This window comes from Crocodylus siamensis, chromosome 14 (assembly GCF_052110815.1).
Source record: "Crocodylus siamensis isolate JL-2025a chromosome 14, ASM5211081v1, whole genome shotgun sequence".
Classification (NCBI taxonomy): domain Eukaryota; kingdom Metazoa; phylum Chordata; order Crocodylia; family Crocodylidae; genus Crocodylus; species Crocodylus siamensis.
The window spans coordinates 26,154,801-26,226,010 of NC_143408.1; the positions used below are offsets into that span (position 1 = coordinate 26,154,801).

At 48.5% G+C, this 71,210-nt stretch overlaps 1 protein-coding gene across 2 annotated transcripts; it reads right to left on the reverse strand.

Moving 5' to 3' along the window:
* Positions 1-7,368: 7,368 nt before the first annotated feature.
* Positions 7,369-22,820, reverse strand: DRD2 (dopamine receptor D2). 2 transcript variants are annotated; one of them, XM_090027022.1, is made up of 7 exons: positions 22,511-22,820; positions 14,660-14,769; positions 14,040-14,176; positions 12,872-13,062; positions 11,381-11,467; positions 9,820-10,159; positions 7,369-9,084 (listed from the first exon to the last, which is right to left on the reverse strand). In XM_090027022.1, the coding sequence occupies exons 1-7, from the start codon at positions 22,790-22,792 to the stop codon at positions 8,891-8,893; spliced, it is 1,341 nt and encodes a 446-aa protein (XP_089883148.1). In that variant the 5' UTR covers positions 22,793-22,820; the 3' UTR covers positions 7,369-8,890. The 2 variants fall into 2 exon arrangements, with proteins under 2 accessions (XP_089883148.1, XP_089883147.1); XM_090027021.1 differs by lacking the exon at positions 11,381-11,467 and having other exon boundaries at positions 22,511-22,792.
* Between the last annotated feature and the right edge of the window lie 48,390 nt (positions 22,821-71,210).

A 71,210-nucleotide genomic window follows, 5' to 3' on the forward strand; every position in this document is an offset into this window, starting at 1 on the left:
CTCCCTCCACGGTGCATTGAGTTGTTCTCATTTACTTAAATAAAGTGAGGTGACTCCTAGCGCGCAGCTATTGCCAAGACGCTCAGGCAGCTTCCATTTACCAGCTCTGACAGAAACCCCGCAGCTGAGATTTAGGTGACATAATCTTAATGACCTCATCAAGGCCGTGGATGCAGTTGAGCGCGCTCTGTGATGAAACCACGCTAAGCATGGGGGGAAAATATGTATTTGTTTTCTCTGTCTGGGGCCCGCGTGGCAGGTGGAGCAGGCTGTAAAGCAATGATGCTTTAGGAGCTCTAGGGTTGGCTTTGCCTCATCACAAATCTTTCAGGGTCCATCCTGTTCATTTTTCATTATCCGCTACTTAATTTTTATTCCCTCTTCCACCCCCAAGTGCCCCACATGCTTGGAGAACATCAAGGAGTTTTGCTTCAGCCCTTTCTCTCCAGAATAACAGGGGTTGGGGAAAGGTCTTAATTACCAAAATTAAAAGGAGTTTGAATTTGAAGGGGGCACCTTAGTTTTCATTTAACAAATTCAAGGGCCTAGGCATGCATTTCTCCTGTGGGCAAGGCATAATCCCATGTGTCTGTTAATCTGATGGCACTGGTCTGTAGCTGCGATGCAAGCATCCGACTCCAGGATGTAGGCTGATTGCTGGGATTGCTTTGTAGAAACATCCATTATTTTCTTTTTGTCAAAGAGAAATGTATGGTTCCCTGCCCATTTTCAAAGCACCCAAAGGGGATGAGGTAGTTGCACCCCTATTTATTCCCTTGCACTGGGAGACGGCTGCTGAACTGCTTGAGATCCTCGGAGCATCTCAGCCTTGCAGCACAGGGGGCCCGATTCAGGCTGTTGGCAGCACAAAGACAATGAAGCCAGTCCCCTGAAGCCATGAATAGCTATTGCACTTCTCCGCTGCTCTCTTGCACTCGGCCTCCCTAGACAGCCCCTTATCTCAGTGTGTGTCTATACTTCATATACCCCTGAGCCAGGAACTGCAGCACATTGATGGGATTGTGTGCAGAGAGATGTCCCTAGCAAACTTGCTGTTGTTTTCAAGGGGACGTAGACAGGACTGTTAGGCATATGAAATATGAGTGGATTTGTGTCCTGTTCTAGCTTTAATCCTGCTCAGTTGAACTGGCTATTGCCACAAGAGGGGGGCTGATTTGACTCCCCTGAGCCCCGCCGGTCTGTCCTATTTACATTCTCACTTCCTGAAGGCCAGTGGTCTCTCTCGCTATGTGCATGACCAGTGCCTGGCACAATGGCAGCCCCGATTTCCCCCGGGGTCTCTAGCTGCTGCTGCAATCATAATTAATAGTTTAATCCAAACCAGATCATCTCTCCCTGCTTCTTATCTGTAAGCTCTCTAGTGCTGGAAAAAAATGAATCCCGTTTTTTGCACTAAGAGCCACTTTAGGGAGCTAACTGTCTAAGCTTGACAGCTGTTGTGTCATCTGTTAATATTTCCTGCTCCATCCTTTCAGACAGATTAAAAGCCGCTACCCAGATTTCAAATCGACCTGATTATGGCTTGTATCTCTCACTGAGACTGTTATCTAGCTTTGATATATCAGCTCTGTTGGACAAAATGGCTTTGCAGCAGAAGTGAGGAAGCACCAGGGAGATTAAAGGTCCCTGCCTTTGTTTCTATTCTCCTTAAAGAGGTTTGTGCTCTTTTGAATGTCAAATGGAGAGATGAAGAGTGTTAATGGTCCGTGTGGCTGGTGTGAACATGATAGTTATCACTGCTCTGTAGAGGGATGCAGTTTATCTTCCAAGGACAGATCACTAAGCCCCAGTGGATGAATACATTTAATTAAACTAAAATGTTAATTTGTTGACTCCTGCATGTGGATGGGTTTCTTTTCCTGGAGGTTGGGAAAGGTTTTGTGCACGTGCGGAGGAAATATCCTTGAGATATTTTGCATGCAAACCAACTCCGAGGTGGCCAAAGGTGTGGTTTTACTTTCATGCCTTCCAACTTGGGCTGAGACTCAAAGGCCACTTACTCAATTAATCCTTGTATAAATATTGAATGCTCCAGCAGGTGACTGGGAAGAAGAGATGCTCTGTGTGTGTTACCTGCATGCACCATCCAAAGCACCAGACTGTGAGCAAGAGCTTGGCTGAGTTTCAAACTTAAGCACAAAGTTACTGAGGGGAAGGAGAGAGATGAAATTACCATTGGGTTGGGATGGTTGCAGGAGTGCTGAGACCAAGTCTCAGTGTCCACGCTTTCCAAAGGAGAGTGATATACTGCAGTGGGTTCAGGGAAGATCTGCGAGAAGCCTGCAGGATCCAGGAAACAGGCAAAACTTTAAAGATCCAGGAAACAGGCAAAACTTTAAAGAGCTTCAGGTTACTAAAGGCAGGTTGACGTAATTCCCGTTGCCCAAATGCATTTGCTGAGGGACGTTTTCTGATGAATACGACTGTGTTGTCAATGCATATTGCCCCTGAAAATATCTAATACAGAGGGAATACAAAAATCTACACCTCCTGGTTCAGAGATGATACCTTTTATTAGACCAGCTGAGAAATTGCAACAAAAATGATCTTTTTTCTGCATGCTTTGGGGCTCACACACCCTTCATCAGGATCAGGGAACGTTAAAGGTGGTAAGAAGTCCCTGTAAGTAGGAAAACAACTTCATTTTTGCACAGAGGAAGCTGAAGTTGGAAATCTGTCCATGAGAGTCCATAATATAGAGGGAACTGTTTTTAATGTTTTCACTGAGAAATTGAAATCCCCCAGATTTTTGAAGGAAACATTCTGAGTCATACAGACTTGTTTTCCTTTAAAAAACAATACATTTCCAGAAACAACAATTCCTGACCTGTTCCAACACACGGCTCAGAGTGGGAGGCTGGAGGATTGGGATTTTTTACTGGTAGTACGCTGAGAGGAGAATGGGATTCAGTGGCTGGAAGCTGACCTTGCAAGGAGGTGCAGTTAGAGCCGGGTCCTCCAGGCCTCAGCCCCGGGAGCGCTCTTCTAGCATGAGAGAGGTTGCAGCAATGAGGAGCGACGGATGATGCCCCGTGATTCTGGGTGCTATGGCTCCGTTTTGAGGAGCAGCTTGGCATGGTGCTAAGCAAGTCCCAGCTGTGCCAAACAAATGCCTTGAGCTGCCTTGAGCAGAGTTTACATCAAGTGAGCGTACAACGGAGAGGGACAACACGTTGATACCACTGCGTCTTCCCTTTGGTGTACTTAAGAGCATGGCGAAGTCCGTAATGAAGTCTTCGGGGCATGTTCATCTCTAAAAAAAATCCCAGTGCTAAAAATACTGTATTTAGCTTGAAAATTGTAATGCTAGAGCTCCCTGACAGCTTGTATGGATTTTCTCTGCACAAAGAAACATTATTAGTTCGTGGGTGCTGCTAATTGTTTGCTGTTGCAAGCCCGCGCTTGGAAGGAGGCTGTGGGAGCAGGTTGGCTCTGGTGGATATCTTAAAGGTTAACTCCCCACTTTCTGCCTCAGAAAACCAAGCTGACAGCTGTGGATCAATGTCCTGGGCACGCTCGGTCACTGTCTGCACAACTAGACAGTGTCAACAAGGAGCCAGGAAAGTACCTGAAAGCTTGCAAAGAACAATTTTTCCAACTACTTAGTTGGTCTAATAAAAGATATCACATTTATCCAGAGAAGTTTGTCTGCCTGTGAGGAGCAGGTGTTTGATACCAGCAGTCCATGCTGCTGCTGCTCTTTTCTTCAGGCAACTGTTTTCTCTTCACTCTGCCCTTGGTCCCCTACCCTAGCTCCTTTTTTAGAGGCTGAAGGGCCTAAAGAAGCATTAGGACAACCTTAGCTCATGATCAAGGTATCTGGGCACCTCTCTGCAGTAACTATCCATCTGCATGCTCTTATCCCACAATGCTGAAGCTGCAGATGCTAAATAAAATCCCACAGTACGTGGAATATGTAGCTCTCACTGAAAGAGTCTGAAAAAAGGAGTGGGCCTAAGATGGATGGGACCTAGTGTGTAAACCTCTTAGGGCAGGGACTGACTTCATTATCTAGCGTCCAGCACAGTGGGGGTCTGATACATGATGGGGGTCCTCAAGCACGGCACGAACCAGTCGTACCGATAGAAAGCAGGGGCAGAGAGTGTGTCAGCAATAGCCAGAGATGCTGCAATAAGCTCATCATCACGGTAGCAGGTGAACCAGACAATGTGCAGTTGATGTGTAACAGCTGGAGGTGATTACACACTGACCACGTAGCATTTACAAATGCCCGTGAAACTGTACACTCCTGAGCCCTTTACATGGAGCTACGTTTTCCCCAGATAGAGATAGAGAAAGAAGGGTTTTTAAGTCACTGTAGTAACTTCCACATGATTTAATCAACCTGTTGGAGCGATTGCAATTAGTTTGCCCTTTAATCAGAAGGAATAAATGATATCGCAATTGCAATGGAAGCCAGTGGGCAGGCCGAAGAGCCATGCAGGCAGGGTCCACCTGCCTCTAGATAATCCTGCTACTGCACACGGCTACATTGAACTGCTAACGGAGGGAGGAAGGCAGGGCAGGGAGTTCTCATTCAACAGGACCTCAGCTTCACTCATTAAGAAGGAACCATAAACAGGGACCCTAACAAGGATGACAGCAGTTTTTTATGGCTGGACTTCACCTCTAGGCCTTGTTTGTCTCTCAGCAAGGAAGAAATCAGATCTTCTAATTAGCACGAAGTACAAAAATCTCATAACCTTCTCTGGTGCCAGCATGCATGCCTTTCCATGGGTTGCTACACCAGCAGCACGTTCTGGAAGGGATAGAAAAGTGAATCTGAGTCCAGCCACAGCAGTCAGATACTCATCCTGATCCTCTTGCTATGGAGTCAGGCAAGTTGTGGCTCCTCTACTGGATGCGGCAGGCCCTCCAAGTGCCCGCAATGGATGAGACGAGGATATCGGTATATTTGACGGAGTACAAACGCAGAACAAGAGGACGGCTCCCGCTCTGCACTTAATACTATCCCCTGTAGAGCGGGCAGAATAATACTTTCTGACACAAATCAACCCATCTTTCAAAAGGCTTTTCAGCACAATATCACGGGTAGGAATTTGGTGTGAGAGTGGCCTTGCCACCCACAAAACCACAGCGATGCGACTTTAGATGTGGGGCACCTGCATCACAGCTGTTCTGCAAGGCCATTGCGAATCCCAGGTGTTGGGAATGGGGAGGCGAAAGGGCATGGGAATGAATGGGAGAGCTGCTTTTTCCCTGGTGAGCAGGGGTACACCTTCTGGGAGGTGATGTCCTTGTCCAGGGCAGCAGTTCCTAACATTGGGTCACAACACAAATGAGGGTCACGGGGGCAATGTCGGTGGTGCCGCACACAAATGACGAGCCGCTCCATGTCCTGGGAGCTCCCTGGGCTGCCGCTGCTGCCGCGCTCTGCTCCCAGCAGGACGTTGCAGTAAAAAAAGTGTGGAAACCACTGGTCTAGGAGGTAATTCTTGAGAGAGGAAAGCAGATATCAGTGCCAGAGAGGGACTGTTTAGTCTGCAGAAGAGAAGACCGAGGGGGATTGAAGAGCAGCCTTCAGCTCCCTGCAAGAGGGTTGCAAAGAGGCTGGAGCTGGACTGGTCTCAGTGGGGGCAGATGACAGGACAAGGAGCAATGGGCTCCAGTTGCAGCAAGGGAGGTTTAAGTTGGATATTAGGAAAAACTCTCTCACAAGGAGGGTAATAAAGCACTGGAACAATTTACCCAGCGAGGTGGTGGGGTCCCCATCCTTGGAGGTGTTGAAGGCCTGGCTCAACAAAGCCTTGTCTGGGATGATGTAGTTGGGCCTGGTCCTGCTTTGAGCAGGGCGCTGGACAGATGTGACCTCCTGAGCTCCCTTCCCACCCTCACTTTCTATGATTTGATGATTGCAACAGCTCTCTGCTCCACAGGGGAATTAATATTTCAGATGAGTCAAATGACTGTGTTTGGGTCTGGATTTAGTATTAAATGTTCATTTAGGGCAGTTTCTACCCAGGGCCTCAGTCCCCATCCATCCTGAGATAATACCATACAAGATGTGAAACCACAGCATGCAATCTCGATTCTTGCTTTGAGGATTCACCTGATGCTCGGGCCTTGTTCTGGTCCTTTGCCCAGGGGCAGATGTCATCCATGGAGATAACCAACCGCGACATTGCGTCCTGCATTACAAAGGAACTCTGTGCACATTGCTTTCTATTTGTTTTGAATCAATCCGTGGTTGATTTTCCCATTAACTTCCCCCTGTAACGGTTAATGTTGTTGAAAAATTGGACAAGAGGGGTTTTTTTATTAACACAAAATGCATTGACTTCCATTGTTTTGAAATTCTTAATGAAGTCTGGACCAATTCCCATCACGGGATGAGCTCAGCTGGCTCAAGCTGGAACCATTCAGGGGAGAAAAGAAGAGATAATTTCCTTCTCACTCAGAGCCCTGCTCCCAAGATCTCTCAAATTACTGTTTCCAATTTCCTGATCAAAAACGGATTTGATGGTTTCCTGTGCTTTTGTGAGAAAGGATGTTTTTCCTCTTACGCATAATCCTGCTAATGTCACTATAGCAAATCTCTTCTAATCGCTGGATATTGTAGTGTTGACACTAAGGAAAAATTGGCCACATCCTGTCACCCCCTCTTCCATTGCAACATTTCACGCAGGTAGCATCAAGTAACACCTGGGTGGTAGAAGTGAATCTAGTGTTCCCGTGATGGACCCATGCGTCAGCTGTGACCTGAATCAATCTGCAAAACCCCTTTTTCCCTCCCCACATCTTGCCGTGAGCTGGAGATGCTTTTAAATGCTGGAGAGGTGACTTTTTCCATTGAAAGCTGCGGCTATGGAGAGACCTAGAAACATCATGAAGAAGAACCCTTTCCATCCAGCTAGGACCTCCCCTTCCATTTAGCAACATGGTTGAGAGAGACACGACACACTCATCATCTCCTTTTGTGACACATGATTGTCCGATTTGCAGGGTAACTTATTGCACATGTTGCATGTGTTAGTTGCATAGAGGGAAATGCATAGAGAACAGAGGGCGGTTCGTTGCCAAGAGCCTTCAGCAGGCAATGGCTTTGTCTTTCTGCTCCTCTGTTTAAACAGAAAATGGGTGATATTCCCAAACCTTTGCACAGAAAGGAAAAGACCTTTATCCTCAGAGTGCATTTCATACCTTTAAAAACAGCAGATGACTCTAATGCATCTAGCCTGCAGTCGTTCAGACTATCCGGACCCTGAATTTAAACTACAGCCAGGCCTATTTCCATGTCATTTTATTCATTTTGCTGTATTTTATTTACAGAGATATTACAAAATATATTGTGAACTGGGTACAACTGGTAATTACAGCATGGATTTGGCAGCCTGGTTTCGGCTTGGTGAGATGTTGTTGGTGACGGCTTCTCAATTGTTTAAACCATGAAGCACAGACATTAGGGGTAAGGGGTGCTGGAAACATTCAAACAGGAAAAAAACCCTCTTTTCCCAGATGGTCCTAGAGTCCAACTTGTCTAGCTGCAGATCTTCTCCGAACGTTGCCCTTTGCTCTCCCCAGAACACTAGGAGTCAGACTGCAAAGCCCCTTTATGAACAGATACTTTCAAGACTCATTCCCTACAAGTCACTGGGATGGATCATGAGAGAAATTCCTGCTCAGCACGAGTGAGTGGCTTGCAGTCTTGCTTGCTTGTTTTTATAGCGACGTGGTGAAAGACTATCATTGTTAATAGAGATGGTTAGATGCCATCATAAAATGCCTGAAACTTAAAACCTCAGGAGAGGGCATTGCTTTCACTCTTCCCCCAGAGCCCTAGGGAAGGGGGGAGGCAGGATGGCCCGTGAGCAATAGCTACTCTTCCTGGCTTCCCTGTTTTTTTTCTTTAAAGCAAAGCAAAGAGTGGGGGAAAACCCCACCTGTGGCATACATCCTTGCTGTCTTGCTCTGTTGACTTCACACCAGGAATGCACCACTGTTGCTCCTCACTCCGTTTTGCACAATAACCTGCAACGAGACAGGAGATGGAAACGCTGGTGAGCAGGACTTGCTGCCGGGCTGGGTAATCAGTGGGGATGAGTGGTACCCTTGAATCAGTGTGTGTACCATGCAAGACAAGGTAGCGTTTCTTTAGTTTTCTCCCTATTTATTTTTTGGCTTGGGCTTCAGTTCAGTTCATCCTATTTATTCATATTTACATGGGCGGGACAGTGCCGCACGTGACTCACATGGCCCTTCTTCTTGGCACCCGTTTTCCTGTGGACCCATAGGACTGTAGGAATCGGATCTGTAGGTGACAAACCTTCTTAGCCCACTTGGGGCCTTGCTAAGTCTTGGTCTGAAGGCCTCAGCAGTTTGATACTGAACAGGTCAGCTGGAGGTGAAGGCAAAGCTATTGCATGTAGTTCCCGTGAGCTCCAGCTGTCTGGCTCCTATTGCAAAGCGAGCGAGATGGCGGCGTCTTTGGTGAGAGTTGTATCAGTGACGTTAACACGTGAGCAACTGGCAGCCGTGACCGCTCACCACCTGCCGTTGGCTCTGCTAATGTCAGTAATTAATGCACTCGAGGTCAGTTGGCCACAGGCAGGTATCGAATGAGCATGTCTTTGTTTTTGCTTCTGCTTCTTTGAACACAGTGTGAGGGTAGCTCTTGAAAAGTGCCCTTTGGAGTGACCTCTCAGAGTCCAAAGGTCACCTGGGGACGGAGAGATCCTCCCACTCGAAGCCTCTCATTACATCCCAGCTGCATGGATATGGCACTGTCTTAACACTGTGGGCTCCCAGCCCTGTACAAAAACACTCGGCCTCCTTGTGACTCCCTGCTTGCCTGGCGTGCATGGGCGCGTGCATGCGTGGTATAGGTTTTCTTCTCAGGCTGAGTGTTGCCTTAGCAATGGAGGATCTTCATGAAGGCTTTCCGGAACTCGATGTTGAAGGTGGTGTAAATAATCGGGTTGACCGCGCTGTTGACGTACCCGAGCCAGGTGAAGGCGCTGTACATAGCTGGGGGGATGTTGCAGTTGCAGTGTATGTTCAGGATGTGGGTGATGAAGAAGGGGAGCCAGCAAATGATGAAAACACCTGGAAAAGAGGGAAAAGATAAGTCCGAATGTCACCAGCTTTCTTCTGTGGCCCTGGGAGGTTTGGGGGTCACAGAGGGCAGGTTCCTCAAGGACTACATTTCTGTCTGGGCCTCTTCCAAAGCTGTACCACTCGGTATCTCAGCACTGGGATTTCTCAGTGGATGCAAACTGTTTTGCTCAAGAGGGGTTATGCCAGCAGAGAACCTGTTAACTTCTTACTGGACTTCTCCACTATTCGGGATGCAGCCTAGAGAGATGGGAGTCCCTCCCCAGCCACTGGCACTCAGCAGCCTGGAAGCTCCCTGAGTTTGAGGAGGCTGTGGTCTAGGGAAGGAAAGGGAAGAGAAAGCTGCTTGGCTGGGGGTGCGGTGGGCTTTCCTCCTGGCTCTTTCATTGCACAGATATTTCTTATGATTTACCAGTCAGGACCTACTTAAGTTGCAGCAAAACAATGGGTATTTTTTGCAAAGCCGATTTTGCAGGCATTTCCCAGTGGCCCCACCCCTCACTGCTGATTGACAGAGGGCATCTTCACTCGGTCTACGACTTCCTTTGACCCACCCCTTGCTGCTTATTGGTGGAGGGCGCCTTCACTCAGGCTACGTCACTACCCCTTGTTTTCCCTGATTTTATAGGAAATCATGGCCAGTGCTGGCCATTCCCATTAGACGACCAGCCCAGGGCAGCCAATGGCCATTCACAGAAGACAAAGGGAGGCAAACCAAATTCTTACCGAGCACTATAGCTAACATCTGAGTGGCTTTCTTCTCCTTCTGCTGAGAGAGTTTCCTCCTGCTCATGGTTTTGAGGGAGGTCCTAGTCTTGCCGTTGGGCATGGACTGGATCTCAAAGACTTTGGCTGTCTTTGGGTTGTCTTTGGCGTGCCCGTTCTTCTCTGCTTTCACAGGGCTGTTCAAGGGGGACTGCAGGGTGGAATTCACACACTGGTTGGAAGTGGCTGGCACGACTAGTTGGTGGTTACTTGGAGGTGCTAGCTTGTGTTTGGTTTTCTCGGGGGGGCTGGTACTGGACACCATCTCCATCTCCATCTCTTCCACGTGATTCACTGCCTCCTGGACAAGGATCAAATATCCCGAGATAAAAGAAGGTAAATGCACTGTTGGACAAAAGAGTAATAGAGAAGTCCCTGAAGGGCATAGGGTTAGCCCTGTGGAGAAATCAGGCCCCAGTCTGCCTCACTGCTGTAAACCCAGTCCCCTCTGCTCCAATTACCACTGGGTGGAAAAAATTCCAGAGGGATTTTCTTTGTCCTGCGAGTTCCCACCGAATGACCAGATTGCCTCACCTGGCCATGCTGGCGTCTTTTAAGAGCATCAGTCGGCATCCAGCGGGCCTGCTCCTGGGTTGGGACTTAGTGATGAGGTCACAAAAAGTTATAAAAAGGAGTCACCCCATCTCGGAGGGAGGAGACATTTTTGGGATGCTGAAACAAGCAAAAGGCCTTCACAGCTCCATTCGTCTCTGGATGAGCATGTGGGTAACTCATCCGAAATTTAGCCAGTCATTTAGGATTAAGTGAACTAGATGTATATCAGAAGGTCCCCAACAAGCCCATTCTGTTTTGCTCAAGGCGCTGTTTTTTCTAATACTCTTCTATCCTGTACTCCTTCCCCATTCTCCCGCTCTCGGATTAATGAAAGCTATCTGATACAGCACACCTAGCTGTGAATGCTTGAGAGGAGGGGCAGGCCTTTACGCTCCTAGTACAGCTCAGTGGAGTATTACCTGAAAACCTCCTGGGTGACCCCAGGCTATAAGGAGAACCCAGGAATACTACCAGTGGGCAGCCACAGACTGAGAGCTGTTTGAAGAAAGACATCTTTTGCAGGGAAAATGGCTTTCTTTTGGAGGGGCTGTTACTGGATTGAAAGCCAAGATTTTTCCCCCTTAAATATCCATAGGCAATATCAATTTTCAACAAGCTTTCCCCCTCCCCCCCCCAGTTTTTCATAGAAAACACAAAAGAAAAGAAAGAAATGAAAACTACCTACAACAGAGTCTGAAGGCTCAAGAAGGAACCCCCTCTACTCAAGTTAATGGGGTTTGAGTCCAGGTTTTCAAAGCCCTGCAATCCCCAATCTTTTGGTTGTCTCTGGGAAAATGCAAGTGCATCCTTGAAGTGTGGCCAATGCATGGGAATTCCCTTTGTTAACAGAGAAATTTCTTTTCTCAGAACAGAGGAAAATAATCCATCTCCACTTGCTGTGTCCCCTGCAAAGGCAAAGGGAGAAAGGGATGGCACCGAAAGGTTGGCATTCCTCTGTGACACTTACCACTTTCCGCTTATTAACTGGGAAGCTCCCATTGGACTTGACAATGACTGTGCAGAGCTTCACATCTTCTGGATGAGTGCATTTGTCCTAAGGGGGCAAGCATCGACACACAGGTTATGCAAGCAGAGGGCGGCTGGCAAGGGGGTTGTGACAACTTAAACACAAAGCACTGAGCAGGCACGGCCAAGTTTGCTTCAGTGGAAAGGAGGCTGGAAAATTACTCTGGGGAATGAATGGTGGAAGCCAAAGGAGCCAGGAGGACATGTTAACGACCTGGCAGATCCTCAGGCTATTCCTGTCTCTTTGCCTTCACACAACCTTGTTTGCCTAGAACCTGGCTTTTGGGGGAGGCAGCGAGAGAAAATTTGGAGAAGGGGCTGCAAGAGTACGTGGATCCTTTCTCACTTTGTGCCAGAATGGAAATTGGTGGCCAATGGCGTCACCACCCTCTGCTCATACAGGTGCTTCCAGTAGCCAACATGAGCCTCAGACATGGGCAAGTCATGCAGTCTGCATGACAAGTGTGTGTGCAGTGCGTGCACCACATCCTCACATGCATCTGTCTGTGTCTGAGAGCATCACAGCGGTTTCCTTGCTTATGAGCCTCAAGGAGATTGCTAGCTATGGACATCCATGCAGGCTGGGACAGGCCCTCTCCGTGGATACTACAGGGCTGTGAGCAGTGCCCCATTACAGCAGTGCTCATTACAGCTTCAAGTGTCACAGAGCAAGCCAGCCTCTCCCCGAGACATCAGCTGGTACCACAGGCATGCTCGGACTTTGTTTTGGTGGGAAAGAAAGGAAGGCGCCTAATAGGTAGGGTCTCATTTTTAAACAGAGGCAAGAATCAAAGGGTTTGGAGGTCCCTGAAATCCTTTGGTTGAAATTTTAACCAAATTCTGGGGTGGGGGGGATTAGCCTTGCACTTTAAGGCTAGGCCGCCGGCTCGACCTCTGGGATGAAGAAAACATTTAATAGATTTCATAGACATTAGGGCTGGAAGAGGCCTTGTGAGATCATTGTGTCCAGCCCCCTGCCCAAGGAGCAGGAAGTCAGCGGGGGTCAGATCACCCCAGCTGGATGCATCCAAGCATTGCTTAAAGGTATCCAGAATAGGTGCGTGCACCTATTTCCAATAGCTCGGTGCAGCTCCTGCATCCCCATGTCCCAGAGCTGTTGGGAGGGACTGATTCAGAAAGCACCACAGACCCCAGGCCCTCAGTCAACCTCTTAACCCCACCTCAAAGACTCGGGAGGGAAAGCGGACTCAGCACTTCCCATGGCAGGCATTCCCTGAAGTTGGGGGAAACCTGGCACCGCCAGACTCAACCAGGACTCCCAACTAGGCCAAGGCACCACATCCACCTCCACAATCCCGCGCTGTACTCGCACCAAAAAGCGTCGCTCTGGGAGGCGGGGGCACTCTGGGGAGAGTGGGAGTAGGAAGGGGGAGAGGATGGAGATGGGGTGAGCCGAGATGGGTCTGGTTACCTTCAGCGGGGCCTGCGTGTCAGAGTCCGGGCCGAGAGTGGTGCGCTTGGTGTTGACGCGCTTCCGGCGCTTCCGGAGCACTATGTAAATCTGCACGTACACCAGCAGGGTGACAATGAAGGGGACGTAGAAGGAGACGATAGAGGAATACACAACAAAGGCGGGATTGGCAATGATACACTCATTCTTGTCTGGAAGACACAAGAGATTGCAGGAGCATTGTCCCAGCTGTTAGGAGCTATGACCACCATTTCTCTCTGTCTCTCTCTCTTGCTGAAGACTCCAGCACCTCCACACTGTCGCTTAAGGAATCACACACCCAACTCCCCTGTAAGTCAATCAGGGCATCTAGTTTCATCAGGGTCCTTTCAAAATCACAGCCCAAGTGCTCTAATAAGAGATTTTAGAGCCCATTAGAGGGGCTTGCATGCTTGCATTAGGGCCCAAGTGCTCTAATAAGCGATTTTAGAGCCCATTAGAGGGGCTTGCATGCTTGCATTAGGGCCCAAGTGCTCTAATAAGAGATTTTAGAGCCCATTAGAGGGGCTTGCATGCTTGCATTAGGGCCCAAGTGCTCTAATAAGAGATTTTAGAGCCCATTAGAGGGGCTTGCATGCTTGCATTAGGGCCCCAGTAGTTGTCACTGGAGGGGAAAGGGCTGTCATGCAGGTGCTTCTCCTGTAGAAACTGGGCTGAAACCAGTTTATGAAGTGCAACTAGCTGGATCTCAGTTCAGGACCGTGAGCTACATGTGAGTGAATGGCTGGCTTAGCCTCAGGCTGTTGGCTGTCCAGTCTCCCTAACAAATCAGCCACTGAAATTTCTCTTCCCTGCTGTGCCAATTAAGTTATCTACTCATTAGTAAAGTGCTCACTGTTATTATGGCTGTAAGGTATTTTCTTTGGGTGTTGGGGCTGGTTTATGCCAGGACAGTAAACCAACACGAGGGACATTGGTCTGGAGAAGGGAGAGATGGAGCTGATTCAGGGCCAGGGGACCAGCAGAGGTGTGTATGGGCTGGCACGGGGTAGGGCAGCCAGAACAAGAGGAAGGGGGCACGCTCACTAAAACTCCCAGCCCTATCCAGACAAGCCCCTCTAGGGACTCAGAAGGCCATAGGAGCGTGCAACATGGAGGACAGCTAGCTGCGAGGGGGCATGCTGCTCACCTGTGTTGTTGAGTCCAAACAGAAGCGGGCAGGAGATGGCAAACGACAGGACCCAGACCACGGCAATCATGACGGTCACTCTGCGCTTGGAGCTGTAGCGCGTGTTGTAGAGCATTGGCATTGCCACTGCCGTGTACCTGTGAGGGAGAGACAGACCTAGTGTGTCATGACCCTGGCAGGGCTGGGGACTTGTACTGGTGAGCCCTTCTGGGACCCTGCCTCAATCGGGGCCAGATTTGACTTTATGAGTCTCCCGGCGGTCACTAGCACTCTGGTTGTGGCGTGACTTTATTTTGGAGCATGTGACGGTGTAACACAAATGCACTGCAGTTTCCAGCACCTTTTCCTGCAGGACAGAGGGCCAGGCAGCAGCCCAGGTCACTCCCTGTGGATTACTGCTGCCCCCGGGGCCTCTGCTCCATCATTTCCACACATGAGCACCACACAAGCTGGCTCTCTCGGGGCTGGGTACAACAGCCTGCCCAGAGTCCCTGAAGCTGGACCCCAGAACCTGAATTAGCTCCTTTAGGGCACACAGACATGTCATTTTGTGCTAGCCACATTGCCAGCAGCCACGCCGAGCTGGACAGGAATTCCCCTCTGGCCCGTGGAGATCTCACCTGTCAATGCTGATGGCACAGAGGTTGAGGATACTGGCAGTGCACATCATAACATCCAGGGTGACGAAGATATCACAGTGGATCCGGCTAAATCTCCACTCCCCAACCACCTTGCAAGAGAGGAAATTCAATGAAGGCATTTGCTCAGGCAGCTGAGGTCCAAGAGCTCTGCGGCCCAACAGCGCCCTTACTGCAAAAAGGCTGTTGTTGGTTTTGAAGAGTTACTCAGGCCAGTTTAAATGAGAGCACAATTTTGTCCACAGGAATCAAAGATTGAAGCTTGCCTATACTCCTCTGAGTCTATGCAGGATGAGCAGCTCCCAGGGCTTTGTCCTGCCTGCTCTAAAAGTCCCAGTGCTGAAGCTTCCTCCAGGACACTGTGCTATAGGTCTGGTTCTTCTTAGGCTGTTTCCCCTCAGATATAGCCTGATTCTATCTTCCCTAATTCCACCTTAATTCATGATTCTCACAACCCATGCGGCAGACACAACCTAGGACCAAAATTAGGCACAAAATCAGAAAATACAGCTTCCCTTAAAGTCGATGTGAGTTATGCGGTTGCTCAACTCAGCCCAAAGGCATTACTGAAAAAAAGAACCCCAAACCCTGCATCATAAACAGCCTTAAGCTGCGGTGGCAATTCTAGCAAATTGTAAATGTTTTCCGTAAGGATCTTTTTGCAATTATGTGCAGCACAGTGCAGTAATGGGCATAGATAGCACAGTGCAATCCTACTGTTTCTTCATTAAAAAAAAGACATAACCCCCATATTACTCTGTCATGAATGAAGATGGTTTTAAATTCAAAGAAAGAGTTCTTTGACATACATTACTTTTCATGGTTAAGATAGAGAGCTAATTATAATATTTCCAGTTTTCTCCCACCCCCCTTCCCTTTTCTTACGACTAAAACCAGAGTTTGGTAATTAAGTCAAATGGTGAGTAGTAGAAGTACTGTATGCAACAGTATTTGCAGGGGAAAAAAAGCTGTATATTTCTTGAATATAAATAACTAAGATTCATACTGAATTTGAAATGAGAATGAATAAGAAATCTATTCTTCACAGTTCTTTCTGAGCTCTAATACATAACCATCACCAGGAGGAGGAAGGGAGCAACTCCATTAAAGTCTGAATGAGAGAGGAATACTCAGCTATGAAAAAAGCACTTAAAGGACAAAGTCACATAAGTAAATTAGTTTGATTAGAACTTGCCCAGAGGCCAAGATTTGCCAGCCAGCTATGAACCAACGCTGCTGTCAGCTGTCTGCCCTCAACTGAACAGACCGGAGTTTGTAGAGGACACCGAGGGGCTGATTCCACGTTTCTTGCAGGCAGCGTGCCGTGGTAAGCACGCCAGGGAGGGGACATGAAGGACCCAGCACTGCCATGTCTGTGAGGCGTCGCTGTGGCTGGGGTGGGTACATTGATGATCACGGCTGACCGGACCCGATCGGAAATTCTGTCCAAATTGTTCCTTTGCCTATGGGAAATGCTTCATTTTGACCGAATGCCATTTCTGGACAAGAAAAAGCTTCCCCTGGAATACTGCACAGAAGAGCCCAGACTTTCCTTCCCAGCTGCTGTTGCATTGCCCAAAAGAGCACAGTGGTGATCCCATTTTGCAGAGCAGAAAGCCTTTTTGAAGGCTTTTCTTATGGGCCCAGGAAATCCTAGCTTCAAGCACTGAAGGCTTCGTATACTCCAGAGCTGGAGCTATCTGCTCTGGCGGCGGTGCTAAATTCTTCCGCTTTGTGTCCTTGGGTCTCATACGTCTCACAAGCTCCGTGATTTTGTGTGCTGTTCCTTGCACCCCACCCTGTGATGGGACAAGGACGACAGGGCCCATTTCAGAGAGTGCTGTTCTCACGACTGTGATACTAAGGACGGGGGGCGGTCTGCCTCTTGGCAGCTTTAAACTTGAACTTCATCAGTCTCGTTTATCTGTTGGGCCCAAGCCATGTTAGATGGATGCATTTGTCCCTGTTCAAACACCAGAAAACAACCCCAATCACTTTGACATCTAGGAAAATCATGGGAAGCTGCTGATGCCTCAGGCTAAAGTACCCGGCACTAGGGCTCGAGGGGGGTTGTCATTGCATTAGCAGTAAATCACAGCTATAGTTCAATGCAGGCCTAAATTCAGCTACTAATGAAGCAGGGAACTACGCATGAGCTCACTGAAGGAAAGGGGTTTAAGTCCATTTTACATCAGCTTGGCTTTTCCAGTCCAGAACAAGGATGGGAGAGAACCCAGGGCGGAGAGGACAAGATCTCACCGCTTCTTTTGAAAGTAGGTTGCTGTGGGCAAGGACCATGACTTAGCAGAGCATGAGCTAATCCTGAGGACGTTCACAGCCACACCTGACATCTTCAAAGCACCAGGCAAACATTCATTTTCTCTGGCGATAATTAGTTACGTGGCCTCCTGACAGCCCGTGTCACATCAGCGCTTTTTCTTGCTTGCTTGCTTTGCGCTGGTGCAGTCACAGGCAGATTGTGGCTTCTCTTCTTTCCTTTCCCCACCGCGCAATCCAGCACTTAATCTTTTTCTCACATCCATCACGCTCCAGGTCTTTCTTTGGCCCTTTCTTTCAGCAGGCAATTCCTCCCGGTGCTCTGGAAGTTGTAGTACGAGCCTCAGCCAGACAGCCTTCCCAAAGCATGGCCTGTTGTGCAAAGCTGAACCCTCAGTCCTTAATTAAATGTAGCAGGTGCCATTGGGAGACTCTATGGCAGGGGTTACAGCCAAACAGGGTTTGGAAAGTTTCTCAGCAACTTCAGTTCTACTTCACTGACCTGTGACGAAGCACAGAGCTCCTTCCCCCTCTGCCTAGTGGGGAAGCCTGGCAGAGCACGAACTGCTGTTCCTACTCCCTTGACTAGCATGTCTGTCTTGCATGGTTGGAAATGATGGCCTGGCTTCTGCAGACACTTATCTCCTTGATAAGCATGTCATTTAGTCTTTGGAAGACGCTTCAGATCACAACCCTGCCCAGCATAGGTTTGTGCCATTAATTAACCCCCCAGATAGAGTTTTAGCTTGCGTGTGGTCAGCCAGAACGCCCTTGGAGCACGCGGAGCTGTGGCCCCGAGCGGAGTCCTGTTGAACAGCCCTCGGAGAAGCAAATTGCATTCCCACCCAAGATCTCTGTTGGCCCAAATAGCTCCGAGTGGCAATGAAAAGCACTTCAGTGCCTCATACAGAAACAGATGCCAGTTTGTCCCACTGATTTGGGAAACCAGACACAACTCCGACTCCAGGTGTTTATACGCTCCTAATCCCTATCATGCCTGGGCACCTCACAGTCTTTAATGGGTTGTATCCAGCACCAGGCTGTGATCTTGGGACATGCTATTATCTCCCAGTTACAAATGGGACGTAGCCTGCCATGCATATCCTTCCACTTTGCCCTTCATTGCCATCAGAATAAGTCTTCAGGGTCAAGGTTCCAGATGGCCGGGCCCTGGTGCTCCCTGCAGCAACCTGACCTATTCAGATGCAAATCCTGAATCTGTTCAAAGGCAACAAGGTTGATCCTGTCAGCTGGGGAGGAGGAGGATTTAGACAGCGCTTTTCCAATGTCAGTGAGCTGTTAGCAAGTTCCCCACAATCCCTGCATGGCTCAGGATCCACGTGGATGGGCTCAGCATCACATGGTAGTTTAGAGCAGTCTAGTAATGCACATAGGCCAGAGATGATCCCTGGGATTTAATCACCCCTAGTTGGAAAACTTGAATCAGGGCCTGGACCTATCTTTCACTACCAGCATGAAAGGATGAATCCAAGTCTTGTGTGAGCTCCTCTACCACTACTTCATTTTCTACCCCCCAACCCTAACCCTTTCTCTTCCCAACTAGAGCCATCTTCCCCTCTGGCATGGGCAGGGGACAGCCACTGCCATAGAGCTAAGCTGCAATGATAGTTAGACTGGAGAAGTGATTCCAAGTTAAACCAGGACCTGGAAGGTGCTGGCTTGAGACCCACTTGGAGGTTAGGGAATCCAGTGGGAAATGAAGAGGCCCAGGCTAAAACTGTTATTAGAATAAGTAGCCCAAAATCTCATTTGTGCTTCCTAGAACACAGTGCATGTGTTTACACATTCATTAATGCACCGAAGTTACTGCACATTAAGTTTAGTGCTCGGATGGCCAAGTACTAAATCAATGCACAATAACTTGTGCTACTGTGCAGTAGCACCAGTGCATGGGTTTTTAATGATGCTTTCTGTGCAGTAGCCTAATATTACTGTGCAGTAGTGTATTAGCACAGTTTTGGCCCAGCACGCTACTGCACAGCGTTATTAAGCTGCACAGTTAACGCCTTGTGTAGACGCACCCAGTGAAAACTTCCTGCGCCTGCATAAATGCAATCAACTTCTTCATCAGCACTGAGTCAGCCTGGTGGCAAGAGATCCTACTGGCAAATTAATAGCAGACTGGCCTGGATGAAAACCAGGGGCACTCTTGGATCAGTGGGGAGCCGCCGGAAGTCAGGACATCGGGAAGGGGCAAGTCCCATGACTGGGCCTCTCCTGACTGCCACGACAGAGACACATTTAAGGAAGCAGAGGGAGAGTCTCAGAGGCCTACGCAGGTTGTGGCTCCTGCTCACCCGCACAGGATGGGTGCAGCAGCTACCCTGTTGTGATGGTCATTGCTCCGGTTCACTCTGCATAGGCCTAATGGCAGCGTGGAGTCCATTCCTAATTCCTCCGGGCTGGCAGCCGCTGATGGAAAACGCCGTTCGCTGTGCTGTGAGGACTGAGCTTGCCGGGGGCGATAGCTGACGGACCGCGTGGCTCTAACTCGTATCGTTCTGATCAGATTCTCCCTGCACTAACTGTACGAGAGCGAACGCTATAGCAAAATGATCTCTCCTTCTGGGCTGCAGCATGAGTTGTGGGAGGTAAAGTGCAAATCAGTCTTCATCCTGCTGACTGGGGCTTTTCGGTTTTCCTAATACACAGTCAGATATCTTGTTCTCTTTTCCCTCCTGTGATGCAATCAGAATGATTTCTGCAGTGAACTAGAATCCCTGCCTAGGAGGGTGCAGGGGGCAGGATTATCATAGTATCACAATGCATTGCTATGCAGCATTTTCCCAAGCAGTTCTCAATGAGAAACGGCTCACACTGAAGCTAATGTGGGTATTAAATCCCTCCATCAGCGGCTCTGTAACAAGGTACTATGTGTACCTGGCCACGTGGAGTGCCAGTGTGGTTAGGCAAAAACCCAAATTGTTGCTAAACTGATGATTTAAATTGATAGTTTTGGTGATAAAGCAGTCACACGAGCAAGTGTAGCAGACCCAGGCTAACCCTCAGTAGCCAAATCCCTGAGCAACTCCAGTCTGCTGCAGTGAAATGGCACTCAGCTGCCTGGCCAAGCAGACTCTTCTCCTTTCTTTGACCCCGTTCCTAATGGGATGGCATGTGGGAATGCCTCTCTTTGACTCCAGGGCTGGAGACTAGATTAAAGTCCAGTAACTCAGCAGCAAGTGAATTAAAATCAGGGTTCTTGCTGTGAAACAAGGATGAGAGAGAGGTCCCAGGGAAAGGCTTTTCATCTGCAGCATGAGTGTGTATCAGTGATTATTATTTATACCGCAAAGCAATAACGAGACAGCTGTAGCTCCCTTGAGCCCAGTACTACAGAGCACTTAACTGCATGCTTCACATAAAGCATGTGGACAGCTCCGGTCACTTCAATGTCATTAATCATGTGCTTGACTTTAAACATATGCTTGTATGCTTGGCTGGGACCTCCTGCCTGGGTAGACAGCAATTTGACTTCTTCCTCGTACATCTGCAAACGGAAAGCTGTAGGAAAACCCTCCAGGTTGTCTCCCATTGCAGGCACTTCTAAAAATATGCACTGGTGGAATAGCACTTATTTATTTGTTCTGTTTTGAAGAAATTGTGTAGGGAAAATGTGTTTGATGAATATTTAGAGCTGAGATGGAGCCCAAGCACCAGCAGAGCAAACTTTTATTTTCCCTCTTGCTAGTATGCTTCCCCCTGACCCTGAAGGGGAGGCTTTCTAAATATTTAGCACAGTAATGAGGGAGTAGAGGAAAAAACAGAAGTCCAGGCTCTGTGGCCCATTGCAAACTTGGCCTCTTCCAGAGCAGATGCCCAGTAGTGGCCTACTAGGAGACTGATGTGGATGCCACCCATTTGTGTCCGGATTGAAGATCCTTCCAGCTTCCTTCACGCAGGCTACCAGCCAGCATCAGAGGGAGCACTGTAAAGTTTTTGGCAACCTGAATAAAGCATCTCCAGTTGTGCTTTGCCCTAGGTGTTATGCATGAGATGTGTTCCTGCGGCATAGAAGACCCGCAGGAGGCCTAACTACAACTTACCTCACTTAAGTCATTAAGTAGCACATAAAACTTTGAGCTGGTTCTTGGACAAGAGATGAGCAGTACCCTATGTTAATTGTTCAGTAGCCTTTTCCCCTTTTTCTTCCAGTCTCCAAAGAAAATGAATATCCTCCTCCCTTTTTCTCAATCTCGCACCCACACATCAACATTTTTAATGCACCGAAGGACAGGAGGCACCTTGTTGTTTCTATTATCCTGCACCTGATGCAATTTGCAATTTCTAGCTATTTACTGTTCCAAAACTCATTTGACATGAGCTAATCGCTCGGCATTTGTGGAATTTTGCGTTCTCACAAAACACTTGTGCCATTCAAACCTGGCTCGACGCACGCTTCTTTATACCGATGTGACACTCAGACAGCAGTAATGCAACAAGTAGCTCTCTTGAGATTCTGCTTTTCTCGTATATTGTGACACAGTGGCATAGCATTTACATCTGATACGTGCCATCACACCTTTTCCCTTCTGCTATGGGTCCTAAGAACTACGCTAAATGAATGGTTGGTATTCTGCAGACTATTCATATGACACTGGGAAGTGGATAAGGGCCCTGCCTGGGACCAAGTATGCCCTTCAGATATCAGTGTATCTTTTAAAATTGCATCGGGGCCTGTATCCCTCCTTAGTGGCTTCATCTTGGGGAACAGTTTTTAGAAGGGCTTGGAGCCAGGTTTCCAGGCCTTCAGCACTTATGACTGGCCAGATTATTTCTAAAGGCTCTGCTCCCGTTTATCTAAATGATGGCCACCTTTTCAAATGCAGTTGGTTTAGGCTGAGATTTCCCCCTCCCTCCCTCTTTCTCTCTCAAATCAAGATGAGCCCAACTCCACCAGCAGAAAAGAAATATATTTCCCTCCAAAGTGTGTGTGAATAATCAACATGCCGTGTGCACTGCTCATGCACTCACGAGCATGAAATGAACTGACACCATTTCTGCTCCCTGCAGCAGGCCGTTCACCAATCTTTTCTATTGTGGGACAAGGGGCCATCCTGGCAGGTGCCATCCATTATGGAAAAGGAGCCAGTATTTTCACTAGCTGCTCTTGTTGGGCTTTCTGGCTTCTTTGAAAATTGCCATTGGCCAAAATACCAGTTCCTTTCTCTGGTGAGCAAGGTTTCAATGTTCCCTTCTAGTGGAGACAGTTCTATTGTAAGACGACAATACCGCACTCAGGACTGTGTATTTACCACTGCATTCACCAGATCCTAACACAGAAAGACCCCTGATTGCTAGAGCAAGGCAGCTCTTCAGATTCTTACTGCCCTGCAAAGAAAGGATCCCTAATGAAACCCAGACTGGGAGAACTGGCAATAATTTTTTGGTGATATTAAAAGCCTGTATTGTACTTTTCCAGCCAAAGAATGTCAAAGCACTTTGCAAACTGATTCAGGAAAGCACCTGATTCAGACCAGATGTACAAGGCATGCTGGCTTTGCACAGGACATGCTACACACCCATGTCACTTACCTCCAGGTAGACCACCCAGGGCATCACCAGCGTTGCTACGAGTAGATCTGCCACGGCCAGGCTCACGATCAGGTAGTTAGTGGTGGTCTGAAGGGCTTTTTCTCTGGACACGGCCATGCACACCAGCACGTTGCCAAAGACGATGACGAAGATGAGGAGAGTGAGGAGCATGGCGTAGTAGTTGTAGTGAGGCTTCTGCTCTGCGTCGGACCCATTGAGAGGCTTACTCCAGTTCCTGTTGCCAATCTCATTGTTGTACCAGGACAGGTTCAGGGGATCCATGAAGGTGAAAGGTGCCAGGTTCCAACTTCACCCTGCCACAAGGAAGAAGCCAAACGACAGTCAGGGACATAGCATAAAACATCAGCCATGCGTGCTGGCTCGGGGAGTCGCAAGCTGCTATCCTGTAAGCAAGGAGGCTTTGCAAGGGTTATGCTATTCAATGCATTCAGCGATCTTATGCTGAAGATGCTCTGGACTAAGGACTGGGGAGCTCTTGACTGCATATCTGTCATGTGGACAAGTCACTGATTTTCTCTGTGCCTGCGCTATGGAGGTAACACCTTTCCTGTCTCACAGAGGTATTGTGAGACAGAAGCCATTTACATACCGGGGGGCTGGCATGCTACAATGATGGTGATGCCGGAGTGCTGTGCTGGGCAGATGAGACCTGAGAGAAGGGAGGTGCTTTAGAGAATGGAGGTTCAATCTCATCATAGTTAGCTGTCCTCAGTGCAATTGCACATTTTGTACCAACTGAGAGTTTGCCCTCCCCTGCACGCCCCTAGGGGAAAGCTATTGCATCCTTGCTTTTTGGTGTATTAACAAGATGACTTTGGCTTTCCCGTTGTCAAACAGCCCCTCTCTCCCGTGCAAACCCTTCTCCCAACCACAGCAGCGGTGTTGAGCTGACAGGATCTAGCCTCTCCTTTCCACCCTCCCCTGACCTCCTGCTATCTCACGTGAACAAGGGGCCCAAATAAAGGGTGGCAATTTCAGATCAGGGTCTGCCCGCATTTGTTTAGATGGCTTTGTGGCCGCAAGGAAATCCAGAAAATCTCTAATTACAAGACTGACATTTGCAAAGCGGCCGGGCAGCTGGCACAGCAGCAAGGAGGAGGCATTGGGCCCAGCTGGTGAGCTGGCCCAGCTGCAATCAGAGCAGCTCCTTGCGTGGCTAATGCATTAAGCTCTTATTATCCTGCCCAAGTCATTTTTCCTTTCATGCTTTTTTAGAGCATTTCCTCTGCCACGTGTTGGTTTTTCTTGCTCTTCATTAAAATGAACACGCTAACAGTGAAAGTATAAACAGGCCACGGCTTTCTCTGCCTCTTGGCTTCAAATGATCATCTGCTGGAGCTGACGTGCCTACGGGAAGATCACAGCACAATCTCTGGCTCTGATATCATCCTGTGTGTCTTGATGCAAAGATCTGTTTTTCCATGAGGCACTAGACAAGCTGGGGTCAGCTCCCCTAAGCTGAGTCAGGCTGGGGGATCACATGAATGAGGGATCTTGGAAGATCCCTGCCGATGAATAGTGATGTGATGGGCGACACTTTTCCTTTTCAGAAATTACTGCACCATCCTTGTTCAACACTGAGTTAAAATCCATTAAAGACACAAAAACCTTCCATTCTGGGAGATACGAGAGCTATCCTGTGTGATACTCAGTTGATCTAACCATCTAGCTTTGATCAGCATCTGCGGCGGCATTCTCCACCCCTTGCCAGCGGCACCAAACTGTTGACACTTGTTGGGATCTGGCTCAAAACTTGCCTTTGTTTTAAAATCTCTAATATTCCTTGTGTAGGCAAAGCCACAGACAGCATCCGTCCAGAAGAAAGAACAGATAAGCAAGGAGATTGATCTTAATGTTGAGCGCTCTACGCCAGGGATCAAAACCCAAGTAGCAGCCAGGCTTTGACAAGCTCCTCGTTTCTAAGGAGAGCGTGTAATCCACCAAATGTCACTTCCAACGGGATTAAAACTCACTCCTACATTTGAGAGAAAACTCTGGCTGCCTAGTCCATCCCCCCCCCACCCCCCACCTGTACTGCTGTTTTCCAATTAACACCCTGCAGCCTGGGGGATTTTTCCTCCAGGTGAAGCTCATGTGAGAACTTCATGATGTGCAGACATTGCTAAAAGGTGCTTCAGGAAGCAGCATGTCTTCAAGAAGTCAGCCCACCCGCCCCCGTGTGATTTTTTTTTTTTTCCCAAATGAGATGGCTTCTGCTGTTCCACTTCAGGCTAACAACCGAGGCATTTGCGATAATGATGTTGCTGTTGAGCCATCAGTGAAAGGGGTTATTCACATGTTGTTTGTATCTTCCGGGGAGCTAGTAACTATTTTCAGTACTTGGTTTTTGTGGGGATGCTTGCATTGATTATGATACCTGTTAAAACACAGGCCAAAAGCGCCCAGCAATTTTAGGTGGCCAAAAAATTCATTGCCGCAGGTGCGCAGAATGGGAAGTAATCGGAGATTAACTTGTTATGTGCTGGTTCTCTCCCTGCACCTGCTGTCAACTTAGAGCATACTGAAACCAGTAGACTGTTAACTCAGGGACACGCAGCAGCAAACGAGGTTTGGGATTCACCAGCCAGTGGGTTCTGCTTGTTTTGTGGCCATACTGACAAGCCCTAGCTGAGGTCAGGGTCCCATTGTGCCAGGTGCTGTAGACACATGGAGCAAGAAACAGTCTCTTCTTCCAAAACCAGATAGTCCAAATAGGTCAGACAGGATGAGAGAGTAGATAAACCATTATCCTTCCTGTGTAGGTATGGCATGGCACCGAGAGATAAAAGATCACAGAGTTCAGCCCTGTGCCTTCACCTTAGACCCATCTTTCCTATCCCCAGACATGCAGAGCCACCCAGCAGCACAGCCCACCCTTATCGACATGACGCATTTACATTTTGCTCACACATAGTCATCGCATTCAGCAACATAGCAGGATCATTGTGCTAGAAAGTTCTCAGTAACAATCAAACCGCCAAAGATTAATATTTGATATGGGTTAAGCTTGCACTCTTCTCTTCTTGTCAGCAGCCTCTGAGAAAAGATTCATTCGTTGATGCCCTTGGGAGTTCTGTCTTGAGAATGAGGTAATTGAAATTTAATGCTCATATTTATGAATTGTGTGTGCTGCCCTGGCTGCTGCAGTTTAATTGCCGTGTTCCTTCCCATCTGCAGCCGGCTTACAGCTTCGCTGAGCTCTGGGGATGCCTGTAAACAGCCAGACAGGCAAACAGACTCACGGAGAACCCAACAGATCAAGGAGGGTTTCACAATGCAGATTTCACATGCCAGGCATGAAACAGTCCAGCTTTTGTAAAGCAGCTTTGAGACCACGAACACAATGCGATCAGAAATAACCACAAGGCACCGCTACAACGAAGGATGAGTCATACAACAGGGTTATGTGACAGTGGGCTAGCTAAGTGTGGCGTGTTTCAACCTCTTGATCCTTTCTCCTGATTCAAAACTCATTCGAAGTTCAACAATATTTAGATTGGTTAACATGCATGTTTTGGGTGGCATTTCTAAATGGATTTTGTACTAGAGGGTTTCAGATAAGTTCAGGATGACAGTGGAACCAAAGCTCTGAAACACTCGAGCTTTACCCATCATTAGTGATAGTAAAGAGTGATCAAGCTATTTGGTAGGACTGAAAGTCACAATGGGCTTAGACAAGGTCTAATGGTCACAAACTGCTGGAAGACCATTTTAGACCGGACATAAAGAAAAACTTCTTTGCCATCTGAGTCTCCAGAGTCTGGGACAGACTCCCCCCAGAAGTGGTGCAAGCACCTATTCTGGATACCTTTAAGAAATACTTGGATGCTTATCTTGCTGGGCTGATCTGACCCCAGCTGACTTCCTGCCCCTTGGGACCCAATGATCTCACAAGTTTCCTTCAAGCTCTAATGTCTATGAAATCTATGAAATCTTTGATCTGGGACAGAAGTTCAGTAAACCAATTCAACCTAAGCCAGTTAAGTCTGATACTACATCCACTCAGGTTTATCTTAACCTGGTTTTGGCCATTTTGGAAACTGGCTCATGTGCACTGAACTTCTGTTGTGTTACAGATTCAAACTAATTTCCGGTCACTTATGTGGGTTTATGTGTAATTTCTGTCCCTAGCCTTTTGGGTTGCGAATTGTTTCTGGACAGACATGAACGTTCTGAGAAGGTATCATGACTGGTAAAGCATTGGTGACACAGTTTGGATGAATAATCCTACCTACCACCATGACAGGCAAAACACAGGAACCTAAACACAGAGTGAGAATGAATGATTGATTTTTCTAATCTGATATTGTTTGCAAATTTTTCACTCCCACTGTTTGCTAGCTGTTACTCATGTGGTGTGGCTGGTTGCTCTGGTCACATGGCAGTGTTTCTACTGCTTGGCTGATGGAAACATGACAGTGAGAAGAGTCAGCAACAACAACAACAACAAGCCTTTTCCACTACAGTGCAGGAGGCCCTGGACAAACTCAGCTGCCACAATAGTACGGGACCAAGAAGTGTTTATTTTAAAGGATCTGTGCATTTTTAGCACGCCTGTCCCATCCAGCTGATGACTTCCTGAGACGGTGCCAAGCAATGTCGCCATGTTGTTTTTTCACACGGTGACAGCATCTTGTACAAAGACAGGGTCACTCTATAATTCCTCCCCTAGTTGAACTGCATTTGGGCTGGGATGCATCCTCCAGGACACCTTTGCAGGACAATGTATGAGCAGATGTGGAAAACAAGGAGAGGCAGCACCAACCCTGAAGAGCTGAACCGCCTTACAGTCCCATACCATTTAGGAGGACAGGGAAGCACCAGGAAGAATAATAACCAACATCATCACTCCAAGTTACCCATACTTTGACATGAATAACATTAATTTATGCTGCATCTGTCAATGCACCCGGTGGAAATGACTCAAGGTCTCAGATAGGGACTTCAGGAAATCAAATTACACAGTACTTAATGCATAACCCCCTTCTAACTTAGAGCTCCTCTGTTGTGATGTTTGTTGTTTTCCCCACTGGCCATGGAGCCAACTACCTGGTGGTTAACAGAAAAATACATGTACCATTTAAATGAAAATGTCTCAGACCCATGGAGATTACTTGGGTTTCTTAGTAACAGGAGGAATCAGAGTTTGGAAGACAACAAAGGTTCTTCTGTAGGTTATATCACTCTTCTAGAAGGCAGTTCTGCTGTTTTACCTTTGAGGAATGAGTCTGAAAATATAAGCTGAAATCAAAGCAATCTGGAAATATCTTGAATGTGCTGGAAATGGAGAGGAATCAGTGCTGCACTGTCCTGGATCCAGGCCAAAGAACATCAGGGGACATTTACATGGTAGCAAGTGAATCATTTTTCACAAACCAAAAGCTGGCTCCAGTTGCTAACCCCAAATCCAAGCAGCCCCAACATGCACCCTTCTTATGGTCTGAAAAGTTTATCATGTAATGTTAGTTGTCATGAACCTCTGTCATGGTTTTAATGCCAATATGGAGAATACAAATGTGTTATGTGGGCAGGTCTACACATGCATTAATGCACCTTTTCTACTGCACATTAAGTTTAGTAGCTCTAATATGAGGTACTACATAAATGTGCAGTAGCCAGCGCCACTGCACAGTAGCAAAGGCACGTGGTCTTTCTGTGATGCTTCTGTGATGTTTGTCGAACGGTCACAAACTCCTGCAAGACCGTTTCAGGCTGGACATAAGGAAGAATTTCTTTACTGTCCGAGCCCCCAAGGTCTGGAGCAGCCTGCCATCGGAGGTGGTTCAAGCACCTACATTGAACACCTTCAAGAGTAAATTGGATGCTTATCTTGCTGGGATCCTATGACCCCAGCTGACTTCCTGCCCCTTGGGCGGGGGGCTGGACTCGATGATCTCCCGAGGTCCCTTCCAGCCCTAATGTCTATGAAAGTCTAAGAAATGTGCAGTAGCCTAATGCTACTGCGCATTAGCATGGTTTTTGCCGTGACATGTTAATACACAGTAGAATTAGTCTACTGCACATTAAGCATCTCATGTAGATGGTGTGGAGGAATCACCCTTCCATCTGCCTCACTGCGGTGAGCAGGCAGCCCCTGCCCCATTTATTTTATGTAACACTGGGTTGTAAAGTGGGCTGGAGACATTCCTGAGGGAGGGGGAACCTGCTCCCTGTGTTTCAAGTTTCCTGCCCTTGCACATCATATGACTAGTTCCCGTCACCTGGGAAGGTGATGTCATTTGAAAGCACCAGGCATCAGCCAGTGGGGCTGCCTCTGGTGCGACCTTAGTGATGAGGTCATGACAGGTATATAAAAGGGTCCCCATGAGGAAGGAGAAAGAGAGCCATGTTGGGGGACATGGAGTAAGCACACAGCCTCTGGAGCTCTTCTGGGCTCCAGATGAACATGTGAGAAACGTACCTGAAATGTATCTAGACATATCGATTACAGTAATATAGAAGTGTATCAACCAGCTACTAAGCTGACACTGTTTGCTCTAAGGTTATTCTGTGATACTTCTCTAACCCGTACCCTTCCCCAGACCTACCCTCTTTAACCAATAAAGCTCTCCACTGTAAAAGTGTGGTGGACTGGCTGAGAGAGGGATTGGGTAGGCCATTATGCCCCCTTGGTTCGACTGACTAAGGGAGGCTACTGTCTTGGCTTCAGGATAAAGGAAGCACCCCAAGTTCTCATAGTGGGTCAAGCACCCTCAAGGTCTACAAGGCCTGTGTACCCCAGGGGGCACAGGGCCCAAATAGAAAACAGAACCCCTGGGTGGTGGCAGCGATTACCCCAGGCTTGCGGGTGTGCTCCAGGAAAGGGGTTGGCCGGATGTGAGGTGCTCCCACGGAGGCACTCTGAGCTTGGTAGGTGGTTGGGCACAGTGTGGTGGGTGGCTTAGTGTAGGAGTGCCTCCTACTGGTCAGCCACACATGGCCCTGTGTTGACTGAACTTAATCTGATCAACACCTGGAATCTGGGTGATTTCATGACAAAGCCACTCTCAGAGGGAGATTCAACAACTCAAAGATGTCTGTATAACTGCAACTAAGATTCAAACCTGAAGAGAAAGATGGGTCTCATGTTGAAGTGGAATGGGATTCAGGAAACACCAAGTTCTGTTTCTAGCCCCTCCACTCACTTCCTGTGTTACGTGGAATCAGTCACATCATTGCTCTGAGTTTTGTTTTTCCCTCACTAAAAGTGGTGGGACTAATATTTATTTTTTCTTGCCTTTCCTGTCTCTGAGCTCTTTGAATTGCAAATTCTTTTGGTGGGTGCTTGCTTTTCCTTGCTAAGTATGATGCATCTCAGTCAAGGATGAATGAAGGAAACTCGCTTCACTTCTCTCCCTGCTCTACTTTCCCTTCTCTCTTTCATCTAGTCCAAGTGTAGTGCATTCTAGAAATGACAGACACAAATCTTCCACGTCCACCATCAGCATAACTTGCAAAAGCTCACTGATCTGTAGACAGTGACAAAATAACAGATGGAACTGCAAAATAAAGCTCATCCATCAGTATTTTCAGGTACAAAAAATGCTTGGTTTGGTGCTCTGGTTTGTCTGGTCATCACAAAGTATCCAGGTAAATGTTGGGTATTTGTGGAAATGAACTGGAGGACTTATTCACACATCAAAGTTATTCCTAAATGATATAGGGTGTGAATTTGAAGCAGGATAAGTAGCCTGCTCTAGGTGTAAGTGTGAACACTCGTACTCCAGAATAAGAGCGCCTTTTTCTGCATGCCTTCCAGAGTGAATGAGGTTAACCTAGAAGAAGGACTTTCTTATTCTGCAATATGTGTTTCCACATATAGAGTTATTCCAAAAGAAACTATTTCTGAAAAGCCAGCCTAGTATAACTCTGTGTAGAAAGAGCCTGGAGTCTCCAAACTGGTAATGAACATTGCAAGGTCATACGTATCATTGCATCATTTGGACAACTCACATGCTGAAGGCTATGTATATGCTTCTATGCTTGACTGGGGTGCTTTATGACCATGGCAAAAGACAGATCATTATCTGACTAGCATTAATCTTAACTCCTGGCATCAAAAGGGCTTATTAAGGCAAAGCACCAGACTCACAGGCTGCTTCAGTGTGGAACTCTGCTTCAGTCATGGTGCTGATTCAGGCAGAGTCCATGGGATTCTTGCATTGTCACCTCTGACATCCTGCATCAGCTAACTCTCCACACTCTGGCCCAAGCAGATGTGCCATGACCTGCTTGGGGGTTTTTTTCTCTCTCTCGTGCTCTGGGCTTTGGGTTTGATTTTTCAGCAGAAAAATAATTAAATAAAATAACTTCAAGTCGAAGCATGATAATAATGAAACCTGGCAGCAGCAGCTTGGGTTACTGGAGTCCAGGATGAACTGTGCATGACTTCTGCAATCCTGCCTACGTGGGACTACAGGAGGAAGAGGCACCAGGACAGAGGCAATGCTGTGGGAGGCTTCTTCTCCCAACAGCATTGGAGATGTAGTCACATTTGGGATGTCAGTGGAAAGTATTGCCACTGCATTAGAGTGGCTCAGTGGGATCAGGTCCACATGAAACCTCTTGATCCTTTCTGAGGACACTTCAGACACAGCAGCTGCTTTCACAGTGGTTTGTTCACTGGAGAAATGATGTCTGTTTTCCTTTGGGACTGGGGAATGATATTTCACCCCAGTCTCGTTCTTTGCTGGGCAGAGGTTCCTGACAAACTGAATAAGGGGCCTAGAGCTGCCACTGCCAGAAAGACTTGTGCTTTCTGCAAATGTTCTCCTTCAACTCAGCTTCACGCTCCACTCCCCTTCTCCCCCCACTGAAGAGCAGTGGTGAGCAACTGTTGCCTCCAGGTGTTTCTCTTAGGGGAAGTGAGTAAGAGGGAGGATGGATGTAATCCTTGGCTGAGTGAATCAGTTCCCTCCTAGACATGCAGTCATGTAAAATAGCCAGGCTCTCCTATTGTTCACAGCTGTGGTTATTTGGTCGTCACTTCGGCACCTTTCCCTCAAACCATATGACAAAGTCCACATCTTGGACACCTGCTCACGCCAGATCTAATCTTGTCAGGCTCAGGGCCTACTCATGTCAGAGCTGGCTCTCTAAGATACATAAGGCCTAGGGCTTCCTGACTTAGCTTTACTGTATCCTAAGTCATATCCTGTAGGCAACACAGGCACTCAGTGAGACAAAAGTTTTCATATTGACAACTTCATTACATCAACCTGCAGCCATGAGTTGAATAGAGGGTGTGGAAAAATCCTCCTCTCCCTGTGTCCCTGGTTTGAAACAGCCCAGGCCCCAAACCCCCTTCTAATTCAGCTACCTGGCCACATAGGCAACCGAGCCTGGTCACCTAGGGGACTGGGATGTAAAAATTCCTAAGGGAGTGGGGAGGTCACTCTTCCCTTTCTCCTGGAGCAGGCATACTGCCACCGGCCAGCTGGGAATAAGGAATTTCAGGCCTTTCTGAGGAGCCTCCTCAGCTCGTCCTAACTTAGAAATTGTCTGAGCATGGAGCTCTCGTCAAAGCCTCCCCATGTACTGAATTGCACGTGGCACCCACATCTGTGTCTTGGCCTCAGCCATAGAATAACAGCCCACGTGGCTTAGAGGATGAGAGGCCAGGAGTGGGAAGCTGGCATGCCCCTCCTCCACACAAGACACTGCTGTGGCTCATTGCACCTCAAGCAATGGCTTCTACCCCCCATCCCAGCTCGACTTCAGTGTACTGGCCCATGGGCAATACAGCTGCCATCAGTGCAAGCAACTGGTACCTGGTTGCACTGGACACAGCAGAGGGAATTATCCTCTGCACATTATTCTTCCAGGTCTCACTTCACCTATGCTCCTCAACTCAGCAGTCCTTGTGCCTCACCGTGGGTGCCTGCAGAGTCTTGTGCCCAGCCAGCTGTGCGAAGTTCAGGCCACAAGGACTAGGTGGCACCTGAACGGTGGTCGGTTCTGATCTATCCCCACGTGCTTGTAACAAGTGACTCAGGCAGCTAACTCAAAGGCAAGCAGCTCTGGATCCTCCTTCACACACTGGTACCAATGCAACCCTGGGCACCAACAATGAGCAGCAAATATTCCCAGGCTCTGGCACTGAAAGGTTGCTCTGCAGAGCTGGCACTGTGATTTGCTTCTTCCACTTGGACCTGTCTTTGGCTCTCAGCAAAGGGCCTGATCCTGGGAAGTGGACTCCTAAAATGCTGCTCTAGAGGAGGGGCAGGGATCTGCGAGTGAACTAAATGAGTAGCAATTCAGGTACTAAATGAATAGCAATTTGAAGGCAGGTCCAAATCCCAGACTGGTTGGTGGCTGGTGCTCCACTGTAGGTAAATCCATAGCACCATGCTCTGCTAAGAGGGGCTAGCCTTTAGCCAAAGCACTGGGCCCTGATACCCTGTACGAAGCACATGAAAGGTAGCTGCTCTCCCCAAAGGCCCACAGTCTAGATTTATGGCGCTGGGAGAAACAGGCAAACAGGGGATGGAGGCAATGAGACACAGCAGGCTGATGCGCTTGCTATATGTTCATCTTCTCAAGGCCAGCTTGTTAGCAGATGTAAATGAGCATGGCTCCATGGAAGCGGATATCGGTTGATTTATACCCTGCAAGTCTCCTTGCAGAGCACCCGGGATGCAGACTGGAAGGGTTTTATCCATGGCAGTGGGGTTTGATGTGTCTCTGGTGACGGCAGTGGCACTAGCGAGTCATTACCACTGTGCAAACAGTATCGGAAGGGAACAAAATGTTGTGATAGTTGCACTAGAAGAACTAAGCAGCTTCACAGCCACCAGGTGCCAATTGTTGCTCGATAATTAAACAATTGCAAACAGATGCACCACAAACCCTGCAGCCCTCCGCTGCTCCGTCTGCGCAACCAAAACGCTTTAATGAGACACTTCAGCTATTATTTCCTACCTCTGGCTAAGGGCCACAGCGTTAGCTACAGAAGCAGAAAGTGGGAGACAGCAAGCTGAGAGCCATTTGTGGCACGTGTGTGTGTGGGAGTGACAGGGAAAGAGATTTTCCTGCTGATTTCACGAGTGTTTTTCAGGCCTGGGCTAAAAAGCAAGCATCTTCCCAGCCCTCAACATTGACTGTCCGTGGTAAAAGTGAGGCCTTCTGGGTGGTGCTACCGGTGTCACTAGTTTTGCACCAAGGTTCTCTCTCACCGTCTCTTGTCCCAGTGTCCCCAGCCATGCCTGCGATGCTGGCAGCATTCACCACTGTCACAGAAGGCACGCCTGGCCTCGCCCGTCAGCCATCCAGAGAAAAATAGCATAGGAATGCAGCAGGGAATGGTAATGCCAGCGATAATAGCTGCCCCGAGCTTATCAGCGCTGATAAAGCCAGACGCTCAGAAGCAGCAGCGAGCGGAGCAGTCTGATTAGAGTAACGTGCTCCCAGTTTGCAGGCGAGGCGGGTAGCTGCTGGATTGAGAGCCACGCGGCCAAGTGTTGCTGCCATGACTCTGAGAGCCAACAACAGGAGCAAATCTCATCCCCAGGGCCACATAGCTAGGCTGGAAAAAGCCCTGGTGCACACATGGCCCTACTGACACAGGAGATCTTTGGCTGGGTTACCTTGTGTTGCTGTAGGTCCCTCTCTCCCTGCATGCCAGGGGCTTTGGCCCCATTTTGCAGTGGGAGGGTGAGTGAAGCTGGCGTCCTTTGAGAGGTGACTGTCACTAAGCATGCATCTTCCAAGCAGCACCAGGGAGATCCCAGGAGGTTTGGGTTTTGTAGCTGTCCCACCTGCTGATCAGTGATTCCTGGGTCCTGACTGCTGACAAGGAGGATATAGAGGGCAGGGCATATAGCTACTGCTGGCTGGGAGGAGGGCACTTGCTGAAGACATTGGTTTTGGATGCTCATGTGCATTGCAGTGAAATATGTCCTGGTCATCACAGGGAGCTAGCAACCCCGTGGCAGGCCCCAGCCTAGGGACACCAAGGCTAACAGGCTGCTTTGAAAACCTCAAGCTTCACAGAAAAGAGCACTGTTAGATCAGGACAGCACAGGGGCAGATCTGGGATGCCATTTCCAGCTCTGCCACTCATTGTGAGGTGTGGAGCAAAGCATGGAACCTCCTATGTGTCTCAGTTTCCCCAGGGATAATGCAAACACCGTGTCTGACCCAGCTCTTAGGCTGCACAATGGATTTCATGAGCTTCCGGTATTTGTGGCTCCTCACATGAATTTGCTGGGATTTAGGGAGAGATCTGCAAGAAGATGCTGCTGAATTCTAGGTGGCTGTTGCCACCGGCCCAGGGCAGGGGCATGCTGATGCAACTGCAAGCTAGAGGCAGGAGTTTCAACAGTGGGCAGAGACTTGGCGTCTCCTTCAGTGTTTGAGGACCTGATATACTGCTGGGCTTTTCCTGCAAAGTCACACCCCATTATGGTGCCTTAGGTTAGACCTTTGCATCATTGCAGGAACCTGGCTGGATAGCCGGATCATTGTGGAATAGGCCAGTTTACCTCCCAGCATAAAAGACAAAGCAAACTCTGATTTATTAAACCAAGTAAAGTGATCAAAATAGCAAAACATTTGCAAATATCAAACTCACCTGCGAACAATGGGTCTTTTGTGCTCCTCGAGCTTTTGTGTGCTCCACTCATTCAAAGAACAATTTGTATAATAAACCTTGGAAATTTGTTGCATATGGGTCCTTAATAGCTGATAATTCAATAGGTGTCTGTCTGACAGTCCTATCAGCGACGCTTGATGGCTCTACAAATGTCTTCTCAAAAACTGTCAAAGTGTCACAAATTAATTAAATGTTAGCTTAAGTGACTCAGTGCGCAGGGGGAAAAAAATCAATGCTAAATGCAGCGATGATTCTTTCTATTCTCCAGTTGCCCTTTGATAATGCAAAGCTCTCTTGGAGGAGGCAGAAACTTGCCGAAGATTCAGGCTAAAATTAAAACAATAATAGAAAGAAGGCTGCAGAATAGCCTCCAAGCATCCTCCCAGGCACACTTCAGGACCACGCTCATGGTGTGCCCAGGACACGAGGGCTCCACGCCCCTGTGGAAATATGGGAGAAGGCTCATTTAGTGCTGGATGGTGTTTTCCAGCACAAGCAAACGTGGCACTGCCATTTGCATGCTGCCGCAGGGTTAGCAACCACCTGCTGCGTCCCAGCTTGAAGGGGGTGGGAGTTTGCTGCTGGTTAGGATGTCCCTGGTGCTAGTCCTATGGTGCATGGGGCTTTCTTTTTGGGGGGCTGAGAATGACGCTCATCACCCCAAAACAAGGGCTCTGTAATGGCATAAAACCAAAGGTATTTCTTAAAACAGGGCCACATCTAAATTTGCTGCAAAGCAGTGTAGCCCCACAGAAAACTTTGTGCACCAGCTGAGGATCTAGGCCACTGTATAAAAGATTCCCTGCCCTGTCCTATCCACTGGACACAGACCAGTCCAGGCCTCAGACAGCCAAAATACTGGCATGAGCTTCCCATTACAATCTCTCCCAAAACACCCCTGTCTGCTTCCCCACAGCTCCGCTCCAGGATTCGATTGCAGATAGATTGAGGCAGAGAGCAAAGTAATGACGCTGCCGACTTGCACCAACACAGCATTTCTTCAGGGGATGAACTCTGGCTCATGCACTAAGAAAACAAGGCAATGTGCAACTCTTCTAGTGGCAATTCCTACCGTAATAAGGCAAAATTGCTTATTCTGCCCTGTCTCTGCACTCTGCTCTGAGACACAGCTGCCCAAATTATTCGTGCTGGAGCACCAACAGCTGACCTTGTCCAGACATTTCATTCCAGTGTTTGTGAAATGAAAGGTTTTGATTTTACAACCAATTTATTTTTAAAAAATTAAAGCATAAAAAGGTCAAACTACCATGCACGGAACGAACCTCAGGCCTCCTGTAGATAAAATAGCATGTGGCCATGTTATTAAAACCTGTACCCTTATACTCATGGTGAAAGGGACTGAATTGAGACAACCTGAGGCATTTCCTAGCTTTGAAAGACTTGACCCTCTTCCCTTAAAGATGGACTCTTAATGTTGGCATTATGTATTAACTGCCTCTATAAACTCTGTGTCTGAACAGGCATCTTGATATTATGGCTGCCATCGGGGGATGAGCTGTTTATTGTGAGCCTTTGAAAAGTCTTGCTATAAGGGGCAGGTTGCTCTTGCTTTCAGTGTTTCAGGGGAAGGACAACAAAGCACTTAAAGAAACTGAGATGAAAAGAGAGAACCTTTCAGTGCAAGCATCCAAGTGCCAGCCTGGCCTTCAAGAAGGCAGGTGAAATGGCAATAATGCAGAGCAAAGAGACATGCTAATGGCCATCTGAAGCATGGCACTTTGTGAAATTGGGCTTTTGGAAAAGTTTGGTGCCAAGCTGGAGAAGTTCTCTTTCTCCTCAGGCACTTAAAACCTAAAACTTTCATCTTACTTCACTCTGACCTAGCACTTCCCAGGGGAAGGATCTTCTACCTGGGCCTGAATCCAGTGCCTCACTTTGCTGCAGAGTCCCTTACAGATATCGGGCACCTTGTTTAACTCCTCTGTGTCCTGGTGCCCATGTGGATAAAAATCCCTTCTCTCTGCCAACCTTTTTCTGTTTTGCCCATTTAGGTTGTCAACCTAAATGGGGCAGGGAGACTCTCCTTTGGTATGGACGGGCGGACGAATTGTGTGTGTGTGTGCACTTTCCACCTAGCAGCCGCTCCGTAGTACTTGTTTTGTGCATCTGTGCTTGCAGAGTGTGGGAAAGCTGAACTGCGACAGCTCACCTATCCACTCGCCACAGGACAGGGGCAGACACACGACAGTGCCCGCAGCGCAGCTGATATATGGGTATCCCTATAACTTGTCTGTTTGTATCATTAGTACGCAAAGAGCTCAGCCCCGTGTTCTCCCCCTAGCTGAGGCCTCTCGGTGGTACTGAAATACCATCCTCCTCCTCCTCCTCTTCTTCAGGTTGCATTCCCGCATCCCTCGGAGGTTCAGAGCGTTTGCATGCCCCATTTCCCACCTCCTTGCTGTGCTGAGCAGAGGTGGTGTTTGCCTATTGCTTTGAGAGCGCTATAAATAAGGCAGCAGTGCTATGTCCCCGCCACACTCCTCCAAGAGATTGAGACTTCAGCTGGGGAAATTTGCATGGGGTTGACACCGTCAGTCAGGCAGTGCCATTAATAAGGTGTCTTGAGCATGCACTCGACTGGAAAACCACCTTCTGATCAGTTCAGTGTGAAATGAAACCGCAGCTACAAGCGTATAGGAGTCACCGAGGGCCAAAGGTGACTGCAAAGCTGATGGTTACTTGGCTATGAAGAGGTGACCATTGCCATCAGTCCTGGACCTGTGTGCAGGCTGGCAAAAGCCCTGGACTTTTGAATCAAGGCATGACAGCTGCCGGGTAGCGTGTGCATTTCACTTTCTCTGGCAGAGACATAATGCCACGATGATTTGGGAAGTTCACGCTTGTTAGAAGAACAAGCCGGGCCGATATCACCAGGAGAAGCCATGGGGGTCTGTCATAAGCAGCTCCCTTAAATGTTTTAATAGCACCTGTTGTGTTGCTCCAAAATCCCCTCGTGGAGTTTGGGGTTTAAACTTTTACGTGTCCTTGATTAAATCCCAGACAAGGAGTGCAGCCAGTTCCCCCAGTCGTGCTGTGCTCTGCTGCTCCCCGTAAGCTCCTTGTAAATATTTCAGCAGCTTGTTGGACTACTGGAAATCGTACAAGCCAAGTGGGCAGGATCTTAGCTGTGCAGCCTGGGAACGTGTAAGCTGCCCAGCCATCTGCTGCATGAATGTGGAGCAGAGCAGGAGATGGTATGGTAGATATACTTCTCAACTGGTGTGAGGACAGCTCTACGGGGGTGCACAGCTCAGCCTGCTTTCTTGCAATAAAGCTGGCTTCTAAAGACTCAAGACTAGTCAGGCTTCATTGCAGAAGTCAGAACAGCCCTGCAACGCACAGAAACTGTATCTAACCTTTCGAAAGGGTTTGGAAGCATTTAGGGAGCTAATTTAATTGTGGTAGCCATAAGAAGGCTGATGGAGCGGACTGAAGACAGTGAGAGGTGCCTCAAAAAGACCATGAACGCAATGGGTTATGTCTCTAGAGGGGGTCGGCACGTGGAATAGCATCTCTACCTCTCGCTCGCCAGCTCTCCCTCGGCTGGGCATTGCCAGCAGAACCGCACTGAGCATTTATTGAGATAATGCCCATTCACCCAGACCAAACCTGCTTAGAGGTGAGGGCCAGTCGTAGATAACTTCTCATTTCTAGGGGAAAGAATGAAAACTGAGAGGAAAGTGCTTTGAATTTTTCGAAACATCTCGGTCGGCTATTTTCAAACTGACAAATTCTGCTGGAAATGATCTTTTTCTTCTGCAAGCACAGCGTCAGCAGGGCTTGTCAGCTCAGAGAGGCATTTTGCAGAAGTTGTGTCTGGCACTGTAAGGGTTTGTATATCTAGTAAGCCAAGTGCAAGTAGCCCTGTGTTAGAGCCATGACCTGCAACATGCTTAAGTACACCTGAAAACCATTTAGACCATTCAGATTTAGATGCCACAACTGCTAACTCCCTCCTGCTAATGCAAACGTTGCAGAGAGGCATATATGGCATGGTGAAAGGAAGCATAATGAGTGCTTTCACAGGGCAGTCACAAGACCCCCTTAGCCACCGTTCCCAAAGAGGTCACAGTGATCTGCAGCTCCCAAGAGGGACATGGAGGCAGCATCCCGGGGTATGACAGCAGTGGGAATCCAGCAGGCTTCTTCCAACCTTTGCCAATAGATATGCGCTGTGCTGTTTCCTAACACAGAGCAAGGACCCATCTGCCAAATTAGCCCTGCCTGCAGAACTGCAAATACCACCCCTGGCCGAGATGTTAGGGAACCGTCTCAGTTGCCTCCATTTCTGCACTGGTGGATCATGATATTTTTTGAGATTTCAAAATTTCCCCTGACTCCGGGTGGGAAACAGCTTTCCAGAATCACATCTTTCCCTTGGTATGGGGCAATCAATCTGCCTGGGCTGTGTTGTACCATTTATAGGTTGCTTGCTTTCTACTGCTGTGCCAGAGCCATTCAAAATGGCCCTAAGGTCTTTTATATAAGTTCGACTAGTTCAGCGCAGGCAATGGCCACGCTAGTACTCTTGTATTCAAGGAATGGCGTTTCTGAACAGATTGTAGGTGACGGTGGAGGTCAGTTCCTATCAGCAGAGTCCCACCTATTTGTCCAAAGAAATGGTATCAAGCCGATCACATCAGCCCCTTACAATCCTGCTGCAAATGGAGCAGGGGAAAGTTGTAGTTAGGCATTCAGGCAAGCAAGCTGTGTGACGACCCCAGATGGAGGCAGCATGCCATGCACAACTCTGCCTTTTTTCTTGGCCTACAGAAATTCAGCGTGTGGTCCTGCAAACCAAAAACCATCGTGGCTGTTCATGGGACCTCTGGACATTTAAAAACCCAAGCTACAAAGAAGCAAGGTAGCTAAATGACTACAAATAGCTGCCAACCATGGTTTTCTCGGGAGATTCCTGGCATCATTGATTGAGCCTCAGGACAACTGTACCACAGGCTGACTCTCTTGTGTATCAGATAAAATGGGCATCAAGGAAAAGAAACACAACCCAGCTGAGATGCACAAGTGCAGCAGGAGGTCCTGCAGCCACGACACCTGCTGAAAGCGCGGAGCCTGTGTTGTCGGATAGTGACTGGGGGGTCACGCTGGGGAGACGAAGGCTGCCCCTAAAAGCGACTCTGATACCATTGAGCAGGAAGATGCTACTCATACAGTGGGAAGTACAGGCACCGTTGCACATGGTAGTGTTTCACATAAAGGAGCAGTGAGTAGATGGACCAAAGCCTTGAATCTCTGCTTACAGTTTGGAATCAGGGCTGTTTGGCTTCTCCAGGTCCTTTCTGTCTCATGGCCAGGAGCCAGGGCTGCGCTGGTCTGGGAGATTACTTGGGGCTCTCTCTGGGTCTCGGGGTTTTGGAAGAGCCCTGCCCTGAGAAGGTGTTCCTCGGGGGAGCCAACTCCATGACCTGCAGACCCTTTCCCTTCTGAATGAGGGTGTCCAGTCCACAGAGGGGTTGAAATAATCTGCTTTAGAGGAGCTTTCCTGAGTGTCCCCAAACAGACAAGCCTGAGCTGGGGAGCTGTTTGGGGGAAGTGGCTTTATGGTGTCTCTAAGAGCATGACCCATGAGACAGTCTGGGCCAGCCAAAGCCTGAAGCTGGGCGTGCAAGAGAAGAAAGCAAGGTGCTGCATGGTCTGTGGAGAGAGCTGGGTGCCGTCTCCCCTCCATCCTGACCTCCTGCGGCAGTCCTGGCTGGCCCCGGCGTTCGGCTGAACGGAGTCACGTTGTGTTCTCACGCACCCCCAGTCATGCGGGAACAAGGACAGTCGTACCAGGAAAGGTTACGGCAGGACGGCTGTTACGCAGTGCAAATGCTGTGCCCTGTAACACGGACTTTGCTTGGATGGAGGGGTAAGCTGCCTTGCTACCATGGCCAGGTGTGAGCAGGCACATGGCCGTTACCTGGAGCACCTGTGAGTTCACGCCGGTACAACTAAAGTTGTGTGCCCAGAACCTAACTGCCAGGAAGCGGAGGCAATGGGCAGCGGGGCTGACGTCCTGCATGAGAAGCACCTTGGGACAGGCAGGCAGGACGGCTCTGAGGCTGCACGGGCTCACCTGGGTGTCTCGTTCCCTGACAACCTCCTCCTTGCCCCCGGCAAAGAGTGTGAGCACTCAGAAATGGATGCATCTGCAACACCAGTGTTTCGACTCCGCTCCTCATGATTGATCGTCTAATTACTCTGATGGTAAACAAGCCTGCTGGCTGGCTGGCAAATGTGTCGTGTCGGCCCCAGTGAAATGTTTCATCTTCCTGGCAAGGGCTGAGCTGGGAAATGTGCATACAGCAGATATTTAGAGGTCTCCCAGCTGTGCAAGGAGATGCTCCCAAATAGCTTGCTGAAAGGCCCGAGCAAGAACTCACATCTGTAGCTGACTCTTGTCGGAATAACTTCTTGGATCTGCCTGGCAGCTCTCATTTGTGCACTGCCCATGAGCTCCTGGTTCAGCACATATTTACCTTTTTCCTTCCCTTTGCAAAGCAGCGAACCGTTAAGCCTCTTTACTTGCAGGTGCGTATCCTTGTGCAAGGGCACCCGCAGCTTAAACATCACAGGCTAAATCCTTAACTGGCATCACTGAATCGGAGGACAGGACGGTCCCCTGCATCCTCACACACAACTACCAGGCACCATACTCAACACGGAAACTACCAGGGGTTGAAGCAGAGGACATGAGGGCTTTGCCACTCCAACACCTGCAGCATAGCTGGTTTTTAGATGCTCAAAAAATCCCAGGAAAGGAACCATGTGCTGTGCTACAGAGGACGAAAACCCTCCTCCCCACAGTTCAGGCTGATCTGACCCAGAGGAAAAACTCCTTTGTGGCCCTAACTGTGGTGATCCTGAGCAGACTCTAGGCAGATTTCAAAAGCCTGGGTTTGCTCCAGATCAGACAGTCTCAGGAAAGTTCGGTTCAGACACGAAACTCTGCAGACTGTAATGTGAGGAGTAGCACGGAGATCTTAAGAGGCTAAAACTGAATGCAACAGACTTAAATCCCACGCTGCAGTGAGCTGTGCCCTTAAACTACCAGCAGCTTGTGAATACCGCACATCTGCTAGATCTGCTTGGAGGCCTCACCTTCCCCAGGGAGCCCAAGAGCAGGGGAACGGCATGCTCCTTGCTCGTCCTGTTTACAGACATACCTGATTCAAGACTGCTCGTAGAGTTCAGGCATCCGCAGCTGACCCCAGCCAGCGCCACATCTGTTTGCCTTGGACCATGTGCTCACGAAACTGTCTCAGGGCCTCCCTGCATCCTAGCAGGGAAAAGCCGTTGTGCAAATGCTTTCATTGTGCTGTCAGAGCAGCCCTGGCCTCCCTCTCCTCGGGTATTTCTTACACATGGTATTAGCCAGGTAGCATGCCGCAAAGCCTTCCAGATGTTACAGGGAGTCCCCCACCCTGACTCTCAGGGAAGCTATTTAAAGCTGGGTGTTCCTGGAAGGCATTTTTGCTCCACAGCGGCAAATTTCTAAGCAACAGTTGCACACCATAGTGCCCCCTGAATACCGCCGGCTTCCCTGAGACTTAGAACCAACACAAGCTGCAGGAGACGTGTCAAACTGATATTGCGTCTGTCTCAAGTGTGCCCCCTCGGTGCTGCCTGCCGGGCTCCAGGGGAAATGCCGATTGGTGCGTGTGCTGGGAAACGATCTGTTGGTTCGGGTTTGGAGGGGATGGTAACGATGCTGCCAGGGGACACAGCGCATGGCAGAGCAGTGGAACTTGAGGGCTCTGGCTGCTTAGCTCAGAGGAGTCTGGCAAAGCTGCAAAGATGACTGACACACAGACGTGTTTGTGCTGTGAGTGATGCGCACAGTACACGTGCCAACAGAGTTAGCTTGTGGCTTCGCATCCACAGGCTAGGGGTGCTGGATATGGGCCTTGGGGAAAAAAAAAGAAAAAGGGCAAAGGGGGAATGAACGGAGGGGAGGAACGCATCAGCTTGGAGTGGTATTGGTATGGCTCCATTTCCCTCTGTACGTCCCCTTCGCGTCTATGGAGAATGCTACCGCATCAGTACTCCTAGCAGAGGGTGTTTGTACACGCCAGACGGTTTCCTATTTATGCTGCCGCAACTGCGTTTGTGTTTGCACGAGTGTGATTTCCCACTGCAGATGCTGGGAGCCCACGTAACCTGCCTCGGTGGCTGCTGTTTCCAGGATGGGAGCTCAGTGCTCGCCAGGCAGCCCTCGGCTTCCAGAGGGCTCTCAAACAAGCTGAGCACTGAGATGTGTGAAAACAGCACAAAGTGAAGTTTCTTACCAGGACGAGGGTGCAAAGTTTAAACTGCTCTGAGCACTAATGAGCTCCCAGAGACTTAACTGTGTACATCTCCTTGGACTTGTCTGGGTGCTGGCTGCACCGCTCGGTGGGGCAGGAACTGCTCCAAGCCAAAGCCTCTAACAGAGGCTTCCTTTGTGCAGCCCAAGCTGCTCTGCACTGAGCACAACGAGCACAACACTGCTACTGGCTCCTGCAAGGGCCTGCCCAGCTGGGGGGCTCTCCTCCTTGCTGCATTTGGGCTCTTTATCATTCAAGGCAAGGTCAAGGGACATAACCACCGCTCTCTCTGCCCCTTGATTCAGTAACACTGCATCGCATCTGTGTATTCAGCCTAAATGAATATTACTACTAGAAAACACACGTGTCCCCTAGGTATGTACCATAAAGCACCTGATCTGCATGGTTACCTTCAGCACGGGGCTGAGGGTGTGAAGCAGCCCTGCCGCGGGGGGCTGTGCAACACTTAGTTTAACAGTCCTTGCTAACACCAATATTTCCCATCCACTGTATTTTGTTTCCTGATACCTGCACAGTTTCAAGCTCTCTGTGTTCATTCTGTCATCTAAACCTCATCTTTTTTGGAAGTGTGGGGCAGGATGAATCCCCACTCTTTGGAGCACTTGATGAGTCCTTCAAATCATTCAGTTCTGCCTGTAGGATGGAGATATCAATCACCCACTTCTACCAAGCCCTAGATGTGGGCTTGAGTTTTAAATAGGATTACTTTTTGGCTGGGTAAATGCTTGGTTGCAGCAGGTTTCATTTTCCTGAAATCAGCTGTTCATCTCCTCTGGGAACAACAACACGGGGAAGAAGGGGAGAACAACTCGGCATGGCTACCGTGTTATCTGGTTAGACATGAGCCAAAGCTGGGGGCTGCTGAACTTTCATCCGTGATGACAGTCTATTTAAAACCAGTCTACATAATTAGCATGGGAGTTAATTTAGGCTGGGATTTTCAAAGGCACTAGTTGAAATGTAGTGTCTAACTCTGTTAAGCTCCTTGGAAAATCCCATCTTCAATGCATAAGTTACCAGGCATTTTATAGGACTCAACAGAAGGTAGAAATTCAGTAAATGCAAAAAATTGCCCTTTCTCTCTAGAACTATATGTTACAGCAATTTGAACGATCTTCAGAGAAAAATATGTTTTTTCTTCCATTACAAACCATATTGCTATACCTGATTTGAAGACTTTGGTTTTTGATAGGGTTGGTTGGGAATTATTTGATGAAGTGTTTTGGGTTTCTTTCAACTAATTTCCCAGTTCAAACAAAAGATACATAGAAAAGTTTCAAAGTGGCTGAAACTTCCTATGTCAGCATTTTTCAACAAAATCTTGGCTTTTTTCTTCAAAGCACTTTTCCATTGCAAAACTCTTGTTCATTTATACAAAAAATTTTTTTTTAAAGTCAGCTTCATAACAGAGCTTGTGATCAAAACACAACATCTTGACTGACCTGATCTGGATTTGCTTCATCACCTATGGATTTGCAACACATTGGGTACATCTACATATGCAATTAATGCTATTTGGCTTTAATGTGCAGTAAATTTATGACCTGCACATGCAGATTGTAAATGTTACCAGGCAGTAGACTAATTTACCGCTCAGTGGGGACATCTACACATGCACACTAACTGCACAGTAATTTATGTTATTGTGCAGTAACCAAAAATTACTGCACAATACGGGCACATGTCTACATGTGTGTGCACATACAGTGCAGTAATTATGGTGACTTTTGCCGACTTGGGTGTAAATTTGCTACCTGCTAGATGCAGGTAGCAAATTTATGCCGAAGTAGTTAATGCACAGTCACGCAGGTGTAGATATGTTACTGCACAGTAGCTGTATGTATGGGCTGACTTGGGACAAACTTTACTCTCTAGTCAGTCCACACACAGCATTACTGCATTGTAATGCCTGCATGTGTAGACGCTGATCTAAAAGCCACTTACTGCGCAGTAACTTACTGTGCAGTAAATGCAAATGTTGACATGTCTAGTAAGTGCCTGCACACATGTAGACAGTGATGCTTTACTGAGCAGTAGATTAGTTTACTGTGCAGTAAAACATCTCGTGTAGATCCACCACTGAGATGCATTCTGTCTGGGGACAAGAAAAACATGTATAATCTCTAAAGCTCTCATAGGATGGAAAATCCCTGTCCTGCCCTGTTCTCTTAGGACTTCTCAAATAGCACCTTCCACCGGCCCAGACATTACTTAAGCATGCACTCTAAGCCCCATCCTCCACAGGGGAATGCTGAGAATAGCAGAGAAAAGTCACTGCAGCTGTTACCATGTGAGTCACGCCTTCTTCCTCAAAGAGGGAGGGAGGTCTTTTTGTGGAGCCTGCACCCAAAAAACCCATGGAATCAGCAATCCTGGGAGTTCAGCAACATAAATAGCTTTCACCAGCAATGTTTCCCTTTCAAACAAATGACCTGTTGCTTTCCCTACCCACCTGGCTTTCAGCAAGAGTAATTTGACTCCTGCCTGGCAGCTGGATTAGAGAGGCTGATTCATGTTCCTCTTTAAGAATACGCAGGGATTGGGACTGTTTTCATTTTAAGAGTATTAGACAGGAGGCAGTAGGAACCTCCTTCAGCTGCAGCCGTCCCAAACACTCTCACTCTACCAGGTCCCGGAGTAATGAACGTGTGGGCCAAAGCTTTGGCAAGTGACTGGTGAACTTAGGTGTCCCACATGAGGTACCTTCAAGGGGCCTGGTTCTCAGAGGTTAGATGCCAAGTGCTTTCTGGAACTCAAACCGGTTCCTTAAACTGGGCTCATTTGAAAGCCATGTTCATGGTAGCAGATTGCATGAAGGATATTGAAACATATGTGTTGGGTTTCCCTATAAGGTCTAATGAATGGAACAGAAGACAGGGTAGACTTGCACCTTATAGACTAACAAAATCAGAGATGCATAAGCTTTCTCAAGCAGCGGTTTGCTTCATCGGATGCTGTCCGTTGAGCAGAGATCAGATTCAGACATGATGTGAGAGGACTGATATGCTTGTTGAAGCTTGTGGAATTGGTGCCTTCTGGACTCCTGGACCCCACAGTCATACGAGTCATTTAGCCAATGATATTTACCTTCCTTTCTAGCTTGTGACTTGTCCTGGAGCTGTTTAAAATAGTCAGGAATTTACTGCTTGAGATTATCCACTCGATTATTTCTGCAAGTGAAGCTGGTCAAATTGTTTTGACATTCACATTTTTTACTTTTTCTTTTTTCTGCAAAATTCTCCCCTTTTTAAATGGCTGTGGGGTTGGTTGAAGAGATCTAGCACATTATTTAATCCAAATATTGGTGGAAAAACAAGGGAAAACATTAATGAATTGCAAAATAGTCCCTTTCCCCACATTTTAGACCAGCTCTTGCATGTGTGCTGTTCATCCTAACCACTGCATCCCTAATGCTTGCACGTGATTGCAGACTTTGCATTGCCCAGTGCCCTGGCTGAATTAGCATCTTTTACCACCAACCTATCTATATTTGTACGATGCTGTCCCAACTTTGACTTGGTCCTCAGGCACTATCTTGTTAAAAATAAATAATCATGAGCCCTCCGATCTCTGTGTCCAAGTATTCGCTTTCCCCTCATGTCTTCTAATTCATTAAAAACTGGCGTTTTCCACCAGCATCACTGCCAATGAACTTGTTGACTGAGATCATTGGCAAAAATCCCGATACAAGCGGGCCTTGAAGCAAGTTCTCTCCTTTTCGGTTGAGTGAATACATGTGAAAGCCTTTTGGAAGGTGTTTGCCCAGCTCCATACATGACTAAGTCTTGCAGCGAGGCCTCTTTTAATAGATCCTTTCAAGTTTGATGTGGGAGTGTCAATCAGCCCGCAGCAGTCGTGTGTCTGCCACTCAGCCTGGGAGAGGTTGGAAGGAAAAGAGTTGTTTTGATGAGCCAGGGCTTTGTGTGGCAGGGCGAGCGAGTGGCAATGTTGCCTGCAACCAGCAGAGACAGGCAAGATGCCCTGATCTCTTCTCTACAGATCAGCTGCTGCTCCTGGCCCCAGAGTGGGAATGGGCTTTGCTAAGCTCATGCCTGCCTTGACTTAGCTCTGCCATTGCTCATGAATCAGCCTTGCAGCCCCTGCCCTTCTGTTCTGGGCATCCTCCCTGTTGGTGGGGAAAGGATTTCTGACCAGCTGTGGGTCTGCGCTGCATGTCCACCCACTGACCCAGTATGCATTGGGTTTCACCAGCAGAGGATCTGGTCCTTTATTCCTATAGGTCTCTCAGGCTCTCTCTCTTTTGACCCTTGCTTTACAGCTCCATCATGAGACTTGCCAGCAGGTGCGTCCCTGAGCTATGGGAGTGACCACACAGGAAATGCATCCTTATTCATGCATTCAAGGCAGGGCAAGGGCCTGCTCACCTGTAACTGCAGGACCACCGGATGGGCAAGCGCCCTCTTGCGTCATCAGTCCAGCCCACTGCTACCACCCAGCCCATGTCATACCCCTTTCATGAACTGGCCAAGCTCCATCTGCCAGTCAGGTTTTGTGCTGCCTGCACCTGGGGGAAGGCTGCTCAGAGCTCAGTTGATGTGATGATGAGAAACCGTCTCACTTCCAGCCTCGGTTTATTCTTGGCGAGTTTGAGCCCATTTGTTCCTACGTCAGCATTGCCCTGAAGCTCCCATAGCTCTGCCCCTTCTCTGATGCATTACCAGATGGGGGTCAGGGGTCCCTCAAATTTCCTTTATTAGACCTAATAAGTCAATTCTTGTAGCATATGGCTCTGCTGCTTCTGTGTGCTCTTGAAAGCTAGCAGCACACCTCACCCAGCCACTACCCCTCTGCGCAGACCCGACCCACAAACAAGACGGCAAAGGTACCTGGAGGGTGATGACCCATTGTACAGTGGGGCCCATCTCACTCGTATCTTCTGCCCTGATGGAAGAGCAGATCTTCTCCAGAAGCCGTATGGCTGGGACGTTGTTCTTCTTGCAGTTACGCCACTCTCCAGAACCCTTGACTGCAGGAGGGTGGTTGGTGTAGTTGGACCTCCGGCAATTTGTCATAGGGAAGATGTAACCCCAGGTCCTCTCCAAGGCTGCAGCTCCATTATCCTCTGTCTGCTACTGTGAGACAGATGAAGCACCAGGGAGGAGCTCTTCTATAACCCTTTTTTTCCCTCAAGTGGTTATCACTGCACCTTGCCTTCTCCCCAGCGAAGGTGGAACGCAAGTGCTGTGGTGCCGGCGCTAACTAGCAGTGGTCCCGTTAGTCAAGAGATACTAAGTGAGATGTCTCCCAGATGCCTGTGTTAAATCTCAGTCTGGCTTATTAGCCTCCAGAAGTCCAATTACCATCCACATGCAGCCTGCGACCTAACGACGGAGCCTGTCTCCCAGGGTGCCAGCCTGTCGCTAAAGGCCCCAGCTCAGCCCAGAGCAAACTGCTGCAGGCTGATTCTTCAGCAGGGAGAGGAGATGCTGGGGAAGCTGAAAGCTGCCTGCCCTTTTGCAGCAAAGGCTTTTTGTAATCAGTCGTGCCACTGTGGCTGGCTCCCTGACCTCACTCATCAGTGGCATCATATGGGCAGCTTGTTTTCATCTGGGTCGGAGGCAGCATATTCCTTCCAGAGCCAACTCACCCCCTTGCACTGCACTTTCTGCTCTGGGTGATGCTGGGGCTATTCGCGGAAATGAGGCCTGTCTGAGAGTGATGGCGGGATCTGTCCCTAAGGGTCAGGTGCAGACCCTGGAACTCAAACCGATGCAGGGCTGAGGCGAAAACATCACCGCAGTGCCCTGCTCTTTACTTTTTACCTAAGGAGAATGGTGGCACGAAAAGCAGCTGCTTTGCACGCCACGCTGTAGGTTTCTATGAACACAGCTCCCAGCGAATGAATACCTGCTGTGTAGCAGTCAGACTCGACAGCGAGTAGAAAACAGTCCCTAGAGTCGGACCCTCCGCTGCCCGGAGACGCGCCGAGACTCCGTCTCAGTGGGTGAATCCGTCCAGACGAAGCCTGACTCAGAAACACGGTGCCAATTTCAAACTCCAGCTCTGCCACCCAGTCCACGGGGGGAGGGAGCACGGGCGTTGAAAGGCACTTGTTTTTCTCTTAAACCTTCCTGCATCCCAGCACTGCCAGCTTTCAGGTATGACTTAGAGACTCACCTGCTGCATTTTTTTCTTCTTCCAGAGCTCTTATTAGAGAGTCTTTTCTTGAGAGATGCTCAAAGTCTTTAGACTCTGGAAGTCTGGAGAAATGAGCAGTCTCCTCGTTTGAGCAGTCTCCTCGTTTTTGCCCATAAGCTGATCTTTCAACTTAAAAAAGAGCTGATTTTTTAGGAAGAACTTTAGGAAACTTTCATTTCATCGCTCGGCTTGTGTGTCGTTTAGATTCCTTGCCTCCTGGGGTTGGTTTTAATTTTAGGGACATACGCTTGGAAACGGATCAGCTGATCTAGCTGCTGGAGTCAAATCCCATTCTCATTACGGTGTCAGGCAATATAAATAACTAAATTGGTAAATAACTGTTGGTGGGTGAAGCTGAGTCTGGCTCTGACGTTAGGGGACTCTGCTTAGTGCGGGGCTGAAGTTTACACCCCAGGTAACACGTTGTTTTGGATGGGGGAACCACGGGACCTACTTGCAGTCTTCCTGCCTGGAGTCGGGGGAAAAGTGAACACCCAAACTTGCAGTTTTTTTGGCAGGGAAAGCAGGGGCTGGAGAGAGACTCTGGCACTAGGTAGAAGAGTCACTGAGGCTGGCAGAGGAAGGCAGTCTTTCTTCTCTGTGCCAGCAATGATGCATCAGAAAACTCAGGGCTACGTTTCTGCAGATGTAGCTGGGTAGGACCCCCGCGAAGTGTTGGGAGCTGCTCTCATGGCCCACCAAAGATCTGGGCCCCAAAGTTAGAGGGATACCAGGCATTTACAAGTGGAGCAAGTACTAATCTCTCAGTTGATACTTGAGGGCTAGTTGCTAGCAGGTCTGTACTGTGGTGTCTCAACCATGGTGTGTAGAGAAGGGGCTCAGCCTTGTTTGGCTACATGAGTGGGTGTGCTGGGGCTGCGGGCTTACCACCTAGCCTGGGTGGGGGGTGAGTCTAAAACTGTAAAATAAATAAAATAGCCTGGGGGCTGCACCTACCAGAAAGGGAGAGAATTTGCATTAACTGAATGATTTGGACAAACCACCCTGTAGGAGGTCACTGCTCCTGGAACTCAGGCCCCAGGGGCCAACTTTGTTCATGAACATGGGGCTTGGGAAAACTGAGCCAAGTGCATTCTTTGAACACCCCCGCAGCTCTGACCTTGGTTTCCTTTGGGCATCAGCTGGGTACCAGAGCAGGCAGCATCTGAAATACCAATTCCTAGGGGTGCATGATGACTTTACCAGGTGGGGGAGCAATCAGCTGAGACCCTGCGTCCCTAGCGTTTGGGTTGCCCTTGGGAGCTGAGACTGTTTGCACTGGTCTCAGACCAGTAGGAGAAACTTCCAGTGTAACACGGGCATGCGCTAGAGCAGTAACAGGTAGTCACCAGCATTTGAGAACTCACTGCCATTATACTACCCCTAAACTGTGAGCTCGGGACTGCATCCCACTGGGAGGTGTCAGGAGGATGCGTTTTATCTTGCAGCGTGACTGGTATGGCTAGGCCCCCACTCTCCCTGCCTCCCAAGCCTGCTTGCATGTCTTCCCTTCTGATCCTCTTAAAGACAAAAGCCAAGACTTCAAAGCCTTTACTCCTCCTTTTGCCTTCTCCTGTAATTGCTCACCCCAGCCAGGCCCAGCTTGCCTGCCTGCTTTTTCTCCAGCCCAAATGGCATCAGCTCTAATGACTTCTTTTCTCTTGTCCTGCTTTGCTTCCTAGTACCTAAGATCAAGCAGCAATTGGAGGAGCTGGCTGTTCGGGTTAGTCCTCCAGGCACTGAGGAGATGCAGGGAAACCTTTATATCTTCCCAAAAAAGAGCAGCGTTGCTTCAAATCCAAGTGAATTCAGCCTTAGGTTACAGCCTGGGCCCTGTTCTGAGGAAGGCAGCAGGGAACCGGAAAGCCGGGGCCAGGAAAGAGCACTGCATTTGGGGAACTGTGGTAGACACATGCAATGCCTTTAGCTCCCTGGAAAATACCAGTCACTTCTCATGAGCCCTGCTGACGAAGCCCTCACCCGGCAAAAGGTTATTCCGAGCCTGTCTGTTCGGGTTCAACTTGTTGATGCTTTGTGAGGCCGTTCAGCTGCAAAGCACTGGTGTGCTGCCTGGGTGCAGGGGAACAGTCGGGTCACAGGCCTGGTGGCTGGTAACCATAGCAACAGATGCTGCAAACCGTACCGGGGTGACAGTCGCCCGAGGCAAAGGGCAGCGTGATGAGGAGGTGGGGTAGGTGGGAGTTCAGAGCCCCAGTGGGCCGCTTGGGTAAAATTTTACCCCGGATTTGGGTCTCCTTGTTCTGGGCAGGTTTGCTTGCGAAGTGGAAAGACTGCACAGAGGAGGAGAGAGCACGCGAGGAAGGGATGCCCGGTCCCCTGTGGCCAGCTCCGCGAAACGGCTCTCGGGTCTAGCTGTTGTTTTCCTGAGTGCTTACGCTGCAGTAGCATCACCGCTGGGACCCCGTTCTGCTGCAAGCATCCTTCCCCATCCCAGAGAGATTACAGGCTACAACAAATGGCAGGGATGGCAAAGAGGAGGGAGTCACTGCAACCTCTCTTTGCAGGGGGCTAGCAGCCGGGATCCCGAGCCCGCTGCACCAGCCCACAACAAGACGGAGAGCCCCTTCTCCCAAGCGGCCTACAGTTGACTTGCCCTGGCCATGCAGCAGACCCAGGACCCAGGTGTCCTGCCTTCCAGCCCAGCGCCTGTCCATTGGATTACACCGTCGCTGTGCTTACGACTGAGTCCGGTTCAGTAGTTCAAAAAATTGATTTGTGGATATTTTTATGACTATAACCCCCCCTCCCCCGGCTTGATTCATGCAGGGCTCAGATTATTCCAGTGATGTCAAGTGACCCCTGGGTCTTTCTAAAAATGTCCTTGAGCATCATCTCCTGAGAACAGGGCCCCTGGGATGGGGATGGCTAGTGTCTGGTACAAGGAGACCCCAATTTCAGCTGGGGTCTTGAAGAGCTCCCAGGAGGCAAACGGCACGATAAATGCTGTTCATAACTAGTCATTGGGATAGGCTAGCATTCTGAATATGCATTGCTCCTTATCCCCTTTATGCCAGAAAGTCATTAGCAGAGCTCCACAGACTCATGAATGTTTCCAGCCCATTATTAGGAGTGGAGGGGGGTGGGAGGTGGGACGTATACTCTTTCAGACTCAAATGTCATGTGGACCCACTAATGTTTTTAATTATTGACAGTTGGGCATGAGTAATCGTGGAGGTGAAGGCTTGGGACTTAAGGCAGAAATGAGTCTGGTGTCCTGACACTGGCTGTTTTATTTACCAGCTGCATAAAGGAGGGGGGAATAATAATGATAATTTAAAAAAGACTAAAAGGAAAACGTGCGTAATCTGAGCCTGTGTGGCATCTTGCGATTCGCTGAGGGTGACAGAGGAGCCGAGGAGCCCGTGCCCAGGGGAGATGGGTGTCATTTCCAAGCACTCAGCAGGGGTCTTTATGTTCCTTCGAGCTGTTGAAAATGTGGATTTAAGCAGCGTGGCGACATCTGTTCCACTTCCCGTCCCCCGTGGAAGCCCTGTCTCCCTGCATCTTCCCACCTGAGGCTCGCAGGCAGACATTTAAACATGCTTCTTCGGCTTCCTTGCCAGGGCAACAAGGAAGAGTTTGATCTGACAGCTGCTACCAGACCGGCGTCATGGTTCCCCAACCTGACAGGCTGCTCTTTAACCCTATAAAATGCCTGGGAGTGTCTTCCCGTTCAGGCGAAGCACTTCTTCTTGATCTGGAAAATGTTAGAACCAATGTTCGGTATATGGGAGTGAAGGAGAAGGTTGGTGAGAAACATCTGGGCACAGAGACAGATCAACAGCTGGCAGAAACGAGCCTGGCTTTGCTGAACTCCAGGGGCTTGTGCACTTGTCATCATTTGGGCGATATGCACACTCATCTCGCACACTCATTGTTTGGGCGATGTGCACTCTCATCCCGCCAGCAAACAGTGACACTCCAGGTCAGTTCCCATGGGCACCCAACAGATACCTGGGACTGCTGACCTTGAGGCTAAACTCTCTGTAGGTGATGACCTTGAGCCATATCCTGGCTAGCTCCTGTCAGCGCGGGCTCTGAGCCGATTCACACAAGCCTTCCAGTTATACTTGCCCACAGCCTCTGTACTGGTTTTGACTCAGATGCTTTCCACATATGTTTGTTTTGCTGACTCTTGGTAGAGCTGCCTGGGTGCTGTGTTCATTGTGAGGATGGAGAGCCTATAAACCAATAACGTTGCAATTTCTCCCCTTAATGAAGGGGGCAAAGATGAAACAGTCACTGGGTCATGTGCTCTGGGTTTGTCACAAAGACTGAACCAATGGTTTTGCTTGAATTCGAATAATAGAAAACAAGGGCTGAAGGGACCTCAGGACGTCACATCTAGTCCAACCCCCTGCTCCAAGCAGGACCAGCCCCAGCTACATCATCCCAGCCAAGGGTTTGTCTAATCGAGTTTTAAACACCTCCAAGAATGAAGAGTCCACCATCTCTCTGGGGAGCCTGTTCCAGTGCTTTGTTACCCTCCTGTTGAGAAAGTTTTTCCTAATATCTAACCTCAACTTCCTTTGCTGCAACTCAAGACCATACTTTTCCAAGCAGTTTAGAAATCACAAGTTTTTTTATCATCGATATGTGGTGACTTTGTTGATCCTGTCACTCTGGCATCCGGCTCAGTGCTGAGAGACAGAAGTCAGGAATGTCTCCTGGATACGAGAGAAACATCAACCACACCTGGACAAATACCCTCCAATATACCCCGGGGTTACTCATTGCTAAGCCATGCATGATTCCTGCCACACCTGATGCACCTTTCAAGTGGAAATGGATGTCAGCATAACCAAGAAATGTTTTGTTTTTCTTTTCCTGAAAATTTTTTGCCACGAATGACATTTTTCAGCTGAAAACATTCACTTTTTCTCAGCACAAAAACATTTCCTCTGGGAACTTCAGAGCTCCAGTGCAAATAGAAAAGGGTTTTAAGAAAATCTGGCACCGTCCGCGAACATTTTCTTTGGGGAAAAATCCCCGTTTTCACGGAAAAACTGTTTTGATAGAAACATTTTCAGCCCGTCTAGAAGTTGCAAGTGACCTAGGGATTAACGTCAGGACGCTGAGGATCAAAATAGCTGTAATAAAAAAAATAACTCTGACATCCCCCATTTCAGAAGTGCTGCATGCGGATGTTTCCGCCTGTGACAAAGACGATGGAAGTCTCTTACTTGGCAGAGATCCTGCTGGAAATGGGCATGTGCCCTGAGCAGTCATTGTGATTCTCAGGGGCTTGCTTTTATGCTGGGAACCATTCACTGGTTTCACAAATTGTTTTAAACATACAGCCTTGAGTACAAAGCAACACAACCTTTTAAAGATGCAACAGGGAAGTAAATCCTGCTCTCTCAGTAGCTATATCAAGGCCCAGCAGCTCCGTGAAGGGACTAAAACAAACAAATCTTGAACAAGATCCTCAATCTCTTCACCGGAGCTAGTGGAACAACACTGATCTCCACTCACTTGAGAATCTGCCCTCGCATCTCTCATGGGCTGATTTAACACCAAGTGACTTCTGTGGGAGTACTTTCTAGTCGGTATCTTTATCTCTAGCAATTACACCTCTCTCCAGACCAGTGTTACCATGGCAAATAGTCTTAACATTTCTTTAAAATTATTTGTGAGCTACAAGGGGGGAGGATTATCTTTTTCTACTTCATGTCTGTTCAGTAGATAGAACAATGGGGACACCACAGTTGACTGATTCCCTTAAATAAATGAGAACAAGGCTTTGATAAAGTGCTATTATTTGTTCATGCAGCGGTAGGGCTTAAAAGCCCTAGTCATGGACCACAACTGCATCGTGCTCCACACAATGCAGACACAGGACACACTGATAAGAATGACAGAAAAAAAAATGCAGAAATATTCATTACCCCAGGGATTCTGATGTTGACTTTTTGATTCCCTAAGTAGCGAGATAATTAAAAGGCTTTAATTATAACTATCAGTATGTAATTCAGAAACTGTAAATATGGAGCTTACATATGCTTAGCTCATTCATCTGCTGTCGGGGTGAGCTTGAAGTATTTCTGTACAACTGCAAACACATCTTGCAAGTGCCCTTAACTGTGGGGAGATTAGAAGCGATTCAGCTGGGCGTTCATGCAAGAGGGGCACAAGTGGCTTAGGCTGCTTAATGGCACGGCTCTGATGAGGCTCTGATTTCAGAGCCTTTGATTTCAATGGGGAGCTGGGGATCTCTCAGCGCTGTTGCTCTAAACCAGCAGCTGTTTGGGTAATTGCCACAGGCTGGCATGGTCACGCTGCTGACCTGTGATTCGGCTGTACTGCTGCCAGTCCAGGGCTAAATCGCAGGGAGCCGGCTGGGATGTCATCACATGGTGCTTCCTTTCACTGTGCAAACCTGCCTGCTGTGTCTCATTTCCCCATCTGTAAAATGGGCATATAGCTCTTCCCTACCTCACAGGATAGCTGTGTTAAATATTGTGAGGAGGTCCCTAATACCAAGGACATGGTACTAGAGGAGTGCCTAAGAGAAGCCTCAGAAATCCCAGCTACCTGAGCTACTGATTTGTGCAAATACCCAGTGCAGACTGGTGATTTAGATAGTGCTGAACATCAGACACTTGATGTGACTTTCTTGGGACCAGATCTCTGTTCCAGCGTTCAGAGGAGCGTGATTCACAGCACTTTTGTTGGTGGTTGAGAACCCCCCGCTATGCCAGGATGCCTGGCGCAGGCTCTCGCAGTTTAGGCTGATTACAAGTCCACGGTGCGGCTCGTCAGCATTTTGAAACATGCACTGAAATGAAATGCACAGACCTGGCAATGGGCAAGACCGGTTTCTGGATCTGGAAACTTTCAGGTGGAAATAATTGGGGTTGTGGGGCTGCGGTTCAAGATGAATGACAGAGCACATGCAAATGAGGGGCTATGAATCAAAATTAATATATTGGAAGCAAAGCCAACACAATCAGAATGGATTTAGCTTATTCTGCCTGAACTGGATTGTATACTGATAAGCTGCCACCAGGCAGTTTTACACAGATTCAGCACATTCAGTGACAGCCACTGGGAACTTAAAATGTGACTCGATTCCTGATAGCCCCGGACTACCTGCAGGCCCAACGCTGTCTCTCATTATTGCCTGGCTTTGTTGCTGCTTGCAGTCTATTTCTCCTCTCCAAATGCTACATAACACAGGCAGCTTCATTTACATTTTCTGAATGGACTAATCATGTCTCTTTGCTTTGATAAAGAACATGCTGCCACCCACAGAACCACATGGAAACCAGCGGGGAAGAGTAAACCAGAAATAAACCCATTCTGGGGGGGACTGAGAGAAAAATCCCCACTAAGATAATTGGGAAGGATGTGTGAGCAGATAACTAACAGAACACACAGGCGCAGCTTCAAAAAAAAAAAAAAGGCTAAAAATACCATATGAGGGACAGCAAGAGACAACACAATTGAAGCAGAACAATTGGGAGAGGAGTTAATACTTATTAGCAACCATTTTAAATTGACTATGGGCTGGTTTTATAACCGCTCCAGGAGTGATGCATTTGACAGGACTTAAACACTCACCTCCCCCTTTCCAAGGAACCTACCAAGCAACACTTGAGAGAGCCAAATTAGCCAAACTCATTTGCGTGCTACTGAAGAATTAACCAGAGCAGCTACAGACACTAAAAGCTTTTCCATGTAGGTTGCTGTGCACAGCAGCCAGACCCCAAATGAATCCCTGCAGTCCAGATCCCACTGGCTCCTATCTACCACCCTCCCTACTTCATCCTGGACACTCTGAAACATTATTTAAGTGCTTGTTGCATGAGAAGTGCAAAGGCAGCTATGCGTTTTTATGGATTTTGCAATGCTATTAGTAAGAGATCGACTCAGTTCCATTTACTTCTGTGCACTGGGCCAGTACCAGGGCTGGGAGCCTCTTTCTTTGGGTCCCGGTTATACCTCTGGGGTTGTGCTTGAAAAACTGCTCATGCATTTGAAGGTAGGCGCTTTTTAAGGGCTTAGCTGTATCAGGGTCTAAGCAGGAGGTTTAAAATAACAGTGCAGCTTGTGTGAAGAGTTGGGTTAGAGAGGAGGATAAGTTTAGCACTATATGTGATATGCGATAATGCAAGTAAATGAGCTGGTGCCTCTGGTTTATACAGGGAAAAGCAAGAGCAATGTCTTCTCTAGGTCTTCAAAGAGCAGAAATGGTTTGGAGAGAGCACCTTCATGCTCTAAGCACTTTCTCTGGGAGAAAACTGATATATTAAACAATCTTGATGTTCTTCATGTTTCTGGATACTGTGAGCCAGCTGCAGCAGAGATTTCCAGTTAGTACTTGGGGGTGTCATTAGCAGTGTATGAGAGAGCCTTAGATGCAAGTCAAACCACAGCTGGCAGCAGAAGTTTTTATGTCCAGCAGACTCCCTGGACTGCCATCTGAACTAGAAAGACCCCTCTGCCCAGTCGGATGAACACGTCTCATTTATCTGCATGATGTGTTAGGAGACAGCGACCGTGTATAGCCAGAGCATCAGGGAATCAAAACAGAAGAATCAGAGACAGCTTGGATTGCAACTTTCTAGAGCAGTGCAATATCTGTGCAGGGGCCTGGACAGATGAGCCCAGAGATCCCTTCCACCCTAGGGTTTTATTCTAACTCCTTCTAGGAGCAGAGTGTTTGGCTCCTAAAGAGAAAGGGTGAGTTCAGGTCTGATGCTCCAAGTTGCCTCAGGGCCAGACTGTTTCAAACACTTTCAAGGCAGTTTGTTCATTTTAAGGTCAAATGTGAATAAGGACCCGCATCCCCCTGCTATTTTAATAGGAAGGAGAAAATTAAGGAAGATAAAGCAGGCCAGAGCTTCCTTACTTCTCCTATTTTGTCTTCTGTATTAGAGAAAAATATCTGCAGAGCCGTGGAGACTGAGGCCTGTAATGACTAAATTGAATATACTGAGCCGAAGGCGCACTGGAAAGGCATATTGAGCCAGTAAGAGCATCATAGACATGACCCTGTCACTTGCCATCAGTGCTGATATCCCATTGAAATGAATTAGCTTTGTGGGCAGGTGGGAATGCAGGACCATCTAGTATTGCAGTGGAGCTTGAAGGGCTTCAGGTTTAATAACTTTACTTGCTCCCTTCTGCTCATTGTGTATTCAGGCTGAATGAAAGGTGATCTCTGGTGTCCTTCTGGTATCCGTGTGGGCATGTGGGAGCTCATCTTTGCTCGGATGAGTTATTGAAGAGGCCTGATTCTGCACTGATGCAGCTCTTCTCCCCGCTGGGTTTTCACACTGGGGTATCAGACCATTGGGAATAGAGGGAATCCCATGTATCCCAAGGGACAAACCGCAGGAGCACTGTGACTCCAGAGATCCCCTATAAGTCACCAGTCTTCTTCTGCTTCCCGTGGGATGCCCTTCTGTACCTGCAAGACATTGCTGTCCTTCTACCTCCAGGCTCAGCTGCAGGGACCAGTAAGTAAAGAGCAGGAGACAGGACTCCTCCCATTCCCTGACCACTTGTCCTAGGAAGGAATTAAGCAGACTAGAAGCCCCAGATGCTTGGGTCTGGACAGTCTTTGCAGTGATATCCTTGGGGAGGTAGTTCTTATTCTTTCTTATTCCCTTGTAAAGGCAACAACAGTCTGAACTGCAGTCCAAGCCCTCAATCTCTACATGGGAAGTGAAAGCAAAGAGCAGCAAAGCAAGCCAGCTGTGTGCTTCTGCGCATGTTGTAAATTCAGCACCACACACACTCGATTCATGTTAACTCAGAGTCACTTGTCTTCTGTGGCAGTTTACGGGCTTCTGTGTGAAGCCTGAAGGGGAAGCATTTGCTTTTGCTAGAAAACTTAACCAATGTTAAAATGAACCTAACAGGGTTAATGAGGTTTTAAAACAAGTGCTGTGCATAGAAAACCTATTGTGCCTGCAGACCCTATGTTCTTTAACGGGTACCACATTCTCATTATACAGCAATGGGTAGGGTATTTCGTGACGGTAACAGGGAGATCACACTTGTTATTTGGTGAGATACTTACTGAGACACAGTGTGCCTGCCTTGCTTAGCTCTGTTGTGTGTAAAAACAGATGCCCTGCACATATGCCTCAAGAAGTTCGACTGACAGAGCATATAAACGGGAGATCATGGCCCGGCACATGCACTCCATGTGTCTGTATACATTACATACATACACACGTGTTATACATTCAGCTGCATGTTGTGACATCTTGTGATATATCAGACCAGATAACTGAGATGTGTTATCCCATGTGTGAGTACAAATAGAGAAACAGATCCTATGAAGCTATGCCAGTACTCAAAGGGCACGATTGTGCCCAAACTTCAGCCAGTTTTGGGTCTGCCTCAGCATAGGAGAGTCCTGGGTCAGGGTGGTTAAAGCATGCGAGCTTCCACAGCCCATAGCACATGAAGAAGCACTGTGGGTTTCACTCTCTCTGGCTGCCTGAATGATGAGGTACCCAGTTACAGCTGGGCCAAGTGGGGGGGCAGCTCCTGGTGAAGACTGAGGGGCAGGCTGAAATGTGTGCCCCCAGGGACTTCACCTGGCTGCTGCTGCCCTGCCCGCTGTGCCCAGGCTCCCACAAGGGTAAACGCCATTAACTTCAATGGAATTATTCCTCCTGTTTTTAATGAGCACAGAGGATGGGAGAAGTGAAGCCTCTCTCATGTCTGCCTGTCACAACATGTTCAGTGCATGTGAGAGAGATTCACTTAGTTCCTAAACGAACACAAAAACAGTTTAAGGAAAGTTTGCTCTAGGGTGAAGAATGAAGATTTATGAAAAGGAAGCAGACAGGAAGATATCCAGGAAGCTATTAATCAGATTCACTTAGTGCTAAAAAGGACATATTTAAGGCACTTTCTTCATTCATAGACAGAGTGGTAACAGCAATAAACATCTAATTTATTATGAGTTGCTAGGACCAGTCCACAGAGATTAGCTCTGAAAGAAATGAAACTTGCCTATAAATGAGAAATTGTATTATCTGGATCCTTTTATGATTAAGAAACTACAGTTAAATCAAATCTTCAAGATGCTAGACTATATCTGAGCAATTCTGCAGTAAATTGCACATGCAGTCAACATCCGCCAGAGCCAGGGTCATTACTGGGATGGTTATTATAAAAGAAAAAGTTGCTTTTCTTTTTTTTTTGGCTTTCAACTTTATTTGCCTCTACTGTGATTCATAACCACCCTCCCTCCACACTGGTGGCACTTTTGCTTCACATCTTACACCACAAATTAGACCCAAGGATTACCATGCACGAAAGGGCCACCTATCTCCACAGTCAGCAACTTGCACAAAACCCCACAGACGTGCAGCTGACAGGGCCCAATCCAGCAAGGTCACTGGGGAGACCCTCATTCATTTTAGCAAAGAGTCAGATTAAGCACATAGTTGACCAGCAAAGAGAGATCGACACATGTAACTGGGTAACAGTGAAGACCTATTCCTGCCACACAAGTCACTATAAGTCATCCAGAAAAAAAAGCAAACACTGGCACAGTCTTGAGGAAAAGGTCTCAGCATCTTGCTCCCTGGGAAAGGAGGGAGGCCAACCTCCGCTCCATCATCAACCTGCAGTTCCCTTCTTGCACTGGGCAAGAAAGCGGTAGCCCTCCCGGGCACTGACTTTCTGTACAGGACTAAGTGACTCGGTAAAGGACGTGGCTTTTTCCTTCCCTAAAGCAACTTGAGGTTTCTTGTGAGGGTGGCAGCTTCCCAGGGCCTGGGAGCCTCGGGGGGCGGGGGGGCGGTCTGATGCTGGTGCTAAGCCCCTGACTCTGGAGTCTGCCCTGCTGATTTCTTCCCAGTCTCTGTCTGGTGAAGTCTCAAACTTCTGGGGCAAACCAGACCTGCCACTGGCACCCGGGGAGGTCTTCCTAAGCCTGACTCAGGGAGCTGGTGGGAGGCAAAGCCGCCCCATGCATTTCACAGGGTATTTGGGGGACGTCCCCATGGAAGTTTTGCACTGCAAAGCGCTGCCCTGCCTGCCCCTGCCATTCCCAGCGGTGGAGGGAAGGGAATTGCTCTTACCTTCAAGCCATACGCGTGCCCGGAGCGCAGGGGACAGGGCTGCTGGCTTGGTAGATCCACAGCTGCCCGACGTTCAAAGCTCCCGGCGTCTCGGAGCCTCCCCCATGGCCGCGGGCTCTTCCCCGGGACGCAGGGAGCGCGAGGAGGAGGCGGGGGCAGGCGAGGAAGGCGGGGGTGCGGCTGCAGCTCGGGCTCGGAGCCCCTTCCCGGCGCCGGCCTCTCCCAGCGCCGGACACGTGTGGCTCGGGCTGCCGGCCGCCAAGTCCCGCGGGCGGGAGCGCTCGGCCGCTGGCCGGGCTCCGGCTCCGGCTCCGGCTCCGGCTCCGGCTCCGGCTCCGCGGGTGCCTCCCGGCTGCTCCTAGCCCGGGCTGTAGTCGGTCATGGCCGGGCGGGGGCGGCAGCGGCGCCGGTTCAGCACCGCGCGCTGGACAGCTCCCGGCTCCGGGGGCTCTCCCTTGCCTTCCCTTCCCTTGCCCAGCTCTACCCCGGTGCAGGGCGCAGCTGCCAGGGACCAGATTGTTACCCCTGCTCACTGCAGCAGCACCCTGCCCACCCGCCCCTCGCCCCTGGCTCTCAGCCCCCTGATAGGAACGTCAAACACCTCCCCCGGATCACGGCTGCATCCAGCCCAACACCCCCACAGAAGCCCCCAGCCCCTGCCGAAGTGCTCAGGATGAAGGGGGAAAACCTGCTCTTGGCGGCAGACACTCCCTCAGGCTAGGCAAGGCTCCCTGCTAGGAGCTGCCCTTTTATTTCCTAAGTGTAGGGTGAAAACCAGGGTCTACCTGCAAGGGATTTTTCCCCCCTGCCGTTCTTTTAGTAGAGGGGACACTTCAGGGCCATTTAATTGTTTTAGTCTGATTCAAGGGCTACACACTCCCTTGTTTGTCAAGGCATTGCCAAGAAAGCTCTGGTTTCTATAGAAATGGCTTTATTTGTATTTTTTCCCCCGAAAGTGTTTCTTTGACTTTGCCAGCATTAGAGCGAAGGGATGATGAATTAAGACCACCTCTTTGCTGAGGCTTTAAAAATACACAAACAAATTTATTCAGCTTTCTATGGGGTAGCCCACCAAAGAGAGGAAGGAGATCTGGGCTCAAACTCTGACTGAATCCAAATGAATTCTTTCCATTGCATGCCTCTGATTAAAATAGTTCCCCTTTTGTTAATTAGGGATCTGATGTAATATTTAAGGAGCCAGAGGTAAGATAGAGCTTCTACCTTCTCCATAAGGCCCAGGAGCAGTCGAGGGAGATGCTTTTCCTTAGACACACTATTTTTCAAGTCTTGCCAAAGTAGGTTTTAATATACTCTTACTTCAGCTTGTCTAACAAATCTTGTTTCTACCTGAACTGAAAAATTAGGGCTCAAAGCACAGTGTATATGTATTCTGAATACTTATACCCTTTGCTCCTCCTCAGTATGAGTATTCAGTTTCAAGATGAATAATACTTAAAGCATGATTATTTCTTCCAGAGGGTTATCCATCTAATAGGGCCAGGGTACAGTTCATCTTTTTTAGTCTCCTTTGCTTTTCAATGATTTTACAAATATGCTTTACATTTGCTCATTTAAGAGAAAAACAACCCTACTCAAATCCAGAAAAAAACACTCTTTGTAATTCATAACTGGAGGGTATACTCTGCATGGATGGACTCAAAGGGCCGTATTGATTGTTTATCATGTGCCAAAACCTTGCAGTGTGAATCAATATTGTCATTTTGATTTACAGGCTTTAATAAATCAGCAAAGCTGCATTTTAGCTGCCTGTAATGGTCTTATTTATGTGTGCTGTCAACACATTCTTCACTCTTATTAAAGAAAGCTGCTTTTAGTTTGTCCACAGGAAAAACATGAACTAAAAAAAATGGCAGGTCTTTCTGCTGTGTGCCATGTACTCTTGTCTGGGCTAATAATACATGTTGCTTTTTCCATACCAGGAGTATATGAAGCCAGTTCCTCTGCTGCTGTACATTAGGAACTAATTTTCAACAAATAAAGCTCCAGCCCTCTGGAGTCTGTAGTGAAATACATTCCCCTTGAATTCTCAATCAGAAACTTCAAGAAATAAGATGGAGCTCAGTAAATCATTTGTGGGGGGTCCGCCGGGGATGGCAGGTTAGGCCAATTTAATCTCTTTTAAAAAGATTTGTCCACAAGCAAAACCCAGTTTATTTAACCTCATTGAATAGTTTGAGTAACTCCATGGCTCATTGGCAAATCAGAAAGCATGCAGTGGTGGGGGTAATATTGACTAAATCTGTAGCTCATGTTACATTTCTTGAACTGCATGGAGGTAATGCTTGAAATACCTGGGGTGACTGCTCCAAGCTGCTCTATCACAGTTATCTACCCATGCCTGTTCTCTAATCTCCCACCAACACCACTCAGGGATTTCTGTTGCTAAATTCATTGAGCAAAACAGTGCTGGAAGTATCATGAGAGGGTGCTCAGTGGGTTGGGGCACATCGTCAAGAACACAAAAAGTGGCTGTGAAATTGCACTGTCCTCATGCGTCCTCATACGGAGAGGAGAGCATGGTATAACTCCCAGAAGAGACAAGTCTAGACAAGCACTCTCATAGGCTTCTAGGGGAGCATAGGTCCTTACTAGCTTGCAGAGGGAGCTAGCACTCTCCAAGTGGTGCTCCAGAGATGTGTGCTATCAGCTGGAAGCCCATGATCCCCCACTCAACCTAAAATCCTGCAGCCAGTTCATCACTGCACATTCAGCATCGCCCCATAAAGGAGGTGCCATTATCCCTCTGCACCACCTGCAGTGATGCCTGCTAATGGCTAGAAGGATCACAGAAAGTGATCCCAGACAGGTCCTGAGAGATCCATTTTTACATTTGAACTCCAGCAGGAGGAACCGTGCTTTTGTTTTGTAGTGACTGCCTAGCTCTGATTCACCAACCACTATTGAGCTATTGTCTGGCTCAAAGTTGTGAAACCTTTATTGCAAAGAAATAGCATGGCTCATTAGCATTCATTATAAAGATATTTTTTCTCTTTGAGTGAAACCATATCTGGCTTCAGGGTTGATGGCTTTCAGCTCTCGGAGGCAGATTAATCATAAGGTAGCCTGTGCGGAGTCTGTGAACTTAACTGCCCTATATCTGTTGCATATTTTGGTACAAATGATGCAATTACCCAGTCCTACTACCATCTCACTTCTACTTCAGAGGAGAGAAACAGAGATTTTTGCCTTTGCCAACTAAAGAGGAATGTAAGTTTGTTTGGATTGGGAGGAACTTCTGTAGGTTATCTAAGCCAGTTTGCTACACGATTTTGGGTAGGAAAATTCCTGTCTGCTGCCTAAGACCTCATCTCTGTTTGTGAAGCCTGCAGAAGAGTTCAGTGTGAGTTGGGGATTATCACTATAGAAAAGCCTGGGAACAAGGAACGCTGGGTTTATAGTCTTAGCTCTGCTGTTGACTTACTGGGAAGCACTGGGTGACAGATTTAACTTCTCTCTCTCTCTGTGCATACTCACTCATTTCTTGATTATAGAAAAAAAAACCCCAGAAAGATCACAGCAGGTCAGAGCAGGTTTGACACTCTGGATTCCTATTTGAAATCTCTGGGTTTATCTTGGGAATCACATTTGTACACCTAGCAGTACTAACATTGTGCAGCACCCCTGATTGAGAATCACTGGCCTATACAACTGGGGCACCATAATCTACCTTCCTTCCAAGGCAGCTGGATGTATCCATATTCCTTAATGTGTACTCTGCTCAGCACAGGTCCTGCATCTATTCACAAATGAGGTTTGTAATAAGCAGACTTCATTGCAAGCATGTTCCCACTTAACACATTGACGAGCACAGCATGGCTGAAGCCTGCACACAGTATGCTGTTACTTTGGAGACTGACCCAATCCATCATGGGAAATCAAACAAAGATTGAATAGAGCAACATAAACTCACAACGGCACTGCATATGACAGGTGCAGCAACTCCAATTATCAGCCAAGGATTGATTTATTCTTTGACTTGAGTGACCATGGAGATAAGGTGCTCTCCGGTTGACTTGCACTCCTTCTCTACGACAGGTCCCAACTCTCGGCTGTCTAGAGCCACAACAACAAGCAACAATGAGACCTTGCAAGTGTCCGGTTAATGGAAATGTCAGATCTTAGGTAGCATGCTGAAGAGCTGCTTATGCACTCTATTAAGGGGCTTATCTGGAAAGTGATGGGCAGGCTGCATTGAGCCAGGACATCAGAAGTGTTCAGAGCCTGGTTCTGGATGGGGTTTGGAATGGGAGGTGCTGCAATGCAGGTCACTTATGGTCCAGACAAGGCCACAGAGATGCACTGAAACAGAGGGTCCAGTGTCAAAACTCAGCACAGCTCCACTGATGGCAGCTGTGCCTCTTCCCTCCACTGTCTAGGAGCTTCTTCTAGTTTGTAGCCTACGTGCCCTCATGGCCAGGAAGTTTTCAGTCCCTGCTCTCCTGGGTGGATGGCATAAAAATCTGCATGCTACTGCTGATGCTTCATTTTAGGGGAAAAAAGGCTTTTTGTGGGAATATGCATTTGGGTGAAATCTGTTCAGGGGTTGCCCCCTCCCTAAAAAACCAAAATCCAATGCCAGGGAAATCTTGGATAGGAACAAGTAGGATGATTTTGTGATAAATCATTTCTGGTTCTGAGGAGACAAATCCTGGTCCTGAAAACCAAAGATCAATCTTTCCTGGTCCTGAAAACCAAAGAGCAGGTCTCCCACATGACTTGGAGAACCAGGGCAGGCTCACGTTTCTAATTCTCAGAGGTGCTTTGAAAATGTTGTCCTAGTTAGGCTCCAAATCTGTGTGGCTGCCTCTTGCAATGCTGATGGGAAGTCCCCAAGGTGATGCCCAGAGTCCTAGCAAGACAACAGTGGTCCTGTGCATTGAAGAGGGCAGGAAATCTCCTGTAAAACCAGCTTCCTTGGCTTCTATTTTTAGTTTTTGCTGTCTGCACTAATTGAGCCAGAAATACAGACGAACTTGTGTCAGCCACAGGGACAAGTTGCATTTGGGGAGTTTATGCTCGGCCATCTTTCCTGTTAAAAAACCCATCCCTGATGGTTGAAAGGTAGCACTCCCTTTGCCACGTGGTAAGAAAGAGGAACAACGGCTGCAGCAAGAGAAGTCAGTAGCTGGTCTGAGTGCTCCTGGCTCAGCACCCTTGCACGATCAGCTGGAAGCTGCCTGCAAGTCGGACAATGCTACAAATACATTTAAAAACAGTGCTGGGGAGAGAACAGGAGATCCATTGCCATTGATAGAGCTTCACTGACTGAACTGAGCAGACAGTCTGGCTCAGGATTATCAGGGAAGTAGCTGGTTCAGGGGGCTGGCAATGAACAGGCCCCAGAGGCTTTACTCCCTAGTTCCTGAGAAGAGACACCATTCGGGTCAGAGTGGAGGCCCATCGTATAGTTGCAAAATGTCAGCATGGGGAGGTTGTACAGCATCCGCTCTTTGCTTTCATGGGCAATGCACGAGCCTGCAGGGGGTGGCTCCATGCTCTGATGGGACAGCTCGCTTCATGACCCTGCTCCACAGCTGGGAGAACACAGCACCTGATTCTGCCCCGTGGCGGTCACCCAGGCATCAAAGCTTCTCTGTGAGGAATGAGCCACTTGAGTGAGAATGGTGCCTAGGACCAGAAAGGAAGGCCAAGGACCCCTAGAAAGAAACCCCAGCCCTATAATGTTGGGGTCTCCCAGGGTTTGGCCTGACCTGAGCTGCAGAAACCCAGCACCTGAAACCATCTGGCTCTGTTGTCTTAAGATGGATACCCCAGGAATCCACCCCCGAACAAAAGGTCCGCCTTGACGAAAGGTTGGAGTTAATCTTTCTGCTCTTTCTTTCCCTTCTGCAAAATGGACATGAATACGTGAACACTTCTGTCTTAATTCACAGAGCTGGGCGAAGATTTAATGAATGGCATTTACCACGGCCTCTGAACGCTCAACAGCAGTATCAGGCTGCCATTGTTGCTCTGATTTCATTATTTTGCATAATTTCCCTTTATTGTCTGAGGCCTGTCCCTTCAGTCTCCCAGGCCTGTGGCTGAGCAAACGCTACTGGAGCAGACTGGAATAAAACTGAACTGGCTGCAGCTGTTTAAGAAACATTTGCTTTAGTTCTCTAGGGAGAGAGCCTGGGTCAGAAGCTGAGAGTCAATAAGAGTTTGTAAGTGAAGGAAGGGCTGAAATACTCTTCCTGCAGCTCTCTGCCGTGCCAAACACATATCTCCTATCTCTCAGGGTGGTGGTTGGGGAGCTAAAAAGAGAATTAATTTCCTTCTTGCCAATAAATATAAACATGGGCTGCTATAAAGGGGCAAAGACTCCACGGAGGCTGGCTGTGTGGTTGGGCACTCTGAGCCTTTGTGCTGCCTGCTCGTCAGACTGAATGCAAGATTTTCCATCGTAGATAAGAGCCGAACGGACCCCGTGTTTGCAATGCGTGGCTTCGTTCCCGGTGAAAAATTGTTCTGTCACAGATGTCTCAGTGGATGTGGGCTGTATTATGTCTTTCTCATCCCAGGGGCAGTAACCCTTGGCATAAAGGGATGCCTGAAACCAGCCTGACTCTGCTTGTCTGAAGGGGTTGGGCTTGGAGGAGTGGACCGCTGAAGCAGTCGGACCGTCGTTCGCTCCGAAAGGGCTCAGAGGGCTTCACAGACACGGGCAGAAGGGCACGGGGCAAAGGCCATTGATTTCCAAGTGTGGCCTCTCCCTCTCCCTGCCCTAGCTTGAATACTTCCTAGTGCTTAGAGAAAGTGGCTGGAGGGGGTGGCCGGGTTTCTATTGCTCACTGATGTCTGCAAAGTGACTTTGCCACTTTGTGACTGAGTTTCCTCTCCAGTGAGATGAAAGCAGCCGTACTTCATTACATCACCAAGCCTCGGCATGTGCCTGATGTCTCAGGTCATCTCAGTGCCTCCCTCCTTGGGGTGACAGGCCTGCTGAGTGGGACAGAGCCTGGCTCTTTGCCTCCCCACCCAGCCTTGGCAGCCTTTTGGGGGTGCCCACGCACCCCTTGAGCGAAAATATAAATATCTCCGGGTTTGAATTCAAAGTCGGCAATTGCAGAAGGGAGGGAGACAAGCTGTCTTGGAAGAGCCTTTCTGCACCTCTCCCTCTGTCTCAGGTGCTTTTTCTCTGCTAACAAAGGCCCCTGGGAGTGTTGAGTGGTGGCAATCAGCTTGGAAAACCTCACCTGGAGAGCAAGAGTCTCTTTTCCATCCTATCCTTGTTATGTCTCCAAAGTTCGGCAGCTGGAGGGGATGCGTGATTAAAGTCAACTGCCGTTGCCTTGTGAGGCACCAGCCTCCGCTCTGACGTGGCTGCTGCAGGCTCGCACCCTGCCACCAGCTGGGAGCACGAGTGGGCTTGCTTGAGTGACAGGTCTAATGAGAAATACCCTCTCCCCACATGTTGCTTCTCCCTCCCCTTCCAGCACAGCCTTCCTCAGGCTCTGGCACCGGCCTTGCTTGTTGCTGCATGCTGTCGGGGTGGCTCTGGCTGGTCCTGCAACTTCTGCCTCATGGTGCAATGTAGAGTGAGCCCATCCCAGTGCCCCACCACAGACACTTGCCTACCATAATAGAGCACTTCATGGAGGAAAGTGAGGAGACTGGCCTGGTGCTCTGGAGGTCTGGGGCTTCCACCGTCTGGGGCTCTCCTGGGCATCAGGAGGGGGCACAAACCCTGCTCATACTCATCTGACAGCTCCTGGGGAGGGGTCTGTGGTACAGGTGCTGACCTGAGCAGCTGAAGTCCCAGCTCTGCTGCAGGCTACCTGCACAGCCTTGGGCAAGTCACTTAATTCTAAGTTCTTACCCTGGCATCAGTGAAATGGGGCTGATAAGCTCTCCTCTTCCTGGTTGGCCTTTCTGGATTGGGCAAAGGCTTGCTCTCATCCCATGTCTGCAGAGTCCCTGCCATGCTGGGGTGCTGAGCTCATGTGAGGTCTCTTACCATAGTACCAATTCATGCTGATATGACTGAGTGCATAGGTGAAAGGCAGGTGCTCATATGAAGGCCGGTCAGAAATGTTGTCCCTTGTTTATGGATGAGACCAGGTGGCACTGGGATAGACTTGCCCATAAAGCAAAGCCACCATGAGACTCTGCTGAGCTGTGGCCCCAAGGAAGGACCAGGGCTTTGGAAGAAAAATGGAAATTTTCTGTGGGAAACAAGCATGTTTTTTGGCAAATAAAAAAAAAAAAAAGAGGCTTCATCAAAAAGCCCCATTGTGGCAAAACCTATGTGGTTGGCAATCCCCACTGTGGTTAATGTTACCCTGTGGTTCCTTCCCTGCTTGTTTGTACCTCTGCTCCACTCAGCATTGTGGCACACACATTAAGCAGATGCCTAAATAATTCAATCCCTGTTTCTGTCTCCTTTGAAACACCTTTGTGTTGATCAGAGAAGGTAATTTGCATCTACACCTGCACCGGAGGCAAGGTTGGCTCTCATTAACACACACTAACTAAGGTTGCCCTTTCTGAGCAGAAGAGGATGGGAGCGGGCACCAGGCATGACAGAGGTTAGGGACAGGGCATCCCGTACGACTGGGTGCTGCTCAAGTGGTGCGGTAAGGAGGGTGGTCTGAGAACCCATGAGGACACACTAGATCAGCCCAACACTTCACTAGTCTAGACAAGCTAGAGGCTTCAGGATGGATGGCCTGCGTGGTGGCCAAGCTTGCCCTGCAGGGTGGGAGCGCTCACTTGTTCCCGTCCTCATCTGACACGGGCATTAATGCCAGTGCCTCTGGGAGGATCTCTCCTGCAATGCACACAGACAACAGCATCAAAGAAGAACAGCTCCAGCAGCAGAAAACAGGACTGTGGAGCATGAAGCCCAGGACAGAAGATCCCATCACGGAGCTCCCCAAGCAGTGGAGGGTGAAGCCAAGGGGATATTGTGCAACAAATTGATCTCCTGCAAAACACTTGACAGTGACTGAGGAGGCCCCGGGCCATTAAAAGGGCAGTTTCAGGATGAGATGTTATGTGCTGCAATGGTTTGCTGTCAGCAAAGAGGCCAGGAATCAATACTGATATAGCAAACCCTAGACTATGCTGGCTTTTCTCAGCATATTTAGCTCAAGTCAGGACTAGCAAGAGTTGCCCCTATAACTTCTCTCTTAAAGGAGTCTCAGGATGATATGCCAACTCAGGTGGGGCCTTGGAGGCCTCAGGGGATGAAGTGGGGGGACACAGATCCCTTCCCCAGGGCAGTCACAGAAATGCAGTGTAAAGACAGCTACCTTCCCACAAGCTAGTAAGGGTCTCTGTTTACAATTTTTAAACAAGTGCTAGAAAAAGGCTGGCAAAAATGGGGGGAAAAATCATTTCCAGTCATTGTTCTGTCAGGGGAAGACAAGTCTGAGCCAGCTTTTGTGGGTCAAGGGGGTGTGTAGCTGCACAGTCTTATCTGTCTGCCCTGGAAAATGAATTCACCTGAAGATGGAGTGAATGGAAAATGTACTGGA

What these genes read in the sequence shown, in the direction of transcription:
- DRD2 (XM_090027022.1), bottom strand. Translation starts at nt 22,792, where the DNA reads ATGGATCCCCTGAACCTGTCCTGGTACAACAATGAGATTGGCAACAGG. An exon ending in CCTGGGTGGTCTACCTGGAG is followed by an intron (nt 14,770 to 22,510) that starts GTAAGTGACATG and finishes CTCTCTTGCAAG; the next exon opens with GTGGTTGGGGAGTGGAGATT. An exon ending in GATGTTAGCTATAGTGCTCG is followed by an intron (nt 9,085 to 9,819) that starts GTAAGAATTTGG and finishes CCTCTTTTCCAG; the next exon opens with GTGTTTTCATCATTTGCTGG.